The 70,457-nt window shown below is 39.3% G+C and overlaps 5 protein-coding genes across 8 annotated transcripts; 3 read left to right on the top strand and 2 right to left on the bottom strand.

Annotated features, from left to right (window-relative positions):
• The first annotated feature begins 12,829 nt into the window (after positions 1–12,829).
• Positions 12,830–26,192, top strand: si:dkey-33i11.1 (B-cell receptor CD22). Its single transcript, XM_051957354.1, has 18 exons — positions 12,830–13,072; positions 15,098–15,196; positions 15,396–15,507; positions 15,610–15,755; positions 15,854–15,974; positions 16,066–16,202; positions 16,544–16,666; positions 16,867–17,013; positions 18,031–18,136; positions 18,560–18,723; positions 18,986–19,135; positions 19,263–19,394; positions 21,495–21,576; positions 23,344–23,392; positions 23,574–23,663; positions 23,743–23,876; positions 23,989–24,113; positions 25,500–26,192. The coding sequence occupies exons 1-17, from the start codon at positions 12,937–12,939 to the stop codon at positions 24,089–24,091; spliced, it is 2,031 nt and encodes a 676-aa protein (XP_051813314.1). The 5' UTR covers positions 12,830–12,936; the 3' UTR covers positions 24,092–24,113; positions 25,500–26,192.
• Positions 26,193–28,969: 2,777 nt separating this feature from the next.
• LOC110948231 (B-cell receptor CD22-like) lies at positions 28,970–36,684 on the top strand. 2 transcript variants are annotated; one of them, XM_051957079.1, is made up of 11 exons: positions 28,970–29,024; positions 29,107–29,160; positions 29,270–29,605; positions 29,686–29,910; positions 31,706–31,984; positions 32,696–32,980; positions 34,416–34,494; positions 35,053–35,083; positions 35,286–35,429; positions 35,521–35,624; positions 36,096–36,684. In XM_051957079.1, the coding sequence occupies exons 2-11, from the start codon at positions 29,121–29,123 to the stop codon at positions 36,154–36,156; spliced, it is 1,584 nt and encodes a 527-aa protein (XP_051813039.1). In that variant the 5' UTR covers positions 28,970–29,024; positions 29,107–29,120; the 3' UTR covers positions 36,157–36,684. The 2 variants fall into 2 exon arrangements, with proteins under 2 accessions (XP_051813039.1, XP_022045361.2); XM_022189669.2 differs by having other exon boundaries at positions 28,971–29,024; positions 35,283–35,429.
• A 147-nt stretch (positions 36,685–36,831) lies between these two features.
• hpn (hepsin) lies at positions 36,832–50,534 on the bottom strand. The gene is made up of 13 exons (XM_022189704.2): positions 50,131–50,534; positions 48,862–49,005; positions 42,790–42,897; positions 42,604–42,645; positions 41,544–41,673; positions 41,352–41,471; positions 41,148–41,188; positions 40,619–40,784; positions 40,038–40,228; positions 38,908–39,003; positions 38,583–38,725; positions 38,230–38,394; positions 36,832–38,078 (listed from the first exon to the last, which is right to left on the bottom strand). The coding sequence occupies exons 2-13, from the start codon at positions 48,896–48,898 to the stop codon at positions 38,034–38,036; spliced, it is 1,284 nt and encodes a 427-aa protein (XP_022045396.1). The 5' UTR covers positions 48,899–49,005; positions 50,131–50,534; the 3' UTR covers positions 36,832–38,033.
• A 250-nt stretch (positions 50,535–50,784) lies between these two features.
• Positions 50,785–56,706, top strand: LOC110948255 (sialoadhesin). Its single transcript, XM_022189705.2, has 8 exons — positions 50,785–50,960; positions 51,034–51,167; positions 51,383–51,459; positions 51,536–51,741; positions 53,691–53,954; positions 55,145–55,450; positions 55,643–55,745; positions 56,179–56,706. Exons 1-8 carry the CDS (start codon positions 50,915–50,917, stop codon positions 56,240–56,242), a joined length of 1,200 nt encoding a protein of 399 aa, XP_022045397.2. The 5' UTR covers positions 50,785–50,914; the 3' UTR covers positions 56,243–56,706.
• Positions 56,707–57,423: 717 nt separating this feature from the next.
• Positions 57,424–70,156, bottom strand: cd22 (cd22 molecule). Of its 3 annotated transcripts, none has more exons than XR_007945482.1 (10): positions 65,837–70,156; positions 65,686–65,748; positions 65,530–65,618; positions 65,365–65,443; positions 61,755–64,973; positions 61,440–61,661; positions 60,494–60,779; positions 58,766–58,847; positions 58,635–58,671; positions 57,424–58,548 (listed from the first exon to the last, which is right to left on the bottom strand). XR_007945482.1 is itself a non-coding variant. In XM_022189706.2 (7 exons), exons 1-7 carry the CDS (start codon positions 69,946–69,948, stop codon positions 58,525–58,527), a joined length of 1,131 nt encoding a protein of 376 aa, XP_022045398.2. In that variant the 5' UTR covers positions 69,949–70,156; the 3' UTR covers positions 57,424–58,524. The 3 variants fall into 3 exon arrangements, 1 of the variants encoding a protein (XP_022045398.2); XR_007945481.1 differs by having other exon boundaries at positions 60,494–60,775; XM_022189706.2 differs by lacking the exons at positions 65,365–65,443; positions 65,530–65,618; positions 65,686–65,748 and having other exon boundaries at positions 60,494–60,775; positions 61,755–62,099; positions 69,810–70,156.
• Between the last annotated feature and the right edge of the window lie 301 nt (positions 70,157–70,457).

Below are 70,457 nucleotides of genomic sequence, written 5' to 3'. Positions count from 1 at the left end.
TTGTGCAGTTCATGATATTTCAGGTTGCAGGAGGTGTGAGGGGAAAGATCAACGGCATGTCAGGAATGGAAGAAATGAGAGAGTTCATTTGATGAACTTGTTCAGGGAGGCTGAGGGTTGGAGCGAAAGATGTGTGAAGTCAAACCCTTGTGTTAAACGTGTGTGTGTGTATGTGTGTGTTTGATGTTACAGTCTTGTAAAGCAGCAGCTGGAGAGGGCTGTCCCCTGAGAACCACCACAACCTGCTAGTAAACCACACACACGCGGACGCACGCACACACACACACACACACACACACACACACACACACAGATGCAGCCTTTAATAAAGCTATTGCTCGGGAAACAGGGCAGACTCCACCAATCTGAGGCTTATTTAAGGCGAGAGTGACACGGTCACGCTCACATCCATATAGAATCTCACCCAAAAATGATTGATGGGTCAACACAGGACAACCTCGTTATTCTGAGTGTTCACTGCACAAACCGCCTTTTAACTGACCAGACAAAAAAAAAATGGAGGAAAAAGAAATGAGACATAGCTTGAAATGATGGTCTTTTGTGAAAGTTTCCTCAGTGATGTGTCCAATTATACGTATTTTGCCTGCATATGGTTCTACTGTAAAAACTGTATATGTACTGTAAAACTCCCCCATCCAGATGTGGGGTTAGTAATACAAGCCACAGCAGGGGGGGACACCTAGTGACTGCTATGAAGTCAGTAGTTCAGTGAAGCTCATTAGAAAAGTGGAACACCTGGAAGACCCTATGAAACACCAGACTGAGCAACATTTTTCATGAGTACTGTATCAAGTGTTTTTACTTTTCTGGTCCCTCAATGCATTAAGTTCAATAAAGCAACATTAACTGGTAAACACATGGATAAGTTTGTGTTTTGCATGTTAAAAGCAAAGTCTTGAGCTGTTATTCCCCGGTTGAGACAGGTGCTGGAGCTCAGGCAGCAAGTTATTCTGTTTATGACAAGTCTCTGTTTAGACAAACATTAGCTGCAGACAGAGCTCTGAATTAGTCTGCACCACAAAAATCTCCATTTTTTAAAGAAACCACTGTTCTTTGCACATTCATATGTCATCAAGTGTCTTTTTTTTCCTTGATTGTAGGAATTATATTGGATGACATCATGCTGCAGCTGACTGGGAGCAAACACTCCTATTTTAGAGCAGTGGCCCGTTTCCAAGGAGATGATATAACGTAGTCCAGATGAGTCCCTCTAAAGATTGTCTCATTATCACAAACGCTGCAGCTGCACACGACCGCTGTGTACATTATGTGTGTGTGTCCATTATGTGTGTGTGTGTGTGTGTGTGTGTGTGTGTGTGTGTGTGTAAGCAGGCTGCGTAAATGTGTATGTGTCTGTGACCATTTAAACTCTACTTGCAGTCAATTACCAGAAAATGACTCGTGTGGACTGTTTTCGATCCAAAAAAACTAATTATAGGGTTTTGGTTAAGGTTAGGATTGGGGCTGGGATTTCAGGAAAGTCCTGGACTGAGCTTGTTCCATGTGGAAGATGTGAAACCAGAGGCGTAGCCGGAGGACTGGACACCAGACAAACCTGACGGCTCCCTGTCTGTGCCACCCCAACGTTTCTAATCTATCTTTAGACAGTTTGGGTTTCCAAAGTAAAAGAATCACTGAAGCAGCATCTCTGGCGTAGGAAGAAGACGCTTTATTAAATAATTTAAACCATGACAATGACCTACATTCTAAAAAAGTGATTATGTATTTCATGTAACCTCTCTTACTTGTCTAAAATATACTATATAGTATACTTAAAATATGAGAACAGGTGTTTTGCAGCTGGTGATAATACTCCTAAAGCCCAGAGCAGACCCCAGAATATGAACTTACATCAAATAAAACCCAAAAGAATAGTTTCCAAAGCATTTAGTGGGTGTTTACAGCAATGTTGGTTCAAATGAAAAATACAAATTGCTAAAAAGTCATTAGGTAGTTGAACAAAAATGCAGCTTTTACGCCACATTTACTCAGTAGCTTTATTGTCAAAGAATCTTTCTTTGAATGAAGCAGTGATGCTGAAAACAGTTTCTTTAGTTTACTTGAGCAAAAAACACTAATGGCTGATTCTTTTAACAGTTTTTCTTGTCTTTTATCCTGTACGACAACAGCAAACATAATTATGGTGCGTTTTTTGATTGTGTCTGCAGTTTCAACAACAAACTTCTTTAATCCCCGTTACAATGCTAGATAATTATTATTAGTGCCATTATTAACAAGGCAGTGCTTTTAAAGTCAAGTAAGTAATCGCAAAACTGGTGTTGTTGGAATAACTTCAAATACTCCTAAAGCTTTAGTGTTATACTCTTGGTGTTTGCAGAGATTAAAAAAAAATCACTGTGGTTACTGCTGAATTATCTGTATTTTGTTTTTAACATTTGTCAAATCACATATTTAATATAAATAAACATTTTGACGGTATGCATAAACTTTTATACAGTCTTTAGATTTATAAAGGGGAACAAGGAGGAAGAGGAAGAGGAGGAGGTAATAGTAGAAGGAGGGTTTCCGACAGTAGCCTAGACCTGACAGGTTCCTTCATATCCGACTTCATTCAGTCCCATACAGAGACTTTGCACATGGTAAAGCTATCACAGAACACAGACTCCCACACACACAGAAGACACACATGTTCCCTCTCAACCAGGAAATGGTTTTTACTCATATTTGAACACACAAGAAATACAGCGAGAGAGACAGACAGAGAGACAGACAGAAAGTCTTTTGGCTCTCTGCAGAAAGTTTGTGCCACTGCAGACTAAGACCAAGATTCCCAGCTGGGAAAATCTGGACAGGAGAAGTGAACAAGGTGTGCTCTTCCCTTCCTCACAAACTAATGTCTGTGAACGTTTGATTTTCAGTGACAAACAGTTTAATGTATGTGTGGAGCTGCGCTATGTGGGTGTATGAACCCCTTCCAATATAACATCTGGTTTCGAAATTCATTTTCTGGGCTGTCTAGAACTGTTCTGCACTCTCACCAAACAACAAACAAAGACCTGGAATATAAATCCACAACATTTTTAATACCATCATCTGGTTTTGGTCAGAAATCAGAGTTAAACATTAAAGCAATAGTTTTTGTTTTTCCTTTCTTCTTGACAGTTCGATAAGAAGCTTAATACCACTCTGATGTCTGTATAGTAAATAGGAAGCTGCAGCCAGCAGGCAGTTAGCTTAGCATAAAGATTGAGAGCGGTGAAACGGTGAGGCTGGCGCTGTCTCTCACGATTAATTAAGTGTCTGGTTTGTTCCATACAGGAACGGTACAGAAAATGACACGTTGCAGGCACTGGTTGTCCCACGACCTCACAATGATGACAATTCTCCAGAACTATAATAAGATATAACATATTACGTAATTACTGAGCTTTAGAGGTGCCTTTGGTCGTATTTTGTTACCTTTGGACAGAGCAGCTGGCCGTTTCTTCTATTTTCAGTCCAAGCTGAGTTAACTGACTGCTAATATAGTGTCACGTTTACCATACAGACTTGGGAGTGGTGCTATTCTTCACATTTAACTCTCTACAAGAAAGTCAATAAATGCCTTTTCATTAATGTTCCTTCAGAAGAACAAGAGCACTGCTTAGTGTTCACTGTTCTTCTGTGTCAAAGGTGGAGATGACTGAACCCATCTGCTGATGCTTTCTCCAAACTCATTCATTGCACTTCATTCAACACTAGATAAAGTTGTAAAGAGTGAAGAGAGATCTAAATTTTCAAGCTGATTCCATCCCTCACCTGTGGTCATTCAGTGACCGAAAAAATTACATTGTGGATACAAGCTGCTGAAATGAGTTTCCTCCACTGACTGGCTGAGGAGCTCGGACATCCAAAGGGAGCTCACTGTAGTGGACTGGATTAGGATGCCTCCTGGGTGCCTTCTTTTGGAGGTTTTTGGGGCATGTCCACCTGGGAGGAGACTCCAGGATAGAAACACAACTCACTGATGGTCTCCTGGAGGTGGAACATCTGGCCAGTGCTCACCAGGCTGAGAGCTTCACCAGACAGATCCAGAGACTTCAAGGTTTCTTCACGTAGGAAAGCTCTGTACGAGTGTTGTTGTCGTGTTACTTACAGGCGTGAATTAACCGTGACGTCACCCGTTGGTTTCAACGCCGAGAAAATGAAGCCCGGATTTTGCTACTTCCTGGTCGCCGTTTTGGATTTTTTGGAGCCAGTGACGTAAAAAGCGTCATCAAACAGGCTGGACCGGAGAGCAACTAGGGGCAGGATTGGCTGAGGACTCTCTTATCCCGCCCACATTTTACCGCAGAGGCTTCTGTTGCTGTCTATCAAGTATAGCCACGCCCCCTGGCTCCGCCAACTTTAATGATTTATTTAAAATTCAATATTGATTTATTTTAAGATCGGCCACCTGATCTCTCATTTTGACCATGAAAACTAACGGGGGAAAAAATCCTGAGCTGTAGAAAATCAGTCTATCAAATTTTATTTTTTCCAAAAATGAATTGGGGTCTATGGAGAAAAAGCTTTTTGGAGCCAACCCTAGCGGACAGCGTGATATTACAAGTTTTTGACACTTCCGGGTGGGCTTCAAATTTGGAGCCAGATGCTACATCCAGCTTTATATACAGTCTATGGTTACTTATATTACTGGCCCTTTAAGAGGAGCGGAGTTTACCGGAGTTTTCTTCTGCTGCACGTTAGAGCAGCTTGTGTTGCCTATGAACAGCTGCAGAAGAGTTCCTCTCTCCTGTTATACCGAAGACGTGTGTGCATGAGCAATGTAAGCAGTGGCTGATATATGTTATAAATGGTGTTCACATGTCCTAGAGTTTATTGTCCTTTCCACATCTAAACAATACTCTGTCGTAATCGTCTGGTCAGCTTAATGGTCGATCACTCGTACATCTTGGCTAAGCTAGCTATGCGCTCCTGCTATGCATGCTGTTGTCCTGCACTGTGGAGACTTGTCCTATATTGTGTGTTGTGTATTTCTTTCTGCTTATTGAACCAGCACATTATTGTCTACGATGATTATTATTATATTCATACTCTGAGTAGTAGTTGTATCCCAGTGGGCATCTGATGTCAATGCAACATCAAGTTGATGTCATTATTCAATGAATGACATCAACTTGATGTTGCATTGAGATCAGATGCCCATCAGATGCCCATTTTCATGATGGTTTGTTTATATTATTATTCATGTGATTTGATATGTGTGTGTCACTTACTCATATGCTGTATACTGTTGTATTTACAGAACCACGTTCTGCTACAGTAAAGCTTCTGTAACTCCAGACACTGCCTCCGTGATTCTCTAACTGGAGTCACTCTACCATAGTGTCGCCGGTTCTATTCAGCGCAATCTGTAGAGCACCAAGTCCTCTATTTCACTTCATTTGAAACGCTTTGACTGACAAAATACCAGAAACTAAATGTTTTTATTTAACTGTCTGAACCACAAAATGTCTGAAGTTTTTCTTTTTGTTGTCTCTTCCGTTGCCTGTGTTGCCTCCATTGCCCCCATTGCCTGTGTTGCCCCCGTTGCCTGTGTTGCCTTCATTGACTGTGTTGCCTCCGTTGCCTGTGTTGCTGTGTTGCCTTTGTTTCTTACATGGTTGTTGCTAGAGGTACGGACCCGTACCCGTAGCCTGTGGACTACGGATACGGCACTTGCCATTTGCCAATCAGATACGCGAGATCTGGTCACGTGACTCCCGGTAGACGCTCGCTGTACGGACCCGTAGCATCGGTACTACAGGTACGGACCCTAAACCTGACCCTAACACTAACCCTAACCTTAACCTTTGCTTACCTTTCAACAGTTTGCAGTGGTTAGCAGCTTCTTGACTCGCGAGACTCGCATACGGGTCCGTATCTGTCTGGCAAATGGAAAGTGTCGTACCTGTAGCCTGTGGGCTACGGATACGGACCCGTATCCATAGACACTACCTTCTTACATAGCTCACCTGGACGAGGAACACATTGTGATCCCTTAGAAGATGCATGACGAAGGGGCGCAAGCGACTGGGAGGAAAGGTCCGTCTATGCAGAACTAATTAGCTGAACTATTGCTTTAAAGCCGGCCTGTTTGTCGTGGCGCACAACAATACTCAAACTTCACTGTCAAGGGAACCATCCCCAATTCATTCTGCTCCGCCCACGGACTTTAGCTGTCAATAGTTGCTGAGAATGGACCAAGACGACAAGGAAAAAAGAACAGACAAACAAGATACAACATCCTGAAAAAAGTCAAGAAAATCTGACGAGGCTTATCTTGCTCTTGGTTTCACAGTGAATGTGGCAGGAGGTGAGGACAGACCCCTGTGTGTTTTATGTCAGAAAACCCTCGCAGCAGTCAGTATGAGACCAAACAAATTACAAAGACACACAGAGACATTACATAACAGTCATGTCAAGAAACCACTTTACTTCTTTCAGAGAAAACTTGATAAATACTCTATGTAGGAACATTGCATGGTGAAAACTGCATCAGTGAACAGAAAAAGCACACAGAGCATCATACAAGGTCACATACAGAGTCCAGAAAATTATTGTGGGGGGGGGGTAAAAGTTTTTTGTCGTCTGAAGGGGGGCATGACAAAAAAAGTTTGAGAGCCACTGCCTTAGAAGGAGGATGACATCTGGAAGGAGCTCGGAGCAGAGTAGATTGCATTAGGATACCTGATGAGTGCCTTCCTTTGGAGATTTTCTGGACACGTGTACGTAGAAACAGAAATTGCTGGTGGAATTATATATCTCATCTGGCCTGGGAGCCTGCTGCCACCAGAACTAAACTTCATATATAAAACTTCATAAACTTCATATATCCTCGGTATAAAGAACAAGGATGCAAGGCATCAAACTGATTAAAACAGCTGGCTCTGTGGTTGGAATCAGTTTGAACACATTGGAGGATAAGGTGGAGAGACAGGCACTTAGAAAGATGGAGGCCATTCTGACAAACATGGACCATCCACTTCACATCTGCCTCAGTGAACAACAAAACATCAGTGGACGGCTCCTATCTTTCCAATCTTTCTTCCCATCAGCAGTCAGACTGTTCAATTCAAAAGCAAAAGATGAGACTAGACAATTGTATTTCCCTTTGGGGATCAATAAAGTCATTCTATTCTATTCTATTCTATTCTATTCTATTCTATTCTATTCTATTCTATTCTATTCTATTCATATACAGGAGAAAATGGAAGAAATAAAAAGTAGATATGGTGCTACTTCTTCTGTTTGCATTGAAGTGCACAATATGAATGCTTGTCACATGGTGAGTAATCTATGTCTGTCTGACTGACTGAATAGTTTGGCTAAACTGTTTTTATGCATCTTTTCTAAACATCAGTCATTGAGATTATTATTTATGACTTTATTAGTATGTTAAATGGCACTTAGAGCTTTTGGTGACAAGTTTGGGGTAAGAAAAGATCCAATATTCAGAAAAAGATTACAAATGCTATTTTAAAAGTTCTTCCCAGAGCTCTTGCAGTAGCTCCATCCTGGCTTATTGTGCGGACACGTTACTTCTAAGACTGTAACTTACAATATAGACATAATTCTGCTGATTTTATGGCACAACACCTCCATTAATACTGCTTTAAAGATTTAAGATTTTAATAATAGCTTTGACTTAAATTTACACAGTTAAATAGAGCACTAATGGCCTTTGCTTGGACACAAACATCCCTTTAAATACTTGTAGATATCACCACAGAATTGGCTTTATTCCTCATCATCCTAATCAGTTTTGATTCTGGAACTTTAACAGCAAGTTAAAACAGCAAGGTTTTCTTACACCACTAACCAAAAATGTGAATATAACTCATCTGGCCTGGTTAAATGAGAACCTGATCCTAGTCAGCTCGGTTGGCCGCGGCTCAACAGAAGATGTAATTTTGTCTACTGCCACTAGACGGGGTGAGAGTTGGGGGGAGCCAAACGCCTGCCCATAATAACCACCAGACATGACTCATTCAGCGTGGAATACCACAGCAGCCACAGACAGGTCTCTGGCAGACAAGAGGCAGAAATCCGACCCCACAGCAGAGTTTGTGAATGGGACAGGAATGAGCAAAACCAGGGTAAATTTAATAGAACTTCAATAACTTTCGAAGATTTAGGAGTTTTAAGAAATCACCAAGTGTTTGGTTTGGCTTATTTGTGAAAGTCAAGAGTGTAAGTGGCTAAATACTATGTGTTTTATTGATAACATGTATCAGCTTAACTCAAAACAATATCAGCTTTGTGCCTCATGGGTTTCTCTTTATTTCTTATGTTCAATTCCCCGTTGGTTCAGTGATTCTCTTGGCAAAAGTCCTGCTCGTCAAGTCATCATGTAGCGCTCCTCACAGACGGCACAGGAACAACATATCACCTTGTCAGATATGATTGTAGCTCTGATCATCGTCATTCTTGCCCAGACTTCTCCTGTGGAGAGCACCACTCAATATGAAGACTAACACATGTTGGACAGTCGAATCATTATTTGCTTATGTGGAGTTCGTCCAAGGCTGGAGGGCCTGGAGAGCCAAGAGTCTAATCTGTGGGCATAAGGAATAACACAGAAATAACATATTGTACAGCTTAAAGTATGGTAGGGGAGCAAACTGTGAGCGGTCACATTACATGAAAACAGCAGGCAGGAAGTGTTTTGCAACAGCGGAAAATCTTCAGGTCCAGTCTGACCACCAGACGGTCACACTTCATCTGGCCTGGAGGCTGCGGTCAACGAGTGGATATCTTCCCTACCGTTAGGGCAGGATACGCTGTCATACATTTGTCTATTGCTCCCGCTCACACTTTTTTCCCATTTCTCTGACAAATGTAACACTTATCTTCTTTCAAACCGTTTCCCTCTCAGCTTTCTGTGCCTGTCTTGCTCCATCTCCCATCTCTCCTCCGTTTCTTTCCGCCTTAGCAACCTTACCTCATTATGTTTTTGTCCTTTTTCTCCGCCCTCTCCTACCTTTCCCTTCAAACTTTCTCATTTCTCCCTCTCTCACCCTCTTTCTCTTTCTGTTTGTGGTCAGTCACACTTAATCTAGCTCCATCCATCTGTTTCTCTTCATTCGTTTAGTCCGGTCTGTTTTCGATTAAGATTACATCAGGCTTTGACCTATTAGTGTGCCGTGATCCTTTTGAAGTCATTCTGTGGTTACAGGTTAGGCTCAAAGCTCACCAATCTTCCTACTCAACATAATACAGACAGTATTTGGAGGAGGGAAAAAAATCAGTATAGGTTCTTAAAACTTTTCAGCCAGGGACCAAAATGACTTTTTTTTTTCTCTGGAATCCAGGATCATTAAATCATACACGAGTTCTTGTCATGTGGAGACCCACTAGAGGAGGCCTGTGACCCATTTTGGGTCCCAAGTCATAATCCAACCTACCAATCTGTGAAGTGGAATATATTGTTCATTTAACCTCATATCCTGAAGATTTTGATTGTATTCTGAAGGTAACTTTCCCAACCAGAGACTCTCTGTTCCTTATTAAGGTTTCTGTTTAAAGTTGAGATCAGTTTTCCCACCAAACTTAATGCAGACCTCTTGAACTGAATTATACGATTTTAGGACCTAAATGAGGAACATATTGAGTCTTATCTAATAAAATGACACTAATACAGCCATAAACTACTAAGACAAAATAAAACTGGGTCTGCAGATCCTGAAATCTTTCAGGATATAAATTGGAAAAATCGGACAGCACCGATTCCTTACATTGTCCGCGTTCATCATCTTCTTGATCAGTAAAATGTCGGCGTTCATTTCCAGATGTTGATCTCGATCATCTCTGAAACCTTTAAGTTAACTCCCACTCCTTCCCTCTACTTGGATGCCTGTGAATAAAGACTGACTTAAATGTTAAACTGTACATCATCATTACTCCTGGGTCAAAGCTGGGCTAAGTAGCCAATTGGCCGAGTTGTGACGCTAAACTGACATCTATTGGCCAAGCTGTGGCAGGGTGGGATGTTAAAGTCATTTAGACTCATCAAGCTAAGTGGACACAGTTGACTGAGAGGTCTCGAACCTCCCCTCGTCTGGTTGTGGGCAGTTTTCAGTGCCAACAATTCTCAATTAGAGTAGTGGATGAGAGGACATCTGGGCTGCTGAGTCTATGTCTGCTTGACTTATGTATATTAATGTAGGCCAACGGTCCTGGTTTCAGTTTACAAATGAACCAAACGTGTACATCAGTCAGTCGTGATGCTCAAAATGTGCACTAATACTGTGACAATATCAGAGTGGAGGGAAGACTGATTGTCCATTTATAGTGCGGTAAACATAATCCCTGAATATTGTGCTTGTTTGCAGGATAGACATGCTGCACTGGCTGCTTTTTGTTGTGGATGGTATTGGAGAATAATCACCTGAGTCTGCCTTCAAAGTAGTAGCTTCAGCCTTCCAACAACTTTACTGTTTAAATACAGCCTCGCTGTTCTTCATTTCATCTGTTTTCAGAAAACAATCTGAAAGGAGAGAGTTATTGGTCAATCAGCCACACTTAAACAGCACCTTTTAACCTTGCTTTACACTGTGTTTCTCATGCAACCATTCATACACAGTAATTGACAGAAGGTTGCATGCACAGGCCACAGCCATAGCTACCACCATTAGCATTTACAGACCCTGACACTTGTTTTGAGTATTGGTGGGCATGAAAATAAAGCTGTACCTATTGTATACTGTGTGTCAGTGTTTACTTCTGAATATGGTTTTAAAGTGTGCTTTAATCACTTGGTCCTTGTGTCATTTCTGACTTTCTCTGAAAATTTCATCCAAATCCATTGATTCATTTTTGAGTAATGCTGCGAACAGACAGACAAACACAGACAAATGTATGCCGATCATCACATATCTCTGCCGCATTCCTTGACAGAGTAAAAACATGTTGAGCGATTCCACAATTACTCCTATAAGCTTAAGCAAAAAACAACTGGACTTCCCTATTTGGTTAACCTCTCATCCAAAAGGTTTTTTTCAGTATTAAAAAAGTAAATTTTTCTTTTTTAATTCCAACTCCATTAAAACTAACTCAAAGTTAATCCAAGAGGTGGAGCTGATGTGTGCCATAGACTGTCCTATAATCATACCCTCCTGTCAGTCAAAGTGCCCACGCTGTTAATCATGTACAGCTTGATGTCTCAAATTATAGTTATTAGAGTAACAAAACATTAATCCCTTGTACAGTTTTAATTACTTGCAATTAACAATACACACACACACCATAGCTGTCTTTAGTTTGGCAATTTAACAAGAGGATCTACATGGGATTGATGCACTTTTGATGAACTGTAGTTTTGGGCACTTTTACATTTCTTTCTCTTTTTCAGGATCTTGCATGCAGCTAAGGTTCTCTGCAGTTCATGCTGCACCTAAACTCCTACAGTGGCTGGATGCCCCTAATTAACACTCTGAACCCTAAAGGCATGTTATCTTTAAAAACAAATACCAAAATTACCCCATTCATCAGAGCCAGAAACACAAAGAGTAGTTGAATTTTCAAGTCCCCAGCATTCCCTGAACAATTCCTACGTGGCATGTTGGTTCTGTCAGGAAAATGAAACAAATATGAGCTTAAAATTGTGATATTACATCAAAATCGTTTTATTCTACATGTCTCATTTACAATTTTCCCCCAAATAAATAGTTTGCAGCACATTCTGTCAAAACAAAACTAAAACTATTGCATTCCTCAGTGAAACTGAGAAGACATGAGTGATTCATCTGGGACCAACAGTCATGTGACAACAAAAGCAGTGTTTACACAGAGCAGAGGACACTCAGAGAGATTAAGAGGAAAATAAAGCATACCTGATCCATAGTGCGAAATGACTCAAAAGCAGGATACAGAGCAGGATATGTTGTCAGCAAGTTGTCTGGAAGATACATTCAGCATGGTGAAACATCTGTCTACAGTTGACGTGGAGAGTAGAGTGAAAAACTCCTACTTTTCAATGGTTGCAAACACATAAATAGGCTTTGTCAGTAGTATGTGGAGCTCCCATTTTTGGGACCCTTGGAAAATGTACATATTGATTCCCAGGTTTTTTGTTTAAAAAAATCTAAGTAAATGTAACTTTCATTTTTGTCTCACTTATGTTTTGTGACATTATAACTTTGTCATATTACAGAAAAGACATTAATATGAGTTTGGTGTACTTCTACTCATGGTTGTACTTTTTCCTTAGAAGCTCAAGATTTGATACTATAATAAATATGTTTAAAAAAAAATCCCCCAGAGCTGCTTCAGGTTCAGAAGGTTTATGAATCTTTGAGGCAGTTTTACTTAAAGTGGTGCTAAATGTTGACCAGATTATTTACCATATTCACACAGGCTATCATTTATTTATACTCATTGTAGAGAGAAACAGAAAAATCACCCTGATATCTATTTATTACATAAAGCATTCTTTTATCTCTTTTCAGTCTTTTCCTGCAATGTGAGTTTGCCTGCTTAAACTGTAAATTTTGCATATTAGAGGTCAATGACATTTTTAACCCGTGGTGGCAATGATTTCCCCATTTAGTTAAAATAGAAAGCAGTGGAAGTGACACAATCACAAGGATGTCACATTATCACAGTAACATAAAGGGAAATTTGTGTCATCAGTGCAGTGACCTTAAAAAACACTTTCAGACAGAGAAGTGGGAAAGAAAGCAAAAAAGATGGAGGACGAGGAGGTAGATGAACTTACCCGCATATATTTCCTCCTCCTCATCCTCCTCCTTTTGCCCCTTCCCCTCCTCCTCCCATGTCACACCACCCTGATCTCCATGCTACTCTCATCGCTATAAAAATCTCCTCCATCCCAGTCGGGGTCGCACGCATCCCACAAGTCTCCCTCTGTTCGACTGGCTCAGGTGAATGTAGAGACTCTAAGAGGCGAGCGCTTTATATTTAATAAGCTGGATGCTTTTTATACTGATTAAAGGGGTGTTCAGCCTCCCTGTGTTTTTCTCCTTCTCCGGTGACATTACAGAGCTCGTGTCAGCGGAGATGTTGGCAGGTGCGTTAGTTCTGGGCAGCATCCTCACAGCTTTACCAGGTGAGAGAAAACCAACAAAATACACAACAAATGCTTTTATTTCATCATTTGCAGCCAATGTGACCTGAAAAATATGCAAAAATGAATCAAAAATTGTTCTTGAAAGGGTGATAGGTTAGATGGCTCTTAGTTATTTACATTTTATTACACATTCCTGTGTTTAAACGGTGCCACACTTACTATAAATCAGGTGATTTTTTTAAATGAATGACTGACTTATAGGATCTATTGTGCTCTAAAGGTTCTGCAGCCAGGTGCCCTTGCCTTTACGCTCAGGTTTATTTATAAGTATTGATTGCCTTTTGTGCAAGGTAGTCAGCCAGGCAGGCAGTTAGCAGCGCAGGACGACACCACGGCTGCACATCCAGGCTCAGTCTCACTGCTTCACTTTTGTGTGTCACTCTCTGAACCGAGCTCTGAGAACTGTGGTTTGACAAGTTTTCCTCCGAGGAGTCGCACTGAAGGAAACATTTTACTTGTGGCTTGTTGAAATTTACACTTCTTGCAGCTTCCAGCAGTGTATTCCCTGAACCTGCAGGAGCCTGTTTTACATGGCAGGCAGCTTGTGGATGAAACATTCAGTGGATGTTGGTTCATTTGGGAATCTGTGTTGGTCCTTAAATGAAAACATTAGAACAGATGGTGAGACAGAAAAACTCTGTTCTAACTATGTAAGTGTGAAGGCACCAGTGGTGGAAAGTAACTAAATGCATTTACTCATGTACTAAACTAAAGTGCAGTTTTGGTTTGCATTCACTTTACAAGATTATTTCCATTTTCTGCCTTTACCACAAGTGACAGCAAATATTCAAATAAGTATAAATAAACTTGTCGAAAACCTTAAAAAATGAGGCAACTTTTGCTGTTTCTATCATCCCACATCAGCTATTCAGCTCCACTACATTTATTTGACAACTTTAGATGCTTAGCATGTTGAATTTATTAATACAAAACACGCAATAATAGAAATTTAGATTTAGTAATCCCTAAGGAGCATTTTAGCAATGCAGCAAATTAACTGCATAATTCATGCTATTTCTTTTGAACCTTTACATAACCTCCTGAGAACCGAGGAAAAAAGCATCTTTAAAACTGTAACTTTTTTGGTTATTTCCTGCCTCTTTGGAGCAAAAACAACAACTCACAACTTAGAATTTTATAAAAAACATTTTCATTCTAGAGACAACAGAACAGTTTTACCGTAAAAAAGAGCAACACTTCAAAATCCAAACAGGTCGACAAGAAAATAAGAATGTCAATCCATTTCATGAAACTAAGAAACTAAATTAAATAGCACTAGTGTAAAAAATTAAGAGGTTGAATGAAGCATAGTAATAAACAATTATTTATTTGTTACATTAATTACTTTACATTAAATACGTTTATTACCCCACAAAGAAATGTGTTTTGGGGCAGAAGCTTGAATGTAAACAAAGTACTAGCTCTAGTTAGCTATTAGCTAACCCCATTAAATTGTTCTCATATCCACAACAGCTGGAGCTATTATTTTCACCTGACAAAGCTTTTAACTGAACACTGGCCCCAAATTATAATTCTTGGCATATTCATAAACAAGAAAATATATTATTACCATTGGTGAAATGACAATATCTTAATTTTTGACTTAACTTTTCACTTTTCCTGGCAGGCACATTTTACTGCTGTCTCCATTTTGTCTCAGCATGAAAACAAAGTTCCCCTCATCCCACCCAATCACTTGAGATATCATTGGAAAGGCCAGGATGTTCTCTATTAAGTACCTCAAATGAGTCAAAAGATATAGATCAAAAACAAATGTCCAGTACAGACATAGATGAATGGGCTGGTCTCAGGAGGATAAGTATAGACTTGAATGCATGACTTTGAAATGTAACAGAGAATTTCTACACTTTGGTACTTTTATTTTAGTACAAGATCTTTGTCCATCTTGCATTTGAGGAGCATCTTGCATTTGTGCATCTTGCTGCATATAATTCTGTATGTTCACCTCTTTTATCCGTACTTACACCTGTTTGTGTCCTGCAGGTACTGAGAGCAGGTGGAGTGTGTCATTTTCTCGGAGGGAGATCTGTGTGTGGGCAGGAACTACTGTCACTCTGCCCTGCCGCTATGACTACCCGTCAGGTATTAAAGATAGATTCTGTTCTGCTATCTGTTTTCTTTTTTTTTTTTGCACAGACAAAAGCCGTTAAAACTGACAACTCCATGAGTCAAATCCTCATATGCTGCCTTTTATTTAATGTTCCTTGTCTTGCATGTCTCATGCTCTTCATTACAGCCTAGTAAATTTGCTCTTTTATTCATTTTTTCTTGAATTTTGCAGGTCACACTGTGAAGCGGGTCATGTGGTTCCGTGTGTCTGCTGAGGGTCGCAGGGAGTTTGCCCACCACAGTGACCCAAACCAGATCAGCCTGTCGTACCGAGGACGCACACGGTAGGACGAGCTGTGTACGAATGATGCTACAAAAGGAAATTACGGCTCTAAAAGTTTCCATGAATTTAAATCAAACCCTGACAATGTGCCCATACATTCCAGGTATATTGGAGGCAGCTACTCCAGCTGTTCGGTCCAGATTCGGGGTGTGAAGCTGAGTGATGCGGGTCAGTATCACTTCAGGTTTGAGACGGACCAGCCACTGGGGAGGTGGACGTCTCCAGACACCATCACTCTGGATGTGACAGGTAGGTTCACACACTGAAGCTGCTGTGACATCTCAGGACTAACATCTTTATGCTGCACTCACTCAGCCAGAGTTTTCAGTGTGTTTTTGTGTATTTAGACCTCCAGGTCCAGGTGCATCCAGCCAGACCCGCCAACATGTTTGGATTTGGGGAGACAGTGTTTGTCGGCTGCCAGGCCAAAGGATGTGCAGCTCCAGGAAGAAGTCTGGCACTTTACAGGTGTGTGATTTAACATGGACGGACAGTTGACAGTAAATAATAAGAATGTTGTTTGTTACACTGTAGATATTGTCTGATGCTCTGCACACAGGAACGGACTAAACCTCGGCTCCTATGAGAAATGGATGATTATTAACCGCTTTGACCAGCAGCATGTTGGAGCGTACACCTGTAGACCGATCCCACCGCAGAATGTGCAGTCGCCATCGCTCTCCCTGGCTCTGGGACGTAAGCAGCATCAACTAATCATCACAGAAGTTTGTAGGAGGATGTATCTGGAAACAGTGGGCTAAACACTGAAACCTTTAAGATTTAGAAAATAAAACCCTGAGTCAGTAAACCAAGGTTAGACAGTGAGTGCGTAAGCTTTCTAGGAAGTGTTTAGGGCAAATGTTTAGAAGGATAAGAGAAAATAAAGCACATGGCTGCTTTTTAACAATCCTGATTTGGCAAATTCACCCTGTTATGACACTAAAAATGCTAAATCAAAATAGTTTGACAACAACTCTACTTGCATCTGGCATTATTTTCCCTCCCAGCCTCCCTGAATCTCTGTGTTTTCCCTCCAGACGGACCTCGCTCCACCTCCATAGCGGTGTTTCCTGCAGGAGAAGTGACTGAAGGCGGCTCCGTCACTCTGACCTGCAGCAGTGATGCAGCTCCACCTGTTGAGAGCTTTGCATGGTTCAAAGGTGCAGAAAGCATTTTAGGCACTACACAGTGAGCCAGCTGGGTGGGAGATGTGGACTAACTGGTTGATTGTTTGTAGTAAAGGTTCTACTAGCTGAGGTTTTTTAAGTGCAGTATTTAAATCTCTTCCATGTGTGTTTTTGCATCATGCTGGTAATTTAAGTTTATATGAGCGTTAATCTTTGGTGTTCTCACTGTCCAGACATGGAGAGCGGCAGCATCCCAGACAGTTTCAGGCCTCAGCTCCGCCTGTCGCACCTCAAATACTCAGACAGAGGAGAGTATTTCTGCGTAGCACGAAACTCACTGGGAACAGATCGCTCCAAACCACTTCTACTCAATGTCACTTGTAAGTTTGTTGCTGCTTTAATCAGTTCCAGTCCAGACTTAGACATAGATCAGATATTTGTTATTTATTTTTTATTGTAAAAACCATATATTTACACCTCTGTCTGAGGGAAGTCTGACTTAAACTGATTAGTCAACAACTTTTTTAAAACCATATAAAGAGAATATTCAGTCATACGGATACAACGTGAACCAATAGCTGTTCAATTTAGATAATGTTTAGTCCTTTGATTAATACTTTTGGTCTCTTATGATCAATATTGCAGCAGACCTGAAAAGGTAAATCAGAGGACAGAAATATTTCAATTGTAATTTCTAGGGAGTTCTTTGAAAAAGATGAGATGAGATGAGATGAGATGAGATGAGATGAGACGAGACGAGATAAGATAAATTAAGAAAAGACTTTATTAATCCCACAGTGGATAAATTTACAACGTTGCATCAGCGAAGATTTAAACAAACATTTAAGGAATATAGTACAAAACTAAAAATAAACCAAAATACACATAAATACTTCGAGAAATCACACCTTTGTTTGATGAATAGAAATACTGAATAAGTCTTAATATTGCACAGATTATTGTCTATATTGCACGCAAGTAGAAAAGTGACGATACAGCATTTACTCTAGTAGGCTTTATGTAGAAAAATAGATATGAATTGATTTTTAAAATAATTGTTCATTGGGGCCTTAAAATGTAGAATAAAGCTGAGTAGACTTCATCTGAGACCCAGTGTAAGATCAATACTGGGCACAAAAAGCACTTTATTTTGTTTACTTTGTTGGACTGATGGTGCGTTTGTGTGATTGTGTTTGTTTGTTTATGTCTTTTTTTTTCTTATCTAAAACTTACCGCCTGTGTGTTCTATGCATGTATCGTATTTCTTCATTTTAGCTAGATTGTTATTTTTTATGGCTGGTTTTACATTTGGAGCCTCGTATGTCACGAGTAAAATATGACTGAAAAATTAATACAGTTCTTTCACATTGCTCCTGTCTTTCTCTCTGTCTGTTTAGACTCTCCAAAGAACACTCATGTGCTGGTTAGTCCTCCAGGGGACATCAGAGAAGGTTCTTATGTGAACCTGAGCTGTGTTTGCCACGCCCACCCACCTGCTAACAGGTGAGAGGGATCAACAGGGATTTCAGTTAAACACATGCAGCTCGGACTGAAATATGTGTGATTCTTATATATCCTCATATTGTTATATATAAAATGTATGATATACAGCGATATATGATATTCTTATGTATTTACTTCTGGTATTGATGTGTATTTTTGCTGTTTTTCTCATCACTGTCATGATTATTTTCTCATATGCATGTGCCATCATATTAAAATCTTCCATATCCAGACTATAACAATCCATAAAGGTATTTCTTTTTGATGAAAATCCCAGAAATTGGAAAAAAACTCTTTACCTAAACAAAATCCACATCTACAAGTCTAATTTAACAACAGTAAAAATACAAGTTATTGCTTTATTTTTGTCCAGTTCCATGAAGATTTCCATTTCCATCATCATCTCCACAATCTCTGCTGCAGGTTTGCTTGGTATCGTATCATAGGTGACCAGGTGATTGCTAAAGGTTCTTTTCGGAACCTGACCTTCATGTCAGTTCGAGCTCAACATGCTGGTCAGTACTACTGCAGAGCATCCAACCGATTGGGATACCTGACCTCCCCCGCTGTTTCCCTCACTGTGCTGTGTAAGTAGTGGAGTGTGTGTGACATGCTTCACCTTTTTTATGATTGCTAAGTTTATTTTAAACATTTGAGATGAATCTTTGTTGCCAATAGTAATGATTTTGTGTTGCCAGTGATGTATTGATGCTGAATTATCCAAATTGTCCAACAGACAGTTCATGTTAAAGAATTGTAAACTCTCTCTCAGTCGTCTGTGTTGCTGGGTCTTTGTAATAAAGATTATTTACTGTTCTCTTAATCTCCTGCTTATTTCATCCTCTCCAGATCCTCCCAAGAACACTTCAGTTCTGGCCCGTCCCTCCAGTGTGGTGGATGCTGGCCGTCCTTTGACCCTGACCTGCAGCAGTCAGGCCAACCCAGCTGTGGACAACTTCACATGGCACCGTTTAGCTCTGGACGGAGGCTCTGTACAATGTTAGCATGATAAAAATCTACAGATCATCAGTCCATGGTCAATGTTTGCTGTCAGTAAAGCTTTGTGCTTTTTGTGCTCCTGATCTGTTATCTGATATTTTCTTCCTTCCGGTGCTCCGTCATGCAGCGTGGGGTTCCAAGTCCGGTCCAGTCTTCACCTTCTCAGAGGTCAGTCCAGGTGAGAGCGGTCAGTACTACTGTGAGGCCAGGAATCGAATCGGAGCTCACAGCTCTCCGGTCCTCACCGTAAAAGTCAGAGGTACAGATGACTTCATGCATTTGTTTATCTGCAGGATGCTTTTCGTGAAATGGCTGCACAGCTGTCCATTAGAGATGAGATTTACACTTTAGCCACGTTAGCAACTTTAGGGAAGCTTCGGTTCAGACAGAAATATCTTTAAACACATCTGGTTAATAATCTGCACAGACATTCATGCTCTTCAGAGGATGCAGCACCACCACAAGGATAATATTTACCTCCACCAAGGAGGTTATGTGGCACATGCGACACCTGGCGTTTGTGTGTGTGTCTGTCTGTCTCTGTCTGTCTGTTAGCAAGATAACTCAAAAATGCCTGGGCAGATTCAGATGAAATTTTGAGGGGATGTAGACTATGGTAAGAGGAAGAGCTGATTTAATTTTGGTGGCAATCCGGAAAGGATCCTGGATTCTGTATTACTTTGAATTTTTTAGTATGTTTTAGTATGTGGTCCAAAATATGACAAAAACATCATAGGTTAGTATGTTGTCCAACAAATTGGAGCAAGGTGTCCAGATAGCTCAACTGGTTAAGAAGGTGATTTGTAAACAGAACTGTGTCAGAGACACAGATTCAATTCCAGCTCATGATCCTTTACTGCATGGGTTTTCTGTTTTCCTCTCTATCCTTGGCGGAGGTCTGCACTCTCTGAGTGCTTTTCTAGTTGTTAACTGCAAATGTCTTGACTGCTATTGAAAAGTGATGAAAATTTGTGCAACTGATACCTTTTTAATAATATTTTACTTTACATGTGGTGGAGGACTTACGTGATGATCGACGTTTGTCTGTTCGTCTGTTTGTCAGTTTAACTGCGCGCAACATTACTCAAAAACAGACAAACGGATTTGAATGAAATTTTCAGGGAAGGTCAGAAATGACACAAGGACCACCTGGTTCGATTTAGGAAGTAATGTTGCCTATAGTTTGGATTCACGTATTTGTTAACTTTTTCTGTGTCATATTGAGATAGCATCGTGGCGTCACTGTTGCTATGAACAAGTGAACACTATGTCCGCTGCCTGCTGAAGATCACATGATCATGATCCCACTAAATATCGAAATATCGGAACCTAATAATCAGAAATGATGCGACTGAGCAGCCTTGGTGTAGTACTGTACTCTCTGAGTGCTTTTCTTGTTTAAAACTAAATTTAATTTGCTCATTTAAATGATCCGATTAGCTCCCATAACAATCAGCTAATCTTCTCTGAGTGAATTCCTGACATGATACCTAACACACAACATTCTGAACATTAATTGTGTAAATGTACATAAGATGAGAACAAATACATTAAAATATAAAATGCAAAGCCTAAAATATTCTGAAAAGTGCATGAACACAGACAGAATATAATTTTAGCAAAAAAATAGCAAGTCTGGTGTTGTGGTTATGTGAGGTTTTGCAGTAAACTATTAAATCAAATAGAATTCAAAAGACTTTAGCTTTTCTTTTAAAATGTTCACACTCAGTCTGAAAGCCTGCAGTGGTGCATCTCTCTTATATTCCTATTTTGGGTTAATTACTTTTCTCTGCATTCTAAGAGACAAGCTGTCACTGATAACCTCAGTGAACCATCTGTCTTACATTTACATCTATGTCTCTGATTATCTGAGACAATCTTTAAAAAGAAAAAAATGCTCTGAGTATTTAGCTGCAGTTCTACCACATGGGATGTCTGAAGTGATGAGTGATGAAACCTTCCTGTCACTATCGCAGCAGTTCCAGGTTCTGGTCTTCGCTCTTTATGGTTCATGAATTCTGACTGTTTGTCTATGAGTCATGGTGAGTCATGTAAAGGCCTCTCACTATGAGAGCAGAGGAGGAGGTGACGAGGTGTTGTGGAAAACTGCTATTAGAGTCTAGACAGCTGAAGAAGTGGAGTTAGGTTTGGAAATCAGAACTGGAAACACAAGGCCCAAGTCTAGACAGCTGCTCGCTGATGCGCAGCACTTTCCCTCTTTAATCACTTTCTGTTTCTATTTTTATGTCTACTGTTCTATTTTAGTTTGCTGCACTTCTGGTTTTATTCATCTCATGTTTGGTCACATCCATCCATAGTTTTGTCTGTCTGATTAACCTCATTCTGCTTCCAATATCAGGTCGTCTTAAGGTCATCGCTTTGGCCTCGGCAGTGGGAGTGTCTGCTGGACTCATCACCCTCACAGTGGCCATTATGATCAGGTGACAGGAAGCACTGCACACTGCTAGTTAATCATTGCTAGAGAGTTAAGCCCAAATTAAGTCCTATCCAGGCCAGTTTTCCATTTAGAGTGAATTTTTATTCAACCAGTGGTTTCATTTGTCTGAAAATGATGATAAAAAATGGTAAGAAGTTGTGTTAGAGATGCTGTTCATCATTTTTAATTATTTTAATGTGTAACTTTTTTGTTGTTGTTTTTTTTTTTTACTAAAAACCCAACTTTATTCATACCCTTTCTGGGTAATCAAAAGCAAAGCCTGTGTATTTGCCACCACAGTTGTTAAACTGTTCTTCTAATTGCTAACAAGCTGTCTGCATGTCTCCACTGGGATGCTGTGATGATCTCCAGTTCTTTGAAGTTGGAAAGCTTCGTTATCATCACTCTGGTCTTCAGCTCTCTCCACAGATTCTTGACATTACTCAGGTCTGGACTCTGTCTTGGCTGCTCCAAAATGTTGGTATTGTTTTGTGTTAATCATTTCACAAACAGTTTGGCTGTATGAGCTGGATCATTGTCTTGTTGGAAGGTCCACTGTTGCTCAAGGCTACGTTTTTCTACAGACTGCCTGTTTTCTTGCAGAATATTAAGGTAGTTTTCTGTTCTCATGCTTCCATTTTACTTGGACCAGGCTGTCTGATCCATTTGACTGAAAAACACACTCAAAGCATCACATTTCCCCACTATGCTTGCCCATGGGGATGGTGTACTTTGGAGAACTTACTTGGAATAAGGGGGCTTTGTGGAGCCCTTCTTGGCTGGTTTCCATGGATACCAGCATTGCACCGCATCCACTGGATTGTGTGTCCTGTGATGCTGGTACCAGAATCAGATTCTTCAGGACGGTGTCAGTGAGAAAGTGACAAGAAAACTTTGTGTTACAACTTGGCTCAGAAGCTGCAACAAAACAGGAAGACAACCACAGTATGGTGACTAAAAGAAGGTTTATTGTCACGCAAAACCACCACAAATGTGCAACGCTGACAGCAATCAAATACTCAAAACCGTGCAGCTGGAGTTCCTGCAGGCCACAGCTCCTGTCAGAGAGAGCCCCCTTGACTTTGTGAGGAAGGTTTAAGTAGCTGAGCTGCTTAATCCCAGGTGTGGCTCAATCAGCTGACGACCCTGACTCAGCTCTTGGAAGACACCTGGTGTCCAGGTAGAGGGTCGTCACATTTGGCTTCAGCTGTTCTCACTTCGTGTCTTAAAATGCCCTAGAACTTGGTAGAAATCGCTGGCTCCATTTGGAATGGTATAGAAGCAATTTTATGAATAACTGTGGACATAGCATTCTTTGTAAAAAATGCAATAGAAACTTGCAGAAATAATCCTGATTTATCATCAGCGTCATGAATGCAAAAAATCTAGATTTTAATTTTGAGCTTAACTGCATTTTTGTTCTCTTCCACAAAAATAACAATTTGTATCACAATGTTTTGTTCTGGTTTTAAGAAGAACACACACACACACACACACACACACACACACACACACACACACACACACACACACACACACACACACACACACACACACACACACACACACACACACACACACACACACACACACACACACACATATATATATACTGTATGTAGCACCTGTTTGTTACCTCTGTTTATTGTGGAGTTTTGCTGAACGTTAATCTTCAGTCAGTCTTGTTTTGTTTTTTTCTTTGATTATTTGCATCACTTTGTGACAGAAGTTCTCACTTGTGTTGGTAACTGAACTGTCTTTCTCTTTACAGTAAGAACATGCACAGAGTCGACTTAGACTCGGTAGAAGTAGTGAGCAAGGTATGTTCATCTTTGTGTCATTATCTTAGAACTACCCAGCATCCTGTTTTCTCTGTAGCTAGCAGTTTAAAAACAGGCTTTCAATACTTGATTTCAGATTGCAAAGTAAAATGCAAAGTTGCTTCCTCCTGTGTGTGCGTGCGTGTGCGTGTGCGTGTGCGTGTGCGTGCGTGACCCCCAGCGTTCATCAGTGACAGCCGACACCATGTTCTATGAGTCAGCCCAACAGCAGACCTTCCCACTGAGGAAGGGCAAGATGTCCGACATACCGGTGAGAAACTCAGCGTGTAGTTTGAGGATTTTGGAAATGAATGGAAATATGGATTTTTGATGTATCTATGATTGAATAGGAGGAACCAGAGGACCTGAGTGACAGTTCTCATCCCTCCATCGTTCCTCTGATGGACGCTCCACCAATCCAAGCCGTGGAAAGTCGCAGCCCCGCCTCCAAATACATGACTGTCCATTACTCCAGGTTGTCCAGGTATCCACCATCTTTGTTCATTTCTCCTACTTCCCTGTTTCTTTATCTTTGATTTATCTTTCTGCAGTATTCTGGGATGAACATTTGTGGTTCCTGTTTGTTGTTGGTCCAGTACAGATCAGGTGCAGGTCCACAACCTGCCACTGGGTGGTGATAAAAAACCAAAAGATTCCTCCAAAGTTGTTTACACTCTGCTGCCCCAGCCTCGCCACTGACCGTGAAGACACAGACCATCAGGTAGGACATTTTAGAGCAAATGAAAACTCAAGAAACACACTCTTATTTCAGGTGGTACAGTATCTACACAATTTTATATCACATAAAAGTATGTCAGTACCGCAATCGCCAACACCAAATCCCATACAACTGTGCCCTTGAATTAAGAAAATGATCCACACTAAGATAAAAATATTACACTGGATCAGTCTGTGTTCATTCAGACACAATTCAGGAAATGTGTCTACACTGTCTCAACTTTTCTTTGAGTTGTTGTTTATTTGTAACACAAAATGTTGAGATCTTCATCTGTTTTCAGACCTGGATGTTTTGTGTTTCAGTTCTCAAAAATGTCTTTTCTGTGAAGCCATTTTAAAGACTCAGCATCTCCAGAAATGTAAAAACTCAAACAACCATGAACTTTAATGAGATCACAGACAAAATTGTTTCGAGCAAATCTAAACGATCGCATGACTCAAGCAGAGGCCAAATTTTTAACTATTGTCTCTTCAGTACTGAAGAAAGTGCAAAGTTGTCCTACAGAAGTGGCATTGGGGAGCCCAGTTTTCTTTACATTTTCCTACCACAAATACAGTCTTTGCTCAACATTTTACTGACTTTTAAGGGCTCTAACATCAATAAATCATCATGTGTGGCAAGTATGGTAAGACAAGGTTCCCCTTTTTGCTATTTTGACATGCCAATATGATGATGTGGACAAGACCTGGTATGTATAGAGGTCTGTATGTTGTCATTATATGTGGAAAGTGACAATTATCTTTGATGATGTCTTCATGTTGAAATTTAACAACAGATTAGGTTTATATTACCTTACCAAATGTCCTCACACTTACTTCAAATCAACACTGAACAGAGAAACTGATGATAACTCGGCAAACATAATAATAAACCTATTTTTATCAACAAAAAACATGCACAAAGAAAATTCTGGTAAGTTATTTCATTGTCTCTGTTGTTCTTTATGTCAAGTTTGCATTGTCCTCCCCACCTCATAGGAGTTGAAGCTGGGAAGGGTGACAGATTATATACTATTAGCACCCAACAGAGGCTATTAGATGGAGGCCGCTTGCTGGTGAAATTAGGTGAATAAACTTCAGCCTCCAGCTCCTTTTAATCCTTGTCTGTGGCGAATGTCAGCAATTATTTTACCATCATACCTGCTGCATTGTTTAAGTGGTGTCTGTTCATTAAATATAAAGAGTTTCACTGGAGCAACAACAAAAATTTGCACCTAAAGTTCCTCTAAAAACAGATTAATGAACTGATTATTGAGTGATTTTGTTAGATAATGTTTTGTTTCAGCGTCCATTCATAAATTGACTTGTTTATTTAAAGGTATGCTTCTCTTCTTGATATTTTAATCTATTCTACTGTCCTCTTCCTCAGCTGAACAAGACATCAGTCATTCTTTTATGAGCCAGTCTCTTTGCTTCCTGTCTGACTGGACGTTGGATCCCTGTGAACTTTGGCATTGTTCGTCGCTCTGGCTCAGACCTGATGTTGCATCCAGGAGACTTGATGATGGCAGCACATCGTCCTGTCCAGAAGTCCAGCTCCTGAACTGTGAACTGTGTTGCATGTCTTTCTTTCTTCTTTCTTTGCATTTCACAACTTCATGCTGTCTGATGAAACACTGAAAGCCGCTTTGCTTGCCTTCCTATCCACGGCACACTTACAGTATATGTGGTGTTGATTTTTTATTAATACTTGCCAGTGACATTTTCAACCAGGTATATGCTGATGACACAGTATTGCTGGTTGCCACAGTATCCTTTGCATTGTCTGAGATCTAAAATAAATGACAATCCTCTGTATGAAATCACGTGTCTTCAATAAAAACTAACAGTGTGATTTTAGACGTATTAGTGGAGAAAACCTGTAGAAAATCATTCAAAAAATATTCAACAATCTTGTCAATAAATAATCTACAGGATTGTTCTAATTGCTGCTATAATCTTTGTTCAGTTGCTTTTATTAAATCTGTGTCTCCATTTTTATGCAGAGTCAGCTAAGCAAGAACTAATGCAAATGACATGATGTAGTTTGTTACACTGAAGAAAATAAAAACCAGACAAATGACTTCCACTGTTTCTCTACTCCATCCTGCTTTGGTTTATAATTTGCAACTGCTTGTAAAATAATAATTGACTACTTCAGAATAAGATAAGAAATAACTCCCTTAGGGATCTATCTAATCTACTTGTTTATCTGTTTAATGACTTCTTAACTGTTTTATTTCTTGTGATTATGAATGCGAGACTTTGAGTCATGCTGTTTTTTCTTCACATTTGAGAATTTCCACAGTGACGCTGCTCTGCTCAGAAAGCGTTGCTACACTGATGTCATGTTCACTTGCCCATTTTTTAATTGTGGCATCTCACACCGCAGACATGATCTTTCAAAATGTGAGGAAATGCAAACGGCAGTTTTGAAATGATGCTAACTGACGTGAGAGCTGCAAAGCTGCTGCTTATTTCTGAAAGTAAACACAAACACACCTTCACTCTGCACATTTTCTTTATATTTACATCTTTTCTTTTCCAAATCATGCTCGGGTATCAGATGTGGAAAACGTTTGCTGTAATAACTGTGTCACGAACATGCGCTGATTGCAACATGTCCTTTCTTGATGGAAAACTTCCGTTGCAATATTAGGTGGGGCAACGAGCCTAAAGTTATGATAAGACAACAATAAAGAAACATTCTTAGTCATTATGCCTGAGGATGTTGCAGTCTTCTGTTTGTGGAGGTGAATACTGTAGAGGAGAGCGGAAGTATAAGAAACAGTCAAGGCCCATTTGAAACTCTTTACTGTCTCTTCATGCTCATTCACAACAAGTACAATATATATTATAAATCACTCATGTTAAGTACAGCTAGAAGTTTAAAAAGCCACTACAAACCTGACTGTGACGTTAACCCTTTAGTCCACTGTATGAAACGTAATGGGAGATCTCTGAGTCAAGTCATGTTTGTGCACTTTAAAAAGCTTCCGTGACCAAACTGCTGTACTGAACTGTCAAAGAGCAAACTACGCACATAAACATCGAATGATAGTGAAAAAATTGGGAGCTCATCGTAGTTTAATATATTAAAAAAGAAAAGGCAGAAAATCTCATCAAATCACAAGATCTGTTTGGGAAAAAATGTGTGAAAATCAAGCTGCAGCTGTATTTTCATCTCAGTTTCTGTTGCACGGTCCAGTAACTCCACCCAGTGGACAAAGACAAACATCTGACAACCAGCTGCTTCTGAGACGCTGGTTGAAAATTGAAAATATGCAAAACAAACAGTATTAAGGCCCTGGTGAGTGTATACTGACTGTAAAGAAAACCACTTTTGTAATACTTTTTTAAAAACTATTTTACTTCAGTCACCTCTGTTGCCTCCTTCACAGAGAACATGTTGTTGAATAAGTGTGTTGTCAGTAGATGCTCCTGTTATTTGGTAGATAAAAACAGATTCTACCATCAGCTGGTTCCCTTCAATCATATGCGGCCCGTTAGAAAGAATTCTGGCGTCTGGTTTGACAGTAATCTATGTTCTGAGCAGCACAACTTAAAGTTTGTGCATTCATGCTGTTGCTGTCTTGGAAATATTTTAAAAAATTACAATCCAGCTTAACTTTAAAGACACAAAAACCATCTCACTTCTTTTATCGCATCGTGACTGGATTACAGCAACAGCTTCTTAACCTGCCTGAACCAAAAATCTACTAAGTGACCCCAGACTATAAAGAGCTTTTAACCAGAACCAGGAGAAATCATCTCATTACTACTGATTTAACCTCTTTATACTGACTGCTGTGTATGTTTGAGGATTGATTTCAAGATTTTACTGAATACTGTTAAGGTCCTTCATGGCCTCTCTGAAACACAGATATGTAAACTTAACAAGGCTGAACAGAAGAGTGAAAAGTAATGCTGGCATTTATACTAAGGAAATAAGTAAGATCACACATGATAATTAAACATTACACCAGAAAAATAGATGAAAATGAAATATTACTGATTACATTAACAATGTTGTACACTAAAGCAAAATATTGCACCTGAGAAATGAGAACAAGGAAAAAATTTATTTTAGTCTTTCCTGATTTTACTCAATCTTTAGTTTCCTTTAAAGTGTCTTTTATTTCTGTTTTTTTAATGTTTTTACCTTTTCCAACACTGTTTTCACACACCACATAGTAATTTAATCTGTCTGCTTTAAATCTAATGATTTTTTGACTCATCTGTTTAACTTTGCTGCCATGTGAAGCTCCTTGTAACTTGGATTTTGTGCTCTATGAATAAAGATTATTATTTTTCTGAACATTATTTTGATCAGCGTTTATACTCAACCACCAAAATCCTGTGGAGGTTTCATACATGTAGTAAAACACAGATGATACAGAATGCAACCAATGACCGCTTTATGGGAATGTCAGTATATTTGCTGCGGTACGTAAAGATTCAAAACACTCAGTAGTCACAAATCTGAAAAATTAGACACATGAACTCTGGGAGATTTTGCATGAGTGGAAAAACTGAGAGTAAATTATCAGCAAACTCAGCCGTGCAGCTCCACCCTCAGCTTCTGCACGTTGCTTTGCATGAATACTGAGCTTATAGAGTACTATACTGTGATGTATAGTCTGTTGTTTCTCACTAATGTGGCTAATGATGCCTGAATCCACTGTCCAACTCTTGCTTGTTAGATGCTATAAATTGTCCATATTTATGTGTCTGTTCACATTGACGGTTAGCACAGTAAAATATGAGTCCTTCTGACTTTACGTAATCAGCACTGTGAATGTGTGACGTTCTGATGGGAGGAAACAGGGAGAGGAAACCTTCTACTTCTGCTTTTCATAGCACAAAACTTCACCCCTAAGAATGAACAAATCAATAAGTGAGTTTCTGTCAAGAGGTGAGTACTTTTAGAGTTCATTCACTGACAGTTCTTCTTCCGTTCATCCACATTTTAATACTCACCTGTCATGATGTTGCAGGTTCATTTTAAACAATGGAGAGCTTGGTTCTGATTATTCTGATTACCCTGCCAGGTAAGGATTGTTTTCTCTGATAAATTAGAAATTTGGTGACTACAGCTTAGACAATGAATACATTTCAGCAAAATTTAAGAGAGTTCATTTTATTTCTTTCTGTTTGAAGGTGTGTGGAGTGGAGACTGGGGGGTGACACTTGAAAACCAATGTGCCTTAAGAGGGACATCAGTGGTTTTGAAGTGCGACTATGACTATCCTTCAGGTCACACTGTCACCTCAGTGAGCTGGTCTAAAGCTCAGTATGTATCTAATAGCTGGAGGCTGGTTGCTCTTTCTCAGCTTTTTTCACCTCTGAAGTTTAACTATGTAGGAAACAAACAGGGTGACTGTGATCTGAGGATCAATAATGTACGGTTCACTGATGAAGGACACTATCACTTTAGCTTTGAGACAAGACGCGACAGATGGAGCAGCAAAACATTTTCCTATTTGTTTGTGAGAGGTAATGACACAATTACAGAGCATTTCTTTACAGATGGAATGATTTCAGAGAGGGTTAATGTGTTTCTGCTTCTCTAACAGGACTGACCGCTGTGGTGTGGCCAAACACTGTGACGGAAGGAGAAGATGTCAGACTGATCTGTCATTCAGGTTGTCCTCAAACCACCGAATTCGTCTGGTTCAGAGATGGACAACCGGTATCGGCTTCAGAGTTTCAAGCCACCAGTGAGGATGCTGGAAAATATCATTGTGCTGTCAAAGGACAAGAGACGGCCAAATCTGCTTCTGTGGCTCTGAACGTTCGATGTGAGTAGATGATTAACACTAAATAATTCAACTTAAAGACGCGCTAAAGTAAGAATGACAGTGTGGCAGTGGGTCAGCATGATTCAGTATAGTTTCTGATATGAAATACAGTCCTGACTTGTTGCTACTCATACAGCAAAATGTCTCTCTAGACAGAAGTAATTTTAGAGTGTCCAGAGTCCATCTGCATGCCTTTCATGTACAGATACAGTTGACATATTTGGTGAAATCCATTACTGACACAGTTAACATCGATGGTCCACTTGTTCAAAAGTTTTAAATGATCCAGATTTGGAAATCCCACGTTTTACTATCCAGGGTCAGTCTTACTGCTGTGCTGGTTTTTGAAAGCGACATTGGATTGGACCATCTTAACCTTCATCTTGTCCTTACCAAAAAATGTTGTTGCCTTGTCTGAAAAAAGTCCAAAAAGTCAGAAAAAAAGTCCCCAAATTTATAAAAATTTTCAAAATCTTCAGGAAGAAAATTCCTGAAAAGCTTCCCTCAAAAGTTTTATTTTTTAAAATAAAAAAATCCCCAAATTTAACAGCAAAATTCACTGGATTTTGGTTGATTTTTTTCTGAATGTTCTTAAAAAAAATTTAATTAGTTTTTTCCACCCAAAAATTTACAAAAATTTCCTAAAAAAATTTGAAAATGTGGAAGTTTTCACTATGAAAATATATATTTTTTCCCCACATTTTTAAAACTTTAAAACGAGTCAATTTGACCCGCAGGACGACAGGAGGGTTACTCTAGACACAAACTTTGTAAAATTACAAAATCTGGACTACCAGGGTTCTAAATAGAACTAAATATCTCAATTTGCCCTCAAGCTTTGTTTAAAAAAAATTAAAAAAAAACACAACCACTAGCATAAGTCATGCTGAGTTTTTCTGAAAAAAAAAACAGTAAATAATAAAACATTTTTAAATTTCATTTAGAGTCAGATCACTCGTCTGACCCACAACAAAAATACAAACAAATAATGTGTATATGAGTATTTAACACTGACCTAATTTCTTTCTTTATTTTAATCACTTGTAAAGAGACCAGCTCTTGAAACCCTGCTTTTAGGAAGCACAATAAAAAAAGTGTCATTTTAATTACAATACTATAGTAAATAAAAGATTTACTTAAATATCTTATTTGTTTGATACTGATATCTGTTTGGGGGATTCTTTATGAGGACATTATTTAATGTAATTATTTATGCTGTATTATTCAATAAGATTTTACATCATTTCATTTCCTAAAATCCACACTGAATCCCTTTTTCTGGGAATCCAGTAAAGTAATCCTGTTTTTTTTTTTTTGATCACATGGATACCAGTCCTACCAAAAAAAAAAAAAAAAAAAGTTTAAAATGACACACACTGAAGATCTGATTTTAGAATCCTTTTTAAAATTCTAAACAAGTCATTCTATTTTTTTTCCCCAATTTGATCAAAAATCATCTTATTGGATTAACCTAAAATAGTGACCTGGGCAGTTGGATTTATTCAAGAGAATTTGTGGTACAGGACCATGATGAGAAGTTAGTAAGTCCAGAACTGTACACAAATTTATATGCAGTGAGAAACATCACTTGTTCAAATTTAGAGACTGCAACAGAGGCCATCCTACAGGCCTTCTATAGGTGGATGCACTAATACAGAGAACTGAGAAGTTTACATCAAAATCTGTCTTTTTAAAAATGAGTCCGCTTAAGTAGTCGTCTGGGAATTAAAGGAAGTACAAATTCTACAAACATTTTTCTGCTTTTAGCTCACTATTTGTCCATTGTCTCAAACAGACAGTCCCAAGAAGGTGACTCTGTCAGTGAGTCCTTCAGCAGACATCATCAAAGGAGACACGCTGACTTTCAGCTGCAGCAGCGACGCCAACCCTCCTGTAGCAGAAACAGGATACAGCCTGTTTAAGGACGGACAGTTTGTCAGCTCTGGGCAGGAACACACCATCTCCGAGGTGCAGCTTGGCCACAGTGGACGGTACCACTGCCAGGCCTGGAATAACATCACCTGGAGGGGCAGCAACCTGTTCAACTCCACAGAGGTTCTCCTTGATGTCCACTGTAAGAAGGCTGGAAAGTCTGGTTCGAAATATCTTTTTTGAAGTGAAAGTGTGTTGTTGAGTGGTGTCAAAAATCCCCCCTGACAGCAGGAAAGTACAGTCCAGTTATAATTGAAAGTAGGAAATTTAAAATTGCCTAATATTATAACTTCCTCAAATTTATTATTCACACTCTCCATCTGTCTGCTGTCAGGTTGTGTTAAAATGTTCTGCCAAAACACTGTGTAAGACTTAGCAGAAGTACTGATAACATGTTCACAATGATTCCTCTTTATCTGAGCTGAGAATGTACATATAAGGTACATTGATCTGATTAGCTTCATAAAGTGATCATTTAGACTGTTTGAGGCAGATCCTCATTCAAATGCTGTATATCAAGTCTGAGATCATTTCTGGGAGGAATTGTTCACTTCAGAAGAAAATCCAAGTGCATAATTAAAGTATTTGTTTCTCATGAGTTATCTCCTTCAATTTAGGCAGATAAGACTGATCATCACATTTATAGCCTTTGCTGTCGTCCATTTGTTTTTATCACATTTTTAGGCACTTGATGATGTAACTGTATACAGTATTTGAAGATAAATAACTTAAAGTAAAGAATAAAAATAAAGACATGAAGTGTATTTAATCTCCAGTTTTTCCTGCAGAGACGAGCAGCATTTTGCCCTTTGACTTCATTTTATTAACACACCTACTTATGTACTTTATGCAGATCATCCAACGAACACTTCAGTTTCAGTGGTTCCTGAACGTGCCCTGGAGGGCAGCAGTGTGAATCTGACCTGCAGCAGTGATGCGAACCCTCCGGTTGACAGCTACACCTGGTACAAGATGGCAGCTTCTTCCAGCTCCATGACCCAGGTGGGCTCAGGACAGACGCTGTTTCTGCCCTCGATGCAGGCGTCTCACACCGGGCTCTACCTCTGCCTGGTCAGAAACAGTGTGGGGGAAAACAACTCCACTGAAGTTCTGCTCTCAATGGCAGAAAAGCAGCAAGGTGTGTGCCATTTTACTATTTACTACATAGACAAAAGCATTCAAACTGCTTCAAATGGTGACTCACAATGAAATGAAAGTTTTAAAGATAAATTATAAAACAGTGAAAAGTACAGAATAATTTAGACTAATATTTATAGAAAACCCAAAAGTAAGGCATTATTCAAAAGCAGTGGAACAAGGAACACCTTCAGTTTGGTTTGTGGTCAGCTCTGGCTTAGGTTGCTGAGTGGGCTGTCCACTAATCACAAGGTTGGAGGTTCAATCCATCTCTGCATGCCAAAGTGTCCTTGGGCAAGACACTGAACCTACAGTTGTTCTCGATGGCATTCAGGGTCCTTACATGGCAGCTTAGACGCCGTGGGAGTGTAAATTAGAAACACTGTGAAGTGCTCTGAGTACAACTAAGTTAGAAAAGTACATACCATTTAACATTTAGTTTTAAAAATGACTTTGGCTGTGGCGTGTCTACGTTCTGATTCCAGCAAAGAAGCCATTCCACCATGTTTGGTTTGACCTCTGGGCTCCACTGACCAGCCCCACCAGATCTGGTGCTCAGTAAACACAGCTCTCATATATTTTGGACCCAAACCATTCCTTGACTTGTAGAGAATAGGTAGAGCCCCAGAATTAGTTCTGTATTAAACTGGAAGTCAGTGCAACAGTCTAAGAACTGGACTGATGTGTTCTCTCTTCTTATTGTTTGCCAGTACTGTAGTGACAGCACTTTGAATAAAAATGTCAGTAGCCAGTAACAGTAGTCCACCATACAAGAAATAAAAGCTCTTCTAATTCTAGGTTGGACATAAAGTTTCTCATTTTAACTGATTTTAAGATGCCAAAATGAAATGATGACTTAATTTCAGTTTTAATGTGGAAAGTGAAATTTCTATCCTCATCCTTGTTTACACCAAGAGTCTTGATGTGAGTGTTAGTTCCCACTGCCCTTTTTATTGTCAGAAAGAATAGTTTCAGTCTTATTGTGATGTAGGTTGAGGGAATTTTTTTTGAACTTGCTTGTTTTCTTTCTCATGGCACAGAAACAGGAAGTCTAAAGGACCATAGTCATGTATTGAAAGTGCAGATAAATCAGGGTGTCGTCTGCAAAGTATGAAGAGAACCAGTATGATCTGACCTACGTGAGGGTCAGAAGATCCTTCCAGCCCAAGTACATTTAACCAAAATTATTTCATGAATGGTGCAATATGATCTAATAATATCAAGACTGTTAGAGGCCTTGAATCATTATTCAGGTGAGTGTAGTTTCAAATCAAAGGCAGACTGCTAGATTTTCCTGGCCTGTTCATTTTAACGAAAGGTTCAAGTGACTCATCTTTATCAGCTAGTGCTTCATCGTCATTTTATATGAAATGTAATGATTCCATCTTCATTTTTTTGCTTCAAGTTTGATTTTATTTGACTGTGTTTCTCTTCAGGCAGCCCATCCATCCCAGTCTTGGTTGGAATCGGAGTCTCTCTTTGCATCACACTTGTGATTGTGCTGCTTTTGCTCCGGTGAGTCGCTGAATGATGAAGAGTCGTGTTGTCTGACTTCAATCTGCATGTTCGAATTGTCTCTGCACTCAGCGTGTTGCAAAAATTTAATGATGTGTCTAAAACTCATGTGTGTCATCTTAGTTTCCATTGCATTGCCACTTTTAACCACATACTCACTTTTTATACACAGCAGTATCTCAATATACTGAACATGATAATTCTAATTTTTGATGTTAATCTGAAAGAGTGCATTACAGATGAACAGATTTTCATAGATTCTGCACTAACCGTATTTGAACGGATATATAACATTGTGAGTTATGATGAATTAGGAAACTTCTCAAACCTTTCCTCCTCATATTCTAATGATTTTCCACAGCTCACCTCTGACATATAGGGTAAAACATGTTGGTCAGTCAGTCTCAAGTTGATGTGTTTCCCATTGTTACATCACAACTTCCCTAAAACGTTATGACACCGAATTGAGCAACAATTAAGTACACTCTGTTCTGAGTGGAGGAACATTATCTTTTTTTTTAAAATTTATTTGTTGATTTTTTTTTGTCATGTTGGCAGGAGGAAACGGAGGCGCAACACAGGGGAAAAAGTGAGTAAATCCAACAGTTACTGTAAAAACTTTTAAGTGTCTGGATTTAGACTTTTGAGTCCCAACAGTGATTTATTGTGAGATTTTCTTTCTAACTTGAACCTCATGAGATGTTTCATGCTACTAGTGGAGCCAAAACATGAGGTAAAAGTACCCAGTGGGCTTGTGCAAGGAAACTTATTTGTCGTGTTTCCTGCAGCAGCCTGTGTTTGACTCCGTGCTCAGTAGATCTCAGTCTTCAGCCACTGAAGATCCATCTGATGCTGTTTATGCCAACATCCTGACGTCTACAACCTCTGCTCCTCTGGCCATCAGTTCTGCTTCACCAAGGAACTCACACTCTCATGTAAATATCGTTCTTAAACATGATTGCTTATAACTGTAAAAAGAGAGAGAGAGAGAGAGCGAGATTGATTAACTCCTCTCTTTTTTCCCAGGGCTCCACATCTTATGAAGATGAGGTTCTTTACTCCACTGTGACCATCAAACCAAAAAACACCAAACCTGTCACAGACAGCAGCCGAGCAGCTCAGGACTCCTGGTAGGTTTATCCACAGTCAAAAAAAATTTATTAAATCAACTTTGATCTTCACAGAGAAAATAAAAATGCTATTGCTGGCAGCGGATGTTGCAATAATAATTTAGATCTCGTGCAGCGTTTTATATTCTTTCGTGCGTCGTTCAAATCATTCATAGCATTGTGATGAAATTCTCTTTGCATGCACTCTGAAAACACTGTACAAACTCCAAAAGAATTAAAAATAGTTTAGTCTTGAAAAAGAAAAAAAAGAGCAGTGCCAAGTGTTTTTTTTAATGTTCAAGTTTAAAATATACACTTCAGCCTTAAAACCCCAAGATGTGTAATGTGTGTTTGACTTCATTTTTGATAGTAAAATTGAAATTCCATTGCACAGTTTATTGTGCTCAGTGATAAAGACTTAGAATTCATGTTAAGAATATAAAACAAAGTTTGTCTGATTAATTCTCATTCATACCATAAATACCTCCTCAGGTCCACCTCAGGGGAGAACAGCGACTCTGTGATTTATGCCGCTGTGGTTACGACCCGCTGAGGTTCATCTTCTTCTCACCTGACATGAAAAATTCAAACCTCAGTGTCTCAGGGAGGTTAAACTGAGATCTTTGTGCAATAGTCTTGAAACACACATGCTTTCACAAGTGTTAAAGGTTTCCAAATATCATTATATTATGCTTTGTGTTTTTTATTTATTTATTTAGAATCTGTGTTTTTTGCAAGGGCTTATGTTGCAGAACCAGTTTAGTGTAACATTAACTGCAAGTGTTTCATTTTTACCTTGAGTATTTATGATATTCTTAAAGGACTTCTGTCTTTATTTCTTTTTCAGTATAATTGTTGTAAAAGTCACAGCTCATACAAAACCATGTGATATTGTTTTGCATCACTGTGAGCAAGTTGTTTTCAATTAACCTGTTTCAATGTATTACAGAATTCATAAACAAATAAAAGTGTTTATTTCTCTTAGACACATTTTATTTCTTATGAATGTGAAATGTATTTAAATGTTGTTTCAAAAGGAACTCCTGTTGGGGACCATTTGAATAAATTTGTATGAATTGTCTTTTTTTTTTTTTTTACAAAAAATCTCATTTGACTAAACACTTGTTCATTTCGTAATGCCTACATCAGATTTTTGTCGAGACCTCTCGCCCATTTTCAGCCCCTAGTAAGATAAATTCATGACAATTTTACACAACAAAGAAACCCCTTCCCTTTTACTGTGCAAATTTATTGATTTATTGTTTGTTTTTGTTTTTTTACAAGAAAACATAAAGAAATACAACGGCCTCATTCCATTCAGATACCACTGCAATCAAAGTCACACAACTCGGTAACAGTCCTAAGCTTTGGTTTACGACTGTGGGTTGAAATCAGCAAAGTACAGTAAGTATTTTATGAGAACATGATTGTCGTTGTTATTGCACTCTTGGATCTTTTAGACATCAGTAACATGTCTCAAATAAACATCTACATAAACAAGGTACCAACTAATATTTACAAGACAACAACAAAACACTGATTGGATAGGAGCATCATCTTCACCGGGTCATGTGGGAATTTAATAAAGACAAACAAATGTCAGGCTACTGCATAAAAAAGACACAGCATGTATCACCTGTAATTGTAAAATGACATCCTTACTACATGCTATAATCTTACAAAACAAATCTTCAGGATTTTCTTTTTCACTCATTAATTTTTATGACTCATACATTAAAAAGACTTCAGATCTTTAATTGTCTCAATGGGTGACCCCTGCCTCTGCCAAAATACTTCAAGTGACAAATCAGTGGTTCTGCACTCATTGTGGCTTACTGGCTGCAGAGGAAAGTGACTCATGTGGAACAAATGCATAGATAAAATCTCCACATAGAGGAGTATCTTATAATAGGAAGAAAAAACTTAATTACAGCTGGATTGCTTTAAAAGGACCATTATATATGTTTTACTGCAGTTTACTGCTGCGTAGTGGTTCAGCTCAGTGGTTATTTATAACTTAACTTTTGCTGACATTGCAAGTGCATTCAGTTAAAAACTACAAAAGAAGAAAAAGATGAAAAAGAAAAATAATCCTATTATATATAAAGGTGAAATCTGGTGTGGTGGCTGTAATAGTTCCCTTTTTCTTCGTAACTTCATAAGAATAAAGCTGGTCAAGTTCGCTAACTTCACATCGCTTCAAGGGCTCTGCTGTCTGTTACTGCAAAGACTCAGGACATGTTTTAGGCTCAGGAGATCAGGAGGTCAATCCTCTGTGAAATGTTTCAGTTTGAAAAGAAATTTGAAGAGTACATCACAGCCTTTTATCCCTCGTGGTAGCACGCTATAGAATCACAGTATCGCTTACAGGACCTGTCCATATTGTGTCATCCAAGGGTAGAAAAAAGTAGAAATGTGGGTGCAGGAATCTCATGTTCGAGCCAATTTGTGAACACCTGGTGAGTTGTGATAGTTCTGGAGAAAGATGAGAGCAGAAATTTAGAATTTCTAGAATTTGGAAATGTCTTCTCCAATATTCAAACATGTATCATTAATGATCTGCCTGTGAAATTAATGGTAGCACTTTAAGACACAATATAATTATAATCGAATAAAAGACTCTCACTCTCATGGCTGTCGATATCCAGGGCAGAAATCGGGACACTCTGGTATAGACACCAGGTTTCTTGGCCAGTGCACAGCCGGTTCCCCAGCTCACTACTCCCAGCAGACGATACCGACTGGTCTTAGACAGACAGTCCTCTGCCACAAAAGGACCACCGCTGTCTCCCTGAGATCACAGATGATTGTAGCAGTTAACGCTTATCTTGTCCAACCATTGAACAGATTATCAAGAACACAGGGATGCACAGTGGACACACAGACATCAAATTATAAACATACACTAAGAGACACACGCAATGCATAAACACACCAGTATTTATGCACCAAAATGCATAAACTTGGATACACTCTGACCTGACAGGCATCAGTGCCTCCTTTGTCATAACCAGCACAGAACATACTGGTGGTGATCTGGTTGTCATAGTAATCGGGAGTGTTACAGACGGCGTCACTGATGATCGGGATGTTTGCTTCCTGGAGAACATCTGCTGCATGACCTGAGAGTGACCAAAAACAATGTGGTAGATGTTGAAAGGCTTGAATATAGAAAATACTAGAAAGCAAGAAGTTGGGTTGTATAATATCAACAATTTTAATCAGAGAAAGTCAAGAGATGCTATCGTCATTAGCAAAAATACTTTGCAAGGTACAGTAGAGCTGCAATGAAATGTAGACTCACCATAGTATCCTACGTTTCCCCAACCTGTTACTGTTCCCATCTGTCCATCAATCAGTCTTTGACCATATGCTGGCAGACAAATAGGCTGGATGTATTCTACACACAAACATACATATATAAAAATCATATTAGATCAACTCACTAACTCCAGATCGTCCCTGCAGAAAGTTCAGCCTCTGCCTTCGTTCAGTTTATCTGTTTCTTATGCTCTCATTAGCTCTTTCTGTATTTCTACAGAAATACAGATTATTCCAGATTTTCTTTTGAGCCATGCCTGTTGTGACTTTCTCAGCTTTTGTTCCTGTTTTTATATCTGCCTCTTTTCTTATTTTGCCTACATTACCCTCATTAAAGGTGCATTTCTAACTCTAAAAACAAAGAATGGAAGTTAAAAAACAAACAAACATATGGTCCTTATAAACCAAACTGTCTTTAAGAGCACCACCCTTAACCAGCAGTTCAACCTGACATTTGACTTTTTATTTTTCTCCAGCAAACTTTATGCTGTTTTTGTAGTTATAAAAGCCAACACTAGATGTCAGACTTGACCTACTGAAAGAATGATTTGCTATCCTCTGCATTATAGCACAGAGCCATGACAATAACCTGTACACTGCATCTGCCAAATATCTGTAAAAATTATATATTATATATTATATACAGCATCCCCATATTACACAGGTTAGTGTACATCATATTTCATTTTAATTTCATAAACAAAGCCATACTGCTACTATTACTGCATGTAACGTATTCGGTGCTTTAGTCTTGTTTGCAGTAAGCTTGCAAAATCTATGGTTTCAGAAAAATAAAGCCTTTAATGTGAGTGTAAATCACATTTGTAATTCTCCAGGGATTCCAGGACAGGCAGAAAACATCAGAGACTGCCGCTGGTTACGTTCTGTTCAATCCTGACATAAATATGTCAGATGAAAGAGGTTTTGTTCTGCTGAAAATTACGAGACTGGACACCTAAACCAGGGAGATTATCATGATGACTGCGTCTCTGTTTCCCCTTTTCTTTGCTATTCCACCTGTCTTTCCATCATCGTGAATTCAAATGTGCAGACATACAGTGTTTCCTGTTTCACAAATGTGCATGCATGTCCTTGTGCCACTGTGTGTCCTACCATTGAAAGACAGAGGCTGGGTGAGGGCCAGAACAGCTATGTCTCTGCTGTTGTCATCAATGTTAGCGTCTACGAAGGGCAGGTAGCTGCTGTGGTAAACGATGGTCTTCACTTCTGCCACGTTGGCGTTGACGGGTTTATTGTAGATGGAGCCCAGCAGCACACGCCAGCGATTAACAAAGCGATACCGCCTGGCATAGGAAGTGGAAAAAACTGAGAATGTAATGTCTTACACACCGTGTTTCCATTCTTTACTTCTTCAGCTCTCCACACACATAAAGAATCATAGAAATTATTATATATTCATCATCTTAAAAACAGATGGAGCAGACATATTTACAGCAGAACAATCTGATAATGTTAACATGATGAATTCTGTGTCTCCAAAGCAAGTTAAAAACAAAACTGTTTTAAAACATGCTGAAACTACAGTGCATTCATACAGAATAAAGACCTACATTTAAAACACATGCATGCATTTTAGTCATGCTGAGGAATGCACATCAAACCAGATTTTCCCTGTTATTGAAATCCATAAACACAGCAGTTCTTTCTGTGCAATATTAAGCTGTGTCACTTACTCTGGGAAGCAGTGAGCAGCAGAAACAATCCAGCGGTTAGAGATGATAGATCCTCCACACTGATGAACGCCATCGTACTGCAAGCTGACCTGCCAAGGCCAGCTGCCCTGCCTTGCATCCACACCACCGACTATACGGTCTGCTGCAAAACTACGTCTGCCACAGTCTTCCAAGTCGAGACAGGAGAAAGAGATTGGCAGGAAAGGAGAGAGAAACAAGTTTACAGCCTGGGTAAACTGTAGGTGAAAGATTTGAACATACACAGACAAGAGAATAATCACAAAACATGCACGATATGACAATATGACAATACTAAGAGATGAATAATATATCACCAAAAAGAAAATAGTAAGCCATAAAGAACACACGAAGAGCAGCATCAGAGACAAAGAATAAGACACGCAAATAACAAGGTACATGGGAGGATGACAAGGCAATGTGCAGACACAGATGAGAGGTGGGTGTCAGGTATCTGTGTATAAAGTGTGCCAGTGTGTCAGGCAGAATGAGTGCAGATCTTAGATCTTACCTTGGCACAACAGTGTGAGAACTTCCCTGCTCTCACAGTCGCTGCAACAAAGACAGACAGAGTTAGTAACAGGCTGACGGAGAAAAGAAAACATCCAAACCCAAGTTAGTGTTCAGCGTTTTTCTGTGTTAACCGAGTGACAGAAAAGGCACAGAGCAACAGAGAGGACAGTGTGGTAGTAGGTCAGACTGCTTGGTTTGTTACCATGGGAACAATGAGTCTTTGATTTTCTTTCCGTAACTGAGTTCATCCTGTCTGACGCAGAAGAACTCGCCGCCGTCACCACTTGCTTCTGGCACTGCTGTGACCGAATAATTCACCACACTGAAACACACACACACACATTAGTCCTCCAATATATTATCCCACATGAAAACACTAAGATAATTATCTCACCTGATGAATCCCACTTCTTCACAGCTGATGCTGGCTAAAAGTTCATTGGCTGAGGAAGAACACACCTGACGCCACCTTTTCTGAGCAGAGTCGAAGATTCGAAGACGCTGGTCGGCTGAATTTACCTGAACTGCAGAGAATGATACAGGTCAGGGTGCTTTAAAACAATGCCGGTACAACAACACACACTGCAATGCAAATTTATTTTATCTAGCATTTACTTCACATAATTATCCTTACCACTTCAGCCTTCTAGTTATATGTGACGTTCATTATGACAATTAGGTACAGATCGATTATCAGGTGGGCAGATTGTCGTGGCCAATATTTGGCATTTTTCAGATTATTGATATAGGTAGTTTTTATAGAACAATTATCAATAAACTAAATAAGCTACTTCAGATTAGCCTCCTCTCTCTGTCTGTCATCACTTTGCGGCCTCAGAAATGTCTCTCAAGCAGAGAACACAAAAACTAAACTAAAAACTCAAGTTGTTGCCATACACTGGGAAATTAGCTACGCTCACAGCAGCTAAGGCTACATTAACAGCAAGCCACAGATTAACCTGAAACAGCCTGGAAAACAATAATTAGTAAAGCTTTAAGATGCTTCTATTGAGCTTAGTGGACAATGAAAGTGAAAAAACAGAGAAGAACAGCAGACAGAACTGCAGGAGACAGACTGATCGATCTCAGTCAATCCCACATAAACAGAAGAGAGTGTCCTAATTTAATCACTCCTATTTCTATTTCACATATTCAGTTAAAGACATCCATATTAATGAAGAAGTCTAGTTATTAATGACAGGCTCTCTGCTAACATATTTGGATAAAACATTACAGTTAATGTATGTCGGCACAAAATATCAGTTATAGCTCTTTCTTGATTACCATTAATCAGCATCGGCTCTAAACAAACCAATGAAAAAATAGAACAAAACTAATAACATACTGGTCAATCCCTCATTATCAGTATTAAAAATCTAGTATTAGATTACTGACACATGAATATATATATATATATATATATATACATGAATTTTAAACCATCAGTCGCTTACCATCATACAGGCCTGTGTCTTCTTCCATTGTGCAATATGTAACTACAGAGAAATACAGAATACACACATCTTGAAATATCACAATCAACAGAACATCATCATCAAATGTGTGACTAAAATGTGTGTGTGTGTGTGTGTGTGTGTGTGTGTGTGTGTGTGTGTGTGTGTGTGTGTGTGTAGTCTGACCTACGGCCCAGACAGCTGCTCCAATGGCTCCCAAGGTCATCAGTGTTATACAGACCCCGACCACCCGGCAGGGGGTCAACACACAGGTCAGCGAGATCTCCCTGCTGCCTGTAGACACATTCATACATGCATAAGTCTACATAATCTCATCTGACAGAACGTATACATAGACACACCCACAAACACATATGTTAACACACATGCAGTATACAGCAGCACTTTAACGTTATATAACATACAAACAAACACACTTGGCCGAGGAGAAGACTGCGGTGATGAAATCAAAAGAGTAAATATTAAACTAAAGTTAACTGTGTGGTTGCTGACATGTTAAGATGCATGCAGATATTTGGTTAAATAATATGTTATAAGTTCAGACTGCTAGTGTTTAGTTTGTGGTCTCTTTTTTGAACTCTTAGGCTGCCCTACTTCAAACATCTGTGAAATGACTGGTTTCAGCTCTTTGCCCTGATGTGATGCAGCACATCCCCTGGCACAAGCTGAAAAGTACAAATGACAGCGATTAGATCAATAGTCTAAAGTCTAGTGTCTCTCCACAAAGCAAGTACAAACTCTTAAACTAGGATATAGTGTCATGTCTGTTGTGCTGCCTGCATGCAAATGTTATCGTCAGCGTGTCCCTTTCTGTCCCTGCTACTCTCTACTATGAGTTGGTCACGTAGAACCTCACAGTTAGTGCACATTTTTCATTGCAGTTAAGAAACAGAATGAAAAGCACAGGTGTACTTAACAATAAAAAATCAGTTCAGGTGCATGAATTCAAAGATCCTTCTATTGTGCAGACTGGCACTGTCATAGCTGACACATTTCTGTTAGTTTCTCCTGTCCTTTGTCTGCTTTGACAAGTCCATGATATTTTAGACTCCTTTCTCATTTTCCTTGTGCTTTTCTATATTATCTTTTAATTATCGAGAGGACAGGAGCGCTACAAAACTGCACATATTTCTGAATGTACAAAACTCCTCTTTTTATGTGAACTATCAGTCTGTCATGCGCATCCCTCATCATTATACATGGATCAGCTCCTTTCACTTCCTGTTATCAACCTTTAGTACTAACACCTTGCCAGTATCATCATTGACATAAAAGTTAGAGCAACAGTGCACACAATAGCAGGAGGTTTAGGGTTACACTTCTTAACTTTGACACATTGAATCAGATTCAAAAGCGGAGAATTGTGAGTTCCATTAACCAAAAGGTTTATGTGCTTGGCAAGTCTGTCTGATTACATTGAATAATATATCCCTTTAAAGACCTTGCACGCTTACGTAGGGGTTTTCAGTTTTTATCTGACTAAATTGCCGTTCAGGTTGAATCAGATGGAGCTACCCTGTAAATTATATAATTTGTGTTTGCAAAAGTTCTCAGAGCGTTGTTTTGGTTTGACATAGCAGGAAAACGCAAATGTAGCTCACATGAAAAATGACCACAGGTCATTTAGGTGAGCGTTATGAACAATCCTTGTTCTGTGCAGTCCTGTTCATTGTTGTGGCTTAACTGAACTGTTGTTTGCAAAATTTCTTGCTGACAAGTCTGCCGTGAAGAAGGTCTTTGTAAGTCAAGTAGCTACTTGTGTGAGCAAGTATTCACAGGTGGATGGGAAATGGCATCAAGAAAGTCAATAACCCTAAAGTCACTTAACCCTCCACAGCCATCCATGATGCTCCCTGTGTGTTTTCAGCAAAGACTTGTCAAAATGTCTACAGTATGTAGACACTCTTGGACTTTTTATTGCTATTAAAATCAGCTGAAAGAAGAAAACGCTAAAAGTCCCCTACTGGCAATTGATTTAACTTGTCCAAAAGAAGCTTGTTTTTCCGTGGAAATCATCCCTTCATGGCTAAAATGGGTTAACTGTATACTGTTGCTACTTCTTGCAGCTACTTCACAACTCTCCTATTACTCTGTCCAAACATTGCAAAACTACTTTACATTTGCTTGTCAATGGCAAGTTGCAAGATTGGAATAATTCAGCTGTGCATGTTTCTACAGGAAACCAATTCTACAAAAGAATAATGACATGGATGGATGACATGGACTGGTTTCATAGGTTTGTTCCATATGTGTTCTCGCTACACTGCAGTTTTAAGGTGGAAGTCTTCAGCTATGGCCTTGACTGTTTATTCTGCTGCTGATAAGTCTTCTAACACAAAAAACAAACAAAAAAATCATCATATGGCCATGCCGACAGGTTAAAAAAAACCTGCATGTTTGTATTGCGATGTAATCCTCAGTCCTCTGCATAAAGTGTGCTGACTTAATGTGGATTTTCTGTTCATCACAGTACATGAGACCATCAGGACTGTAATACTAATACTGTCCATCTGTGTGCCAGGAAACAAGTGGAGATACTGTAAGTATATGACTGGCCAATCCAAGAAAACATTCTACAAGACCGGTTTCCTTCCTGCCTCTGTCTCTGTGCAACATTTCCCCTATACTCTCACATCGATATGTGATGCAGGATAGTACCAACGTCAGTTGGTGTGACAGCATTTCTACTCTTTATGACCCACTTGGATTCTGTTTTCATTGTTTGTATGTAGATTTCTAAATGTTATGTATTAATCTGTGGAAGTAAACAACTCAAGTGATGACAAGGAACCCCTGTTGTGCAAAGCCAATGACAGCATTTGTCCCACAGAAACTTGATAGTTGTGCAGACCTTCTAATCCAGTGACCTTAACCTTCTTCTAAACTATCTCATCACATCTGCTCCCTCCCTCCACACCTCCCTGGTCACCTCCACCTGCATGCTCCCTGAAATTTAACGATCCTCTCTTGCCTCTTGCACCCATCTTTTTCATTCCTCCACTCTCCTCTTTGTGCTTCATGTCTGCTCCTACTCCCTCTCTGTACTTGTCATAATAATAGCATAACTGTGACCCCAATGTCAAAAACAGAAGGAGAAAATATAAACAAAAAACAGGTGAAACAAAACAGAGTGAACATAGTCACTATCAGACATTCGTTACACATATTATCAGCAGGACATTCCTGGGTCGTGTTTGTTCATTCGGATTGTGTTTTGCTGGAAATACCACAACCATTTGTCCACTCCTCAGCTCCAGCAGATAGACCAGCGCTGCTTTACCCACTTGTTCCCCAAATCCTTTCTTCTTTCTTTCCTGATCCCTTCCCCATCACACAGCAGGTCAGAACAAGTGCTCTGTTGTATCTAGTTCTACCCAAGATAACCTTCTCCTGTGTGTGCGTGCGTGCGTGCGTGCGTGCGTGCGTGCGTGCGTGCGTGCGTGCGTGCGTGCGTGCGTGCGTGCGTGCGTGCGTGCGTGTGTGCTAATGAGTATGCTACGACACTAAAAGTTGGTAGAAAGCTGATGAAACAAATATTTTCATCATGTAAAAAACAAAACGTGACAACACAGTGAGTGTTGTGTAATAAATGTGGATTTAAATCATATTACCTCTAAAAGATCAGGAGGGCAATTCTATAATATATGACAATCACATCATTTTCAACATGTTTCTGTGGCAGTTCACACTTTGTAACAGTTGACAACATCACAGAATTTTACTTTTAGCAACAACAATAATTAGCTTAATTGCTGAACAAAAAGCTGCAATTTCAGTGCCCCTCTGTTTTGTCATTTCATGATGCATTTAAAATGAATGGCTGCCACACTCTGTGACTGAATTGTTTGCTGTCATGGTTTCTTGCCAGTGTTATAAACAGCGGCTGGTACTGGAGGTAAGAATGAATCATCACTCTGAGTGTAACCGATCCACACAGATGTGCCGTTCATGTATTTTACTACAGCTTATTTCTGTCCTCAGCCGTGAGTCACACAATACTCATTCTGTGGGATTCTGGGATAGCCTTAACTCTGCAGTCATTCTGCCTTCCTACCACTGCAGCACCTCACTGCTGTTTGAAAAGAAGCAGCTGTGCACCACATCAAATAAGGAACTGCACACAGGCTTAAACAGAGAAGATCTTAAAGAATTCATTGCTACACGATAGAAATGTTTTTGCCAATGGAGAACCCACTTCTTATTGTGAGGGTTAGTTATTTAGGTTCATTCGACAAAACAATTCCAGCTCAAGCTCTATTTACTACTCTTTTCCAAAGTTTCCAACCACAACACGCAGTCTTCATTAGCAGACAGTTTGCTGTGATGTGGTGAGGAAGGATCTGCTGACATGTGAGCACAGCAGATGCAGTGATTTCACCCGTAGCACGCAGTATTTGTTGTTTTTCAGCCTTAAATTAGGCACAAAAGTTCATTCATTACTTTGGAATTCTGAGTCTGACTGAAAATAATGTCCATTAACTAACATTTTTATAGGCTAGGCTGATGATTATTAGATCTCCTGACTTACTGCAGAGTCAGCATCTACTTTATTATCCTTTGTCCTCTTTGCAGCACTGACATTTGGACCTTGGGAAACAGATTCCAAAAGTCCTTTCAAATCAGGAAAGTCAGATTGTTATTTATGTCTTCCATCAAAAACATGGCTGAGCTTGGTTCAACATATATCCACTCCAATTTAAATAGGAAAAGAGTTGAAAGGGTTCGTAGCCCAAAGTGAACCTACATACAGTGTAGGCGTGCTAGAAGTGGGATCAAGCAAAGATAACAGCACAGAAGCAGAAAGAACTCTCTCTCACACACACAGCAGAAGACACAGCAGAAGCTGTGACTCATACATGTAGCGGTTGTCATGGCGGAACAGTAAAAATAAACACAATCATCGTGTGTAGTAACTGCTAGCCTGTCTAATCAGGTGTCTTGTGCATGTGTGTGAATGTGCACATTTGAGTTTCTCTACTTGTTCACACATGCATGGTCTATAGGCACGTCTCCACTAAACACAGATTGTTTCTGAAAATAGACGATGTCCCACCTCATCTTAGCTCAGACATAAACAAAATAAAACCACACCATTTGTGCCACTCCTAAGCTAAACTGTGTTTTTCCTGTAATTACACACGCAGCCTGATTCACTGCATATGGGTGGACTCCTTTCAGTCATGCAGCAGGAGCTAACAAAAGCAAACGTCTTATTAGCCGTGTTCAGATACAGAAAATAACTTACAGAAAATCCACACAGAAGAAGGTATGCTACTGAGAACATCACAAGATATGGGAATGACTTTGAGCTGGAGACAGACTACTGGCTTCTTCCAGCTTCCACCTAACTTGCCCCTGGTGTACGGTAAGCAATGCTACTTTTGTTACTGTTATCAGATTTATGGGGTAAAAACAACTAAAGGATGAATGTCCAAGTTGCTGTGTCCAAAAATATCTGAAAATGTGTTCTAGGGTCAAATATTTTACCATAAATCTAAAAAACAGTGAGTTGTGAGTGAACATTTTGTTATACATATCACCACAACAGTTTATCAGCTTGTATAAGTGCTTTCTAGCAACAGCAAAATAAAGACAGTAATCTTATCTTTCCTTCCAAAACAGCCTCATAGAACGTGCAGTAAACTCATCAGGAGCCATGAATCTGCAAAACATTTAGCCAACACATAAATGCTGCACTGCATATCAGTTCATGTCAAGTAACAGGAGGACAGATATGGATTTTCTGGCTTCCTTTTAATAACAGGTTTCACTGCTAATGGGAGTGTGTTTGAGTAGTGCAGGTAAGCTTTGTGCTAACAGAGTCGAGGTTACACTGAATTATTTATGACTGATAAAAGAACATGTTGTAATTGCTGTAAATATAATGTATTGTCATTGCAATATGCACCTAATTGTAACGGACCGTGGTTATTTCTGACTCCAGTTATCATCGACTGTCTAATCTGATTAGGGCTTAATGTCACTGAATGAGAAATTTATTAACACCAGTCCAGGTATATGTTTTCCAAGCTGGAAGACAAAGCTCAAAAATAAATCCAGTGCACATCAGAGCCAGGCAGCTTTGAGCAAACCAGTTAATGGTTAACTGTCTTGTGGTCTGATGTCTGTTCCCAAACACAGAAAACAGTCAGCATGAGCTGCAGCATGAACAGCACATTTTAATCAGTACATGTGTGTGTTTGTGCTCGCAGATGCATATGTATTATGAGCACTTACCCATCTTCTTGTCTGTCACTACTTTCTCAGTATACATCTGTACACAAGCACAGGGTAACAGCAGGATAGGATGAGGATCCTTTCTCACTTCTGTTAATCTCTCCTTGACTCCTCTGGGCAGTTGGTCCAAGCCCGTGGCAGTTCCTATTGCATGATAACATCACAACAAAAGTCTTGTGTGAAAAATACCACATTCTAGGTAATATTGCATCGCATGCTTTCAATCAAATTTTAACAGTTATATTCATATACAGACAAAAACAAAACTGGATAACTGCTACGGCAACAACTTATAAATATTTTCATAGTCGATTTATCTGATGAGTATTTTCTCAATTAATCGATTAATTGTGTGGTCACTAAAATGTTAAAAATGGAGGAAAATGTCAGTCACTGTTTCCTAAAGGTCAAAATGACACATTTGCATGCCTTGTTGTTTTGTCCACAACCCAAAGATAGTCAGTTAATTGTTATAGAAGAGCAAAAAGAAGAGAAAATTACCAAAGATGCTGAAATCTGACACCTTTTTAATCGTAAAAAATGACTCACACCATTAACCAGAATTGTTGTATATTATAGTTTAATAGTTGCAACTAATCGATTAATCATTGTGATCTTCATTATGAAGCACAGATGACATACTTATATTTTCGAATGTTGCCTAAAGTCTGCCTGATGTTTCTTTAAAAGCAACTATATTCACTTTGGGTTTATTTTATTCTTACAGACTAACACGTGTACACTTCGGCCTACTCCTCCAGGTCTACTAACAAGTCATTACTGTGTGTATGTGTATCATAATTACAAGTGATCAAGCTTCTCCTGTGACTACAGATAACTGGATGGTGGGTTAAATATACCAGTTACAGAAAAGGCATGAAGTCAAATGAGGCAACTGAAAGATTACAGTTAGTTGTGTTAGGCTCACTGTAAAATAAATCACTTTAAATTAAAATGATGTAATAGTCAAAAAGCTTATGAATTCAAATATTGATCTTATTTTCATGACTTCAGTGCTGTATGCTGCTTTATGCTATTTTTTCTTGGGACAGAGATGGTTAAATTGTTTCAACAGACCAAAGGGCATTTTAAAAGAGTACACTACAATTCAGTATAATGTTGAAATAATTAAAATGACTCAGTTTTTCTTCAGAAACATTTCACAACTACCTTAATCAATGTAATTCAAAATTAAGCCTACTAGCTTAAATGTCTTTTCATAAAAGACCTAAACTTACTCTTCAAGTCGCCTTCCAGAAAGTGACTCACCTGTATTCCTTTGCTGCAGGTGGAGTCTTGGGTTTCCCCTTTAGACAAATATTCTACATATATACCCTATTTGTAAACAACAACAACAAAAACAAGACGAAAACAGCTTGTATCTCGAAGACTGTTAAACCGGCAGCACAGATAAATCCCAGTTTTCAGTAAATCCCCTTTTTTCTGCTCTTCACAGGTTACTGACCCTCAACGGGAAAAAAGGGGGAAAAAGTTTTCTGCGACAGTTTTCGCCGCTTTTATCAACCAAAACCACCAGCGCCCGCTTTTAACAGGAAAGAGAGAAACATTTGGACGAATTGAGACAGAGTTGGTGAAAGTTTCTCCGCAGTTTGTCGCTTTGTGTCTTTGTGTCCAGTGAACCGTCCGCTGCGCACGCGAGAGGAGCGCGAGTGACGTCAGCGCGTGAGTGGACAAGGTGGGCACGAGAGCCTCAGAGTGTGTAGTTCAACAGCAGCACAGTAACACACACAACTCTGGTGCAGACTTATGTGATGTCAGCCTTTATTTTAATTTAGAAATCATTTTTATGAGCAGATCTGCAACCACATAAATCTGCACATTTATGCAGAACAAGTTCCCTTTGAAGACATAAAAGGTCAGCCATCATCACAGTTCCTTGTTGACGTACCTAATAAAGGGGAAGCTCAACACATATAAGTCTTTACCCTGTAGAAAGAGAAGCGCACACACCACTGTAGGAGGGAACACTGGCAGACAAGAGCCAAAAACAAAAGAAAAACAGCAAGAAGAGGAGTGAAGGAGGGTCGTTAACATGGCACAGAGCTGCTGCTGGATGCTGCTCACACTGTCTCTGAAAGGTATGTACATGATGGGCAGTTCAGATCACCTCTAGTAGTACTAGTACTAGTTAATATGTTCTCTGCTCTCCAGGTATTCTCGCAGGTGATTGGTCAGTTCATCTCCCCTCCAGTCCCATCTGTGCCGTGATTGGTTCTTCCGTAGAGCTCCCTTGTTCCTATGACTACCCCCAGAGCTCCAATGAAACCAGGGGACTCTCTGCTCAGGTACTGCAATAAAGAACTCATTGTGGTGTGTTGCACTGTGTCCTGCAGTGTGTTGCAAACCAGAATATTTTCTCTGTGAGGCCTGAAATCTGCCATCACAGTGAGGAGATGCCAGTGGTTAATGAAAGTCAACTATTATTCTGAGTGCACAGAGTAGAATCTACGACTGTGCGGTACTGCATTGACTAACAGCTGTCTCCATTGTCTTCTGTTAGGATGCTGAAGAAGGACAAGAGTATAAAGTTTTGTCAGAAATGTGGTGCCTTGAAGACAGCCGCTGTGTGACACCCAGGTATAGCTTATGACAGAAACACCCACAATACCTGAACTAACAAGAGATAATATCTAATTCTGTCTCTCCGTGTCAGATATGTGTTCCACAGCGCTCGTATCTTCCCAGATCCGTCCTTCCAGAACAGGGTGCAGTATCTGGGACAGCCAGGAACCAAGAATTGTTCTCTGAGGATCTCTGATCTCAGACCGTCAGACAGTGGAACCTACGTGTTCTATCTCATCACCAGCCATCCAACAGAGAAGATGCCAGAGCAGAGCGGCATACAGCTCCTGGTGTCCGGTAAGAACACTATCATTACTAATTATTATCATCACCCATTCCTTTACCAATACTAGTTTTACAGCAACACTATTAGCTTTATCATCATAGTCATCAGAAATGCGCTTAGATTTCCTCCTATTCTTCATCATTATTTCAAACTTCTATGTGTCTCAAATGAGTGTGCACTGACAAAGCATGTAGACAAACCACAAAGTGCCCTTTTTTTATCCTTCCTCTATGATGTGGCTGTTTTTATCCATCTACCTCTCTGTTTCTCAGTCACTGTCACGACATCTTACATGTTAGTATTTCTCTATCTGTTGCTACACGTTTGTCTGTCTCTGTACAGTATATCACAGATTATGTCCTGGTTAATTGTCTTTCTGGCAGTTTTATTCTTTATTCTTTCTGGCTGTAAGGCCTCTGTTATAAAAACACAATACTGACCAGTGGTTAATTAGTTTTATTGTCCATCCTGAAGTTAAGGATGTTTAACCTTTGCTCAGCTGTGTTTCTTTAATATTCGAAGGGCAAGTGTTGCCATTTGAGCACCATTGCATTACCCAAGAACTGCTTCCTCAGTGCAGCCCTTTCCTTGACATTTTGTGCTACTTATAAGAAGTAGAACTGAAACTGATCACAGTCTGCATACAGCTTTGACATAATAAACCACTTCATAATGGTAAACACAAGCTTTGTTTTTCTAACCAAAACCTTTGTTGAGTATGTAGTCAAAATACTTTCACAATGAAAGATTTAAGGACAATTGTAAATAGTCTTTGCAGAACATAGAAATCAAAAGGATTAAACCATTTTCAGAATTGAAAAGCAACAGAGTTGACTCATTCTGTGTGTCTTGGGCAGAATTAGCCTCCAAACTGCATTTATTGTACCGCACGACTTCTAAGTAATTATTGAGAAACATCTGTGTTAAGACATATTCTTGTTCCTCTGTTATGTTTTGTCCTGTTTTCATGTTGCATCATCTTTTACAATTCACAATAACCCAGTAATTACTCGTAACCATTAGAGCCAACAAAACAACCAAACTGGTATGAAGAGGCTGATGGTACTGATCTGTGAAAAAAGATTCAGTTTTGAAAATCTTAAAGGGAAAATTATAAGCTAAACACATAGAGACACACAGAGCATTATCAAACGCACGAGACAAGTCCACATCTGAGAACAGAAATCATGTCCAACAGCATATGGGAATGTCCTTATATATACCTAATAATGTCTCTGATATGGACCAGAATTGCATTTTCTTTCCCAGTTTTAAAATCTGACATTATAGAGAGTCATTTTAACACTCAGGATCCTGAAATGTAATTATTAGATAGAAAAAAAGAGGAATTGACAATTGTATAGAGAAGTAACAGCTGAAAAACTGTCCAAAATGAATAACTTTGGGCTCCATGGACAAGCCAGACTCCAGAGAATTGAGAAGTCTGATTAGTTTCAGTGTCTTCACCACCAGGCCAAAGTGGCATTTTTACTTCCACCCGATCAAAACTTTAAATTCCAGAGTGACTAACAGTCTTAAACAATGAGTCACTGATGATATTGGACCCTACCAACTGTAATGCAACAAAAATTAAGAACTATTTTAGTCATAATGGTATCACTCTTCAGTAAATGTGCCATGCTTGGTAAAATTTGAGATAGGATGGCGTTTTTATAACATTGTTGTCCTTGCACAGGAAAGTCCAGGGTGGAAAGGGTTAAATATATACAACACATGGATTAACTAAACTTTTTTTTAAAAAATCTAACGAAGTAAAAATGTGGTTGGTTTTATAATGACCCAAAAAGAGGATTTTGTGCACTCAGATGTCAGTATTTCTGGGTTGTTGCCCAACTAAAACAGAAACAGTTACTGAGATAAATGATGAAGTTTCTCAACTAGAAACAGGAATCTAACTGCTCATGTACTTTTCCACTTTCTGAACACCTGTTTTCTCCAGATTCTCCCAGTGCAGTCACAGCGTTAGCAGCGCCGTCCTCTGGCCTCACTGAGGGTGCAGCTGTACGTTTGGCGTGTTGCAGCCCTGCAGCCGATCCACAGACCAGCTTCAGATGGTACAAAAGCACAGGCAGCAGCCAACAACACAATGGACAGACGTGGAGTATCAGCAAAGTTACATCTGATGAATCTGGCAGCTACTACTGTCAGATCCAGACTGGAGATAAAGTACAGAACTCAACGATGCTGGCTATTGATGTGCAATGTAAGTAAAGCATGAGCCTGATTTAGATTCATGTTATGTTACGTAAAATTATGTACTGTGTGAAATCTATTGTCCTCAGAATGTGTTAACATCCATCAATAACAGGGGTGTCAAACATGTGGCCCGTGGGCTGACTTTATAAAGCGTAAAAAATACAGAGAAGACATTAAGTGCAGATCGTAAATTTGTAAAACTATAAATTCAAACTAATTTTGACAAGTTGTTTTGATCATAAAGTAAAATATTAGATTGTACATCATGATTGTGTCTCATTTTGTAATATTTTCTCTTGTTTTTGTTGTTTTTTGTCTGGCTTTTGTTGTTTCGTGTCTCGTTTTTGTCTCACTTGTGTTTTTTGTCCTATTTTTGTCATTTTGTGTTTTGCTTTATTTGTTGTTTTGTGTCGCTTTTTTTGTCTCGCTTCTGTTGTTTACCTACTTTTTTGTTGTTTTCTCGCTTTTGTCATTGTGGGTCTCGTTTTGTCATTTGTCTCTTTTTGTCGCTTTGCAATATTTTTGTCAATTTTTTTCTCTTTTTTGTTTTGTTTCGTGTTGTCTCATTTTTTGTCATTTTGTGTCTCATTTCTGTAATATTTTGTCTTGTCCGTGTTGTCTGTTGTCTTTTTTTGTCTGTTTTGTTTTGTTGTTATAAAGTAAAACACTGTATCACTCATTTCCAGGTACCTGTAATTAAATGCTTTGTGCGTTTGTGGAAATACTGTGATCTGTAATTTGTAATGTGTAAATGAAACTGAATTTATTATTCTTAAGAAATTTCAGGTTGTTTCGTAAAAAGACAATTCCTTAAATGTGAAAATTTTCAGAATGAACTTTTTTGTGCTAAAGCAAAGAAAAAATTTGGAGTTGACAGTATTTATAGGCTATGATGCTTTTACTGGTACGGCTCACTTGAGATCAGATTGGGCTGAATGTGGCCCCTGAGCTAAGATGAGACACTCTAATCTATAAGGTCATGCACTCATTTCTGTTTCTTCTGACATACATACTCTATGCCTCCAATAAACAGAGGGAAATGACTGAACTTTAACAGAAGTTCAGCAAAGTGTTACTGACAAATCATTGCACCACAGAATTTATTCAGAAATTCCTCCCTGGGAGAGGAAGCTTCCCCTCAAAGTTTTATATTTTGATGATTACGTGTAACTGAGCATTGATGTACCTTCTGTCTAGATTCTCCTCGAAACACGGCGGTCTCAGTCTCGCCTCCCGGAGAGCTGCAGGACGAGCTTCCTGTGATTCTGACCTGCAGCAGCGATGCTAACCCACCAGTACACACATTCATCTGGTACCAGGGAGCAGCATGTCTCCCTGCAGCAGACAAAAGCTTTCATCAAGGAAGACGAATCGTGGCGACGCCCACAGGAAGAGGCCTCAGCAGTGCCAGCATCACCATTGAGGAATATGGGCAGCACTGTTGTGTAGCGCACAACAGACACGGATCACAGACTCACAGTGTAACACTGAGAGGTTCTAAATGTAGGTGACTCAAAAAACTGTCATTCATACTGAATATAATGCACAAACTAAGCTTAGATTTTGACTGTGGTGATCTTTTGCTCCACACAGTTTCATTCAACTCTCAAAAACATCACACAGGGATAGTTTAAATACCAGGTTGCATCATTTCTATGTATAAACACCATATCTCTACTCTTCTGTCCACTGCAGCACTGACCCCATCTGAGTCTTCAGGAAACAGAATGGTTCTTATCGGAGTCACCATTGGAGTCCTGCTGGCTATTATAGCAATAATTACTTTTCTCATGACAAGGTGGAGTCTTTGCTTCTCTTACATCAAGTCACTGTTATCGTTTGTCTTTATATGTTTTCAGGATGTTCACATCAGGTATCTTCAATTACTTTAGCTAAACTGGTGCAGAGTATGAGTAAAACAAAAAATTGAACACAATCTAATAAAAACAACACTTTCAAGAATTGTGAAGAACACAGAAAAAACAGAAAGTGTGCGGTGAATTTATTGGACTATTTAAATAATCTGGTGTGACTTAAAGCAGTCAAATGAATGTAATTTGCCACTTTAAGGTCTGTAGTGGTGTCAATTTTGACAAAAGATCTAAAGTATCTGAGCTACATGCAATGATAAATGATTAATTGTATTTTTTAAGTAATTTCGGGTTCTAATGAAGAAAATTAACAAAAGTGTTGTTGTCAAATGTAAAAAAAAATTTTGTTTGTGTTTTCAGGAAACGAAAGTCGTCCAGACATCGGTCATACGTCCTCACTGAAACAAGAACTACAGAACCCTAAAGACTCAACAAGACCAGGAATTACAATCACATCTCCAACACCTAACACCCAAGAGAGATCTTTTTACAGCACATATACCTAATACAGGACAATGCAGCCACCCTGATCTTTTCTCCCCAATGTCCTCTTGCTGTGTTGGTTCCCTTTTGGCCTGCATGAGTAAACACAAGAAAGGAAACCTGACCATCATGTGATGGGCATCACTGCACATTTAAGCAAACAGGATGCAACACAGACGTTAAAGCACTGAACTGAGACAGGATGAAGCTGGGTTTCAGCAGACAAACAGTTTAATTTTAAAGCGGACAGAACTGAAAATGGGATCTGGTTACTTGTTCCATTTTTAGTCCTTTTTCTCTGTGGATGAGCTAAATACCACTGTCAGGAATTAACCAAGAAATCTTGAAAAGTATTTATTGTAATAAAAATTCAGAAATAAAATCTGTTCCCTTTCTAATAACCAACCCTGTTTTCATGCTGTTATCGATTTAGATGCTCCAGTAACAGATGTGGATTTGAATGCACTCTGAAAGGTTCATCACATATGAAAACCACAGAAAAACGTCCAGAGTTGTTGTTTGAACTTTAACTTTTACTGGATTTTGAACAGCACATCACAAATAGCCCAAGTACTGTAAAAGCAGCGTCCAGAAACAGAGAACACTGAGGGAGTTCTCACTGCGCGTGATGACAGTGACAGGAATGCAGCCATAATGATCCAATTAAGTGCTGCAAGCAGGTCCAACTGGGTTCTGTTTGTGTGTTTTAGAGTAAACTCGTCAATGCGATAAGCCGGGAACAGATACTGACCAGAACATGAAGAGGAGTCAGAGCGGATGAAACCCGGAGGACAGTGACCCTGACACCAGGACGCTCATTCACTAAATGGACTTGAATATCAATTCTTCATCTCATTAGTCTATTTTTAGAATTCAGTTTGTGCCTTATTTGGTACATCAAAGGGAGTTTATGTGTAAAGTGGCACAACCGTTCTTTATTTTTAAATGCTGATTAAGTAAACAATAAAGTTGTGGGTTTTGCACATTTTTTTGTATCAGTCCAAGTTGCAGTAACTCTACATGCGTGGCAGTTATCTGATGGTTTTACTGGATCACAAACAGAATTGTACAAGGTTGTTCAAAAAGAATGAACCAATTTCATTATGCAATATAGAAAACTCCAGCCAAGTCACAAGTATTCTACTTACAATCAACTTTTATTTCCTGTCTTACCAGTGTTTAATGTGGCCACCACCTGCAGCACGGGCAACATCAATGCGATGAGAGAATTCCTTCCAGACGCCTATCAGCATCCACTGATCATGATATGCTGTTGTTATTCCATGTCATTCAATGACCTTAAACATCAAATAAAAGTTGATTCTGAGAAGAATACTTGTAACTTGGCTGGAGTGTTCTATTGCTTTTCCTTATTAAAATGTTGTGGAATGAAGTCGGTTCATTCTTTTTGAATAATCCTGTATGTATTTCCATCATGCTCAGTCAGCTTCTAATATAAAAATTCATCATCTGACTGAGATACATATAAAAGTAATGTCAAGATTTGCAAAACTGTTCAAGTGCAAACTTAATTTGTACATAAGACTATTTATTGCATATCAAAACCTGATAGTGGCATAAAAACACAAAAATGAACAAAACAGTACTGCAGACAGTCTATAGATCATGACAATATGCCATATAAAACAGAATTTGTACAGTTATTAACAGCTGCCCACATTTTTCCAAAATTTATTTCTGTTACGATTAAAAAAACTAAATATTCTGAAATAGAAATCTTAACTGGCCCTTTCAACACAGCCATGAAAAAGCTTGCAAGTGCTTATTTTAAACTCAAGGGGGCAGCATATCCTGGTTTAACCTCAGAGATTCTGGATCCAGTCAGCAACGGCAGCAAATCATTTACCAGAAGGAACTACTTTGTGATAATTACTTCTGGATTTTTAAAAAAAATAAAATAAAAATAATTAAATACAAATTCTGGATGTTTAATCTGTGAAATAAACATCAGTCATTTTTTCTTACAGTCCCTGATCATTCTTTCTCTAGTGGTACAGAGAAACTTCAGGACAGAGCATTAACACTGGCAAACGTTCAGCTTAACTTTTACTGTTTTTCACTGAACCCAGTTAAGCTTCCAGCAGCAAACAAACCACACACATTCTACTGTCAGTGTGCCACGTCACCTATCTATTGTGATGGAAGGTCTTCGTGCTTCTCTAGTTTCCTTCCTCTTGCTTATTTCTGCCTTTTGCTTGTCGTTTAGACGTTTTCATAATCATGACTCTGAAACACAGCGTGACAACGTCAGATATTTGGTAAGATTTGGGAATGATTTTTGAAAGCTGAACGGGAACCTCCTGCTTGCTCACCTCTGTGTCGTCTGCAGTAGAATTACGCCATCGCTTCCTTTCAACAGAGAAACAAGAGAAGTTTGTACACTGAACTCTGCAACATTTCATGGCATAACACAAAATGAAATGTGCTGTGGAACTTTCCTTACCAAGCCCAGATTATAAACAGTGGAAGCAACAGCAGAATAACCACCTTCACTCCAATCCCGACAAGGAGGATGAGACGGTGAACTGTTCATAGGGGTATAAAAAATGAAAACATTACCTGACAAGACATGTAACACAAAATGGCGTTCATTTGTAGGTAATGTTAATGTAATCATTAGTAAATAGCAAAAAAAAAAAAAAAAAAATGGACTCGACGTGCAACATTTTTTAAAATAATTACAGGAGTTCCACATGCTGTAGATATTTTACGACTTAGATTTTAACTACATATTTCACATTACTCTGTAAATAAACTCTAAAAATATATTTCACCATGCTGAATGTATTTTTCAACAATGTGCATAAAGCTTGTTCCTCTGTCTAACCCTGTTTTCTCTAAAGTCGCTTCCTGTCACCTCCCTGTCTGTGTGAATGCAACCACAGCTTTGCAGAACATTCTCAGAATTTTTGCTACATGACTCCTGGTAGCAGCTGAGTCAGTCATGGTTTATTGGTTGTGCTGAGGAGTGCAGAGTTTTTCTATTTTGAGAGAGCTCTGGTGTAAGTTGTTCCTTTCTGGTAAACGAGGCACGTGGGATAAAGAAATTTAGATGAAATGTCATGATTTTAAGCTTAGATTCACAATACAAGTCAAAAGTTTGGACACATCTTCCCATTCAATGGTTTTTATTTAATTACTTTTTACATTTTAGATTAATGCTGAAGACATTGAAATTATAAAAGAATACATATGGAATTATGTTGTAAACAAAAAGTATTAATCTTTAGTATTAATCTACAATGTAGAAAATAATACAATTAAATAAAAAGCATTGATTGAGAAGACGTGTCCAAACTTTTGGCTGGCAGTGTAGGTAAGTTTTAACCTGGCAATAGCCAGATTAATAATTGTGTAGTACTTGATAGTACTCCACAATATCAATCTGGGACCGCTCCATGTAAATCCGTTCGGAGGAAAGAGGCACGGATTGGACAATGCAACAGTATGTCCCGCTTCTGACAGGTTTGTTATTAGCCAATCGCGGGATCTTCACAACGAGCAGAGCCAATTGGTAGATTAAACTCTTACCAAAACCTGTAGGTAAAAAAGCACAAACATCTTTACCATCCAGAAATGCGCAAAGAGCCTCTCATTGTTCTTCCTTCAAAGAAGCGATAGGAGATTCAGCTAAAACTGACTTAATAGCAGCATCTACACGATCGTTGTCCTCCGTTGCCATGTTTGTGTTGATCTACTGGCGCTTGGTGTCGTCTTCACACCCGGATATCCCGCCCCACACACGAATACTGCTGCGTGATTGGCCCGTGCCAACTTGGCTCTGTACGAACAGTGAATGCGGGAGCGGAGCAAGATGGTTTCTTGAGAGATTTGGGAACTCACAAATATCGCGAAAAATCAACTTGCTGGCAAGGTTAGGTAAGTTTTAAAACTCAGATAAGCAGGTGAAATACTGTTTGAAAGTTGAAAATAAATTGTATAATGTTGGTGTTAAAGTTATATTTTCTGTACTATTTTTAAAAAAATAAGTATTGGACAAAATATAGATTTTTGTTTGCCTATGACATGGAAAAGAATTGTGCCTTAAACCTCTCAAATCCCCTTAATCAGACTAGTTTACAGCATTTGAACCATAATTCCCCTGTTAGTAAAGATATCAGTCCTGCAGGTTCTGACTGCTAAGTGAATTTTAACTTCCCCTCATACTCACTGTCTGTTCCTGTCACTGTTAGCAGCACCTGAGTTGAGTTGTTTTCTCCCAGACGGTTCCTGCTTTGACAGACGTAGAGTCCAGAATGGGACAAATCCACGGAGGGAAGACACAGCACCTGTCCTGACCCCACCTGGAGCACTGAGCTGGATCCAGTACTCCTGTACCAGGTGTAGCTGTCTGCAGCAGGGTTGGCTGCACTGCTGCAGGTCAGATTGACACTGCTGCCCACCGCCAGGAGGCCAGCATGACTCACCTCAACAGACACATTCAATGGAGAGTCTGTCTTTTAAAAAACACATAAAATACATTACTTTTTTGTTATTTTTTATGAATTATCCTGTACATTTAAAATGGTATAATGTTTTAGTAAATATGATTTTTATAAAGCTACAACTAGCAACAAGTTAGCTTAGCTTAGCACAAACATTGCTACAGATTAAATCTGCAATCAGAACACATCAAAACACTTCAGTTATCCTTACAGAGAGACTACCTGAAAAATTCTCCCACCTTCAGAGTCAGACTACTTCCCTGTTTCGGACGTATTTGTGCAGAGCTAAGCTAAGCAAACAAGCTAACATCTTTAATGGACAGACATGAGACTGGTATCAATCTTCTCTTACAACTCATTAAACAGCACTTTTCACAAAATGTTTAACAGTTTCTTGATGCAACACACAATGAAATAATCTTTTTTTTCACCACATTTATACACATTAAAGCATAAGTAATCAAGAAAAAAATGGATTCAAACAAATGCACTTATTCATTAAAGAAACTAAATCAGAATCACTTCATCCATCCCCGAAGGGAAATTCAGTTGTCGGGGTTCTTATCTGTTTAATTTTGAATTAAATAGCCAGTGGAGAATTGTAACCCATTTGTTTAATTCAATCTCTGATTCTAACAAATGAAACATTAATATCATCCTTGCTGTACTTACACTGAACATCCAGAGTCACAGGGTCTGATTGCACTGACTCCTTTCCTTCAACAGCACATAAATAATTCCCAGCATCCTCTGCTTGAGCCATGAAATTTGGTTTTGACACTGGATGTCCTTCTTTGAACCAGACTGTGGTGGGAAGTGAACAGGATGCTTCACATTCAAGAGTCACGGCGTCTCCTGCTCTCACTCTCTTTGGATTCACTCTGGCTTTCAGCTCTGGACATCACCCAGTAAAAGACACAGAGATTGTGACATTCAGATACCAAAAACAGTAAACCTAAAAAGGGACACACTGCAGTATGACTTTACCTGTAACAGTCAGATACACAGATCCTTTGCTACGTCTTCCATATCTATCCGTGTCAAACCTAAAGTAGTAATATCCAGCGTCGTCATCCTGCAGGTCATGGATTTCCAGGCTGCAGTTGTGCTGCAGGTCACCGAGATATTCAGAACGATTCTGATATGATGGAATGTCTGAAAGGGCAATACGTTTCCACTCGCCATCAATCAATTTTCCCTTGTACCACGCAATATTTCTAACAATTTCCATGTCTGGATAGTTGTACGAACACCCAAACTCCACCGATGATCCCTTCACAGCACAGGTATTTGGGTTTTCAAAAGTCACAAACCAATCAGCACTCAGAGATCCTGTTGAGAGAACATGTCAAACAATGCATTTTATTAGTTTTATCAGGAATCAAACCATTCTGGAACAATAATTTTACTGCAAAATTAATTAAAGTGTGAAAAGTAATCAGATGAGAAAATCCTGCCATGGATTTAAAGTGGGTTGTGGTTGAGTGCTGCTGTGTAAATTGGTGTACTTGTGGATTCTAGTTATTATCACAGCATTGGCATGTTACAACCTGGTACACTGACAAGGCGACCTCGTCAGGAATTGTCCCCAGCTATCTGTTCAATATTGGTTTTTACTGGTATTCCCTTGGTTGCTGGCTTGTTTTGGTCTCCAACAACTCCTAGAAATTTCTGCCTCAAGCTTCTAAATTTTGTGCAATGGTCACCAAGCAGTCACTTAGCTTGCATATTCAGACCTTCCATCACTGGAGAATAGTCTGCTGTACCTCATTAATATTCTGTTATGGGAACCAACATGACTGTGTCCATATTGTTGAACCACCAAAATCAAAAACACAACGTCACAAAAGACGGGGCCCAATCTTCTGAATGTGAAGTGAATGGAGGATGCTCCAGTAGCATTTGAGCATACTACGGTTCAGAGATTAAAAACAACGTGTATACCAGAATCTGTTGCGATCTCACGATCCTTGTTTTAAGCAGACGCGAGTGCCATTCTTCCGCGACATTGTATCTATTATATAGTCCCACCCAATAGAGCAGATTCTTTCATCCATAACATTAAAGCTATGCCAGATATATTTGCTTCCTGGATTGTTTAACAATGTTACACTGTTTTGACAAACTCTGTTTCCAAACCTTTATTTGTATAAATACAATGTTTATTTGGCAATAAAGTCTATATAATGTGTGCTAGGCCTAGAAAAGTGACTGTGCACAATGCAAATAGTGTAAAATGAGATATAATTACTGTTTAGCCAACTTGAAGCATACATATTTTTATTATAATTTATTTATTTGAGCCTACTATTTGTTATTAATGTAACAATAGTGTAAATGTATTTGTAATAGCCTCTGAATGAACCTGAGTCATGGTTCATATGAGGAGCATGCACCTGCCCTGACCTTCCTCTGACCCCCAGGAGCCTAGTGTTCAAAGACAAGCTGCTGTGATTTACAGTGCCCCTGACCTCAGTTAAGTAAACACTGCACACTCCAGTCTTCAGGCAATAAAAATCAAAGCGATGAATAGGAATCTTTGAACAGCATTTTTTTTTTACAAAAACAAAGTACCCAGATAGCAAACTATGGGTGAATCAATGTTGAATCTATGTTGAGACCTAACGTAGAAATTATACAGAAAGCGCAAGGTTGATAAAATGTTGAGTCAGCGTTTGCTTTTCAACCATAAACCACACTTTACCCAAATAGCAAAAGATGTTAAATCGATGTTGAATTAGGGTTTAAGAAGGTTGAATTTTGGTTACGGTTGGAGATTGATGGTTGGATCAACGTTGATTCAACAACATTTTGTCAACATTGAAGTTTGTGTTTAAAAGATACCATTGAATCTACATTGTATTTTGGTTTAATTAAAATGTTTGACAGGTCAATGTTTAATTAATGTTGAATCTATGTTTGCAAACATGTGAGCTATGTAAGCAAACGTTGACTCAACATTTTATCAACCTTGCGCTTTCTGTATAATTTCTACTTTAGGTCTCAACATAGATTCAACATTGATTCACCCATAGTTTGATATCTGGGTAAAGACATAACACACTTCCACTGATAAACAACAATAAACAATGTGGAAATATAATACAGTATACTGAGTAATACAAATGAAATAAAGACATACAACTATATACACATAAAAAATATCAACAGTATTTACACATAGATATGATATTTATAATAGATTTCTTTTGGCATAGATTAGTTACTGTAGCACTGATGTAAGTATAAAGGTGTACTTGCATGTTTATTATTAGCACTGATGGCTATACAGGTCTTGGGTAAGTAAAATGGTATTTACATTTCATTGGCATAGATTGGTTAGTGTAGCAGCTGAGGTAAAGATTTATTTACATGTATTAATTAAAATTATTTACATTCGGACATTGATTAGTTACTGTTGCAGCTGAGGTAAGTATAAAGATGTATTTACATATTTACACAGTCTAATATAAAGTATTTACAAGTGTGTGTCCACCTCCAGATTAGGGGGTGGGTTTCCTGGTTTCTTCTGCTGGTGCTGTTCTGCCAGCCACTCTAAAGATTTGCCACCTGAGAAACTGGGGCAAAAAGTGGCACTCCCGAAGCGGCTATGGCCAAACTCTTTTGTTTTGGGCTGCCCACACTTGGTGCACTTGTCGAATACCACTTTACGCACATACTTTCTTTTGTGGGCTCCACTGGCCTCCTCTTCTGCCCAGTGTTGCCTGTTCCTCTGTGTGAAGCGGGACACAGACACAGAGGCCATGTCATACCACCCATCTATGTCCAGGACCTTGCGCACAGTGCGGTAGAGCCCAGCAGCTGTCAACTTGTGGTTGTTGCAGGCTGGCTGGACACAGACGAGTGGGATGGACCACACCTTCAGGGGCATCCAGAGGAACAGAGGGCGGCAGAAGAAGAGGTCTGGAGAGGCAGGAGGCTGAGTGAAGATGGTCAGGGGCTGGGGAGGGTAACACCAGAAGTTGGGATGTGGCATCAGCTCTGGCTTCCCTGTTTTAGCGTTGGCCCTGAACAGAGTCTTCCTGATCCAGTCTCGCTGGAATGATGGGAGGTGCTCATTCCAGTGGACAGGAAGCTCTGCAGGGGGATGGACCACCGGGCCAGGAGTCCACACAGCTGGAGGAGCAGGGGCCGGGGCCAGGGCAGGAACAGGGGCGCGAGCAGGCCCTCTTGAGGCAGCAGTGGCTGCGCAAGAAGAGACAAAACAATTAGTTTATTGTTGTTATGTAAAGATTTTCACTGCATGTCTTTCTCAGCACTGCTGGACAGCCACTACGACTACAACAATTAGTAGAAAGCATGTATGATTAGTAGCAAGGCGACATGATGATGAAACACTGGAGTTATGGAAGGAAGCTGTGAAAATCATCCTGTTTGTCACCCAAGCACCATTAGGTCAAATACAAAAAGAAAAGTGGGATGGGATCAGCCAAGTATGAAGCAAAGCAGCTCTAACACATACTGTGAGCACCTCTAAACTACAACGTTCTGCAACCACACTTAGGGGAGGTGTGGAATGAGGAATGAGCTTTGGTCAGTGATTACGACAAAAATGAAAGAAATACAGTTTACATACACGTTTAAGTTCCCTTTTTGCTTTGATGAAGTGCAGTCAAAGAGCAAATGTAGCTTGACACTTGATAAATGCCATTTCTCTGTATTGTAAAAGAAAAGAACCTTTAATGTAATTAAAAAAATATTTTATTAAATTGTTTGTGAAACATTTTTTGGGATTAGATACCTTGAGGAAGTTGTTCCTCAGCCTGTGAGGCCACCATCACCATCTCCTGGTCGTCTTCCTCCTCAAAAAAAAATACCCAGCAGCAGTGTCTGTAAAATAATATAGAAAACTAAGCACATGTCACCAGCACACCTGTACACATAAACTGATACTCACCACAGGTAAAGAGCCGTCTCCGGGCTGTGGACTGTGACGAAGGGGGGCAACGTGGCACTGCAGCTATGATTTAAAACAGATGTCCGTAAGTTTGATATACTGCATATACACTGTAATAATTTTAATGCTTGCAAATCACCTTAGTACTTACAGGGTTTGGCTGGAGACAATATTTTTTGTGCCAGCTGTGAAGCAGACAAATGCTACCCACGCACCAGCAGGGTCTTCACAGTGGCAGCAACCTGGAGCCTGCTCTGAGTTGCAGCAGGTAGAGGAGGAACAGACACAGTGGCAGTGGGCATGGTGGCAGCAGCAGACACAGCAGCAGTGGGGGCAGGTGCAGTGGCAGTGGTGTTAGGCACAGGGACTGGAGCCGAAGCCTGCCTCTTCAGCACATATGCTTTGAAGAGGGCCATGTTGGTGTTTGGTCTGGCTCTTGCCTTTTTCAGGTAGGTGATGAGAGCCTGGGCTTCCTTGCTTTGGTCCTCATGCACCTCCTTCATGGACCTGCCCTGAAGTTGCCAAACTCTACCATTAGACAGCCAGATAACTTTGTGATAACTTTGTTAATTGTCAAAACAATAACACTTGTTGGTATACTCTTGTTGGTGTAATACCATGTACAAATCGTCATTTTATGGCAGGTGATCCCATAATTATACTGGGGTGCACACAATGAATAAGAGGTTTTAGGCTGGCATTTATGATACTTCATAAAATTACCATCATAAAACGGCTCTAAAACGTAATATATTTAGCTGGCCAGAACCTCCACAGAGCACACATTTTTGTAGAAGTATTATTACGTGATTATGATGGCAAGACTCGCCAGATTACTTTACGATAACAAGCATTATTATGACGAGATCACTATAAACTTACGTTAGCTACTCCCCGAGCGCTATATACGTACTCTGAACCAACAAGTGAAAGGGAGATGTACATCACAGAAAAGTCGGTATTATGTGCTGTCTTTGTTGTGTACCCAATATTTCTAATAAACAAGTTCACTGAAGTATAATAGGGAGCATCAACGTCACACTACGCATTACCAAAGTGCTGTTTTTCGCAATAAACATGTCACGCTAACAACAACAAAATACAGTTAATGTCTAAGACACATTTAGCTGTTGAAAAAGAGAATATGTTTAAACTTACCGCTTGCTAAAAGATAGTCCTGACAGCTGTGGATGACTGTTTATCATTTTCCTCCGAGAGCTTAAAAAGGATCCAGGAGATGGAACGTGATTGGTCAAAAGTAAGCCCACAGGCTCGGGACGTGATTGGCCCCACGGAACATGAGGTCGTGCGCTGATTGGCTGGCTTGGGCTTACTTTGGGCTTACTTCGGGCTTACTTTGGGCTTACTTTGCTCTAACAGCAGAGTGCAGCAGGCGCAAGTGAGAGGTAGCGGGGTCGATTCCCGCATCCTCCAGTTTCATTGCTATTTCTGTAGTAGCAGATGAAGTTAGTTTTCCTTGCACTTACAACAGAACATCCAGCTTTCACATAGGGAAACACTAATTCAAATCACTACATTAATGTTAAAGATGCATTCATACTTCTGTGTTGAAAAGAAAACAAGGAAAGAGGAGGCATTCCAGAAATGGAGGACATCAAAGGTCCCACCAATGAAATTTCAAATAATCCAAGTACAAAATGCAAAAACATGCAGTTATTGTGTGAGTTTACTTGTCCTGAGACCAAATCTAAAAAAAAAGGAGAAAGGAACATTTGACAATATTTTTTAAAATACCAAATAAGTCTGGTGTTCCCCTAAAATACAATTTGTCTCTTGTGCCACACCCCTGATGACCAAATTGAACCTCAAATAAAATAGTTCAAGTGAAATCTCACTTTTTGGTATTGTTTTTTCATTGATGTCTCTTGTAATAGTGGGAACATTTTTAAATCAACATAATATTTAAAATAATTATTATTATGCAGAGAATGTGTGGCCCACAGCAACCCTGTTAGCATAACCTTTTCAGCTGGTAGAAAAAAAAATAGTGAATCACATGAAACACTGGAATTAACATCATCAAACAGTTTTCCAAAAGAATGGGTAGCGCAAAGCTATGTCCTCTCAAGACAAATTCTTTTTACTTTTTTCTTTACTATTTTTCATAAGTAAGCGGTCTTGGTCAGCAGTAACAACTAGATAAATATCTAGCTTCTAGCCCTGAGAAAAAGCTAACTTTAGCATGAATTAGCAACCCCGTTGCAGAGTAGGGTTAGCAAACAACAGATAAAATATGGAATAAAAATTGTACCATTGATGTGTAAGCTGAGCTAATCAAGCCTTTGATAGTTAATTACCTGTTATAGATGAATAAGCAGCAGAAAATTGTGAAAGAGACGGTTTATTTTTCAAATATTTTGAGGCCCAAATGTCCTCTAATTATCAGAAGAGTTCCAGCTCTAGGAGGGAGGTGTTGTAATGGAGGCTACAGCTCTGGGGAAGAAGTTGTTCCTCATCCTGTTGGTCTGTGTTTTAATGGTGTGGTACCTCCTCCCCAATGGCAATGGAACAAACAATGTGTGTCCTGGGTTGCTGATGTCCATGCAGATGGCCCATGCATTTCTCTGCATGTGCTTAGCATACATAGAGTCCAAATCCGGGAGCTCAGCTCCCATGATTCTCTGTGCCACCTTTACCACCGAGGACAAATCTTTCCTATCTTTTGCTGTGAAGCCACTGCACCACCTCATGCAGTCCTGGCAGAGGTTGTTCTCGATGGTGCTTCTGTAGAAGTTTCTAAGCAGTTGTGGAGCCAGACCTGCCTGTTTCAACATCCTCAACTCTGCTGGGTTTTTGTCACCAGGTTGGAAGTGTTTAGTGTTCATGTCAGATCCTTGATAATGTGAATGCCAAGGAATCTACTTCTTGTCCGCTGATAACTAAAGTGTAAAGTGACTACAGTCATTGTAAAATGCATTTGGACACTGTTCTGTCTGCAGCTTTAATGTAAACTAAAGTCTTTATGCTCAATTTTAATGTTTTGTTGTTAATAGATGTCCAATTAAAGAACAGATACTGTATGGGCCCCAACATGGCCATGTCCACCTATCTTTCATACAGAAAAAAATGGAGAATACGGCATCCCAATGAATCCCTGAATGGGGGGTTAGCTCAAATGGTAGAGCACTTGCTTATTATGTGAGAGGAAGTGGGATCAATGCCTGCTACTAATGCTACTAATGAAATGTTACTACTAGACCAGCAGTTAATGTTAGTTCCTGCTGCACCTAAAACAAGCTGTCCAGCATGCAAATAATGAAACACTAATTCAAATAACCGCCTCACTCCTTCCAGATTAATTATTGACTGACCTCTGTCACGTCAGATAAAGCTAATTCTACTTGAATCTATAACAAGCCATTTAAATGAAGAAAAACTGGGTCAGATAACTAAAGTCACTGTTAAATCTGCATTAATACTTCTGTGGAAGAGCCTGTCTTTACTCATCTTTACCCCACAGCAGACATGCATCGACTTCTTTATCAAAGTTTAGTCAAGTTTGTATTGATTCTTTGTTATCACTGAGAAACTGATTGGTTGTTCATGGTTTTACCTACATGAATCAAAGTGAGGACAGTCTCTTTAATATGCTATTTAGAAACAGTTCTGTCTGCAGCTTTAATGCAAACAAGTGTTCATTCATACTCAACTGTAATACTGGGTCTTTGACGGGTGTTCAATTCTGCGCCTGATGTTTTTTTCACTGTTTGCATGTTTTTTCTGTTTGCCAGCCCGAGCAAACTGCAATCACCTAAAAGTTTTGCAATATGACACTTTAAGCTGTAACTCAGGCCACTAATTCCCAATACTGCTCTTCACTGCTGCATTAAACAAATTAGTTTTTTGCGGCTTTTCTTAGCAACTGAAACCGTGACTGAAACCACGAAAAAAATGGTTGGGTTAGGTTTCAAAATGTGTGAACTTGTGTAAATCATTCCCTTAATTTATCTCATTTCATTTTTCCTTATATCATTTAGGTTCTGAAGGGTCATTATATGTGTGTATCCATCAAACAAACAATCAATTTAATGAAGAGAAAGACTGTCCAAACACAATCCCATGTTTTGTTTTGAAAGGTAAATTGAAAAAGACTCTCTCCTTACCTGGTTTCATGATGAGAAGCACCAGCACTGCAATCATTTTCTTCACATAAAGGACACAAAACATCCAGTTTTGAAGTGGCTCTGGGATCCAGGGATCAGATTTGATAGTTTTTAAGTGACAGCAAGCAGCTTGGATCATGGACAAAAATTATTAACTCCACAGTTCTGAAAATGCAGCAAAAAGTGACTGAAATTCAGAAGACAAGATTTCAGTGATGGGAGGGATCGGCTGACCACACCTCCGTTCCATTTATCGAGTTCTCACAATATTCAGAAATTTACAGGAATGGAGAAACATCTAAAAAAATAAGATCAGTAGCAGATGTGTGCATGGTTAGTGCATCTATCTTGGAACTGCCTTTAAATATGGGGAACTTGTGATAAACAGGAAGTAGATCTGTTGATCTAATTGCCTGCTTTGCTTCTGTCTCTCTTCAAACTCCCTTCAAACTCATTTTCTTCTCTATTTTTCTCCTGTGCAATTTGAATGAACTTTAATTTTGTCCATCAAAGCAAATACTAAAAACTCAAAGCTCACCAAAGAGTGTACTCTCATGTACTATTTAAAATAGAAATACCAAGGTGCAGTTTTCTTCTTTCGCTGTCTTAATCCCTAACATGTATAAGTGTTTGGATCATTTATCATTC

The sequence above is a fragment of the Acanthochromis polyacanthus genome, chromosome 12 (assembly GCF_021347895.1).
Source record: "Acanthochromis polyacanthus isolate Apoly-LR-REF ecotype Palm Island chromosome 12, KAUST_Apoly_ChrSc, whole genome shotgun sequence".
In the NCBI taxonomy this organism is placed as follows: domain Eukaryota; kingdom Metazoa; phylum Chordata; class Actinopteri; family Pomacentridae; genus Acanthochromis; species Acanthochromis polyacanthus.
The sequence above is the reverse complement of the archived record's forward strand: the minus strand, read 5'-3'. Positions and strand labels throughout refer to the sequence as shown.

Coding starts and splice junctions, on each gene's coding strand:
- hpn (XM_022189704.2), bottom strand. CDS start 48,898: ATGTATACTGAGAAAGTAGTGACAGACAAGAAGATGG. Junction 39,004..40,037: donor CCAGCCTCTGTCTTTCAATG/GTAGGACACACA, acceptor GTTTGTGTGTAG/AATACATCCAGCCTATTTGT. Junction 38,079..38,229: donor GGATATCGACAGCCATGAGA/GTGAGAGTCTTT, acceptor ATCTTTCTCCAG/AACTATCACAACTCACCAGG.
- cd22 (XM_022189706.2), bottom strand. CDS start 69,948: ATGATCCAAGCTGCTTGCTGTCACTTAAAAACTATCAAATCTGATCCC. Junction 60,776..61,439: donor TGTGACTCTGGATGTTCAGT/GTAAGTACAGCA, acceptor TTTAAAAGACAG/ACTCTCCATTGAATGTGTCT. Junction 58,672..58,765: donor CTGTTTATAATCTGGGCTTG/GTAAGGAAAGTT, acceptor CTCTGTTGAAAG/GAAGCGATGGCGTAATTCTA.
- si:dkey-33i11.1 (XM_051957354.1), top strand. CDS start 12,937: ATGCTTTTTATACTGATTAAAGGGGTGTTCAGCCTCCCTGTGTTTTTC. Junction 16,203..16,543: donor GCTCTCCCTGGCTCTGGGAC/GTAAGCAGCATC, acceptor TTTTCCCTCCAG/ACGGACCTCGCTCCACCTCC. Junction 16,667..16,866: donor GAGCTTTGCATGGTTCAAAG/GTGCAGAAAGCA, acceptor CTCACTGTCCAG/ACATGGAGAGCGGCAGCATC.
- LOC110948255 (XM_022189705.2), top strand. CDS start 50,915: ATGGCACAGAGCTGCTGCTGGATGCTGCTCACACTGTCTCTGAAAG. Junction 51,742..53,690: donor CATACAGCTCCTGGTGTCCG/GTAAGAACACTA, acceptor TGTTTTCTCCAG/ATTCTCCCAGTGCAGTCACA. Junction 55,746..56,178: donor ATTACTTTTCTCATGACAAG/GTGGAGTCTTTG, acceptor TTGTGTTTTCAG/GAAACGAAAGTCGTCCAGAC.
- LOC110948231 (XM_022189669.2), top strand. CDS start 29,121: ATGGAGAGCTTGGTTCTGATTATTCTGATTACCCTGCCAG. Junction 29,161..29,269: donor TATTCTGATTACCCTGCCAG/GTAAGGATTGTT, acceptor TTCTGTTTGAAG/GTGTGTGGAGTGGAGACTGG. Junction 31,985..32,695: donor GGTTCTCCTTGATGTCCACT/GTAAGAAGGCTG, acceptor TACTTTATGCAG/ATCATCCAACGAACACTTCA.